We start from the raw sequence: 72,089 nt of genomic DNA, 5'->3' as shown, positions 1-72,089 counted from the left end.
TTACCCCCTCAGGCTATAATTTTAGAATGCGTTTTTTAGGGAATAGAAAGGTTGCTTTACACACAGAAAATGGTTATTATAATATTACATATAGATGTACCACGAAATTCCATCCACTTTTATGCAATCTGTGTATAGGTGTTCCAGAGGCAGAGAATTAGGGTTGTGTATGCACGGCCACAGGCCACTTCCTCTAGTTTAGTTCTCTGGTTCAGGAAATCAGCAATATCTTCCCTATCCCACAGATGAGGCAAAACACTGGTATACTATTCGCATGTTTATTTACAATTCAAGTGGATGCTTCACCATCCAGTGGTTCCCAGATCTGGTCCTGGAGGCTCCTGTCAGGTTTTCAGGATACCCACAATATTCATTAGAGAGATTTCTAGGCACTGCCTCCACTGCAAACAAATCAATCTCAAGCATATTCATTGTGGAAATCCTGAAAACCTGAATGGATGGGGTGCCTCCAGGACCAGGTTTGGGGACCACTACCATCGACTCTAATTAACAGCTTTCACAACCAGCATACAGTCCCCTTACATAACTTAATCCAAAGTATAATTCCAAAACAGGAAAACAAATCCCCTAATCAGAGCTATTCTTACTTTCCATGTTATAGACTATACAACCTATGGGTTTTATTGTGCCATCTAAGTTATTCCTTTATTGCTAACCGCAGCTTTTTAATTGTCTGCCTCTGTATATCACAGATCTTAGCTTCTCAACCATGGACATAGTTTGACTGCTTCATTTGGGGGGGGGGGGGGGGGGGGGGGGGGGGGAGGGGCACATTAGCATATTTATTTGCAAACATACATCTCATTCATATTCATTGTGGTTATTCTAAAAACAAACAAAAAGGACTAAAACAGTTTGAAGATGATATATATATATAACATTTTCAAACTGAAATTAGTTAACAATGGGAGATTTCTCTCATTATGCCCCTTCTCACATTCATAAATTGGGAAGGGAAAGGCATGGTTTCCCTGTCCCCCTTCCCTAGGCCTCACAGCAGCACCTTCCTCTTTTCTCCTATACCAAGGCCCAGATCTTTCTCCCTTCCTCCCAACTTCCCCCAGTGCAGACCTTAGCAACACACAGACTCTAGATGTAGAAATGTAGTATTGGGGCGGCAAAATGGCTGACAGTGATAGTGTAAACCCTCTAGTGATGGAATGGGTAATTACAACAAATAAATAAATAGATAAATGAAAATAGATAGAAATGTCACGGTTTCAAATAGGGTTCCCAAATAAACTCCACACAACCAACAGATTTGACAAGAAAAATATTAAATATTTTATTAAATAGTAAAATAAATGGAAACACTTGGATATGGTTCTTTAAGTTGGTATCAATTGTTAAAGTTTGATGGTATTAAATATAGTACAAGGTGTTAAATACTTTCCAATAAATTGCAAAGGCAATAAGGTGTTCAAATTTACAATAAAAATTACCAAGACCCCAATCCAACACCTGCGATAACACAAGACATCCCAAACACTAACACAAACTTGATTGCCACTTTGCGCCTCCTCCACTACCTCTGCTATTAAAACTCAGTCACTCTACAATAAATACTTCAAGGATAAATATTCACAGTTACTCTGAAATAAGCATCAGACACATACACCCCACTACTCCTTTCCCCTTAATGTAACTTCAACTCTGTTCCCTAGGAACCAGACCCTTTTTTCCCTAAATTTAAATTTTCTCTTACAAGTTTCAATAGATTCACATACACCCAGGCTTCCCTCAGATAAGTGTGTTGCAGTGAGTGAGTAATGACAGTTAAAGGGGAATTTTCGATATGATGTCTAAGTCCAACTTTGTACATTTTGCAAAAAACGTCCAAAATCTGAATAGGAAAGAAGTTCATTTTCAAAAATGAAAAACATCTATCTTTTTTTTTTTTTTAATACTGTTTTGAACAAGGTTTTGTAATTTCGACGTTTTGTTTTTTGGTCCATTTAAAAAAAACAACCCAAAAAACGTCCAAGTACAAAACGCACAAAATCAAGCCATTGGGATGCAGGAGGAACCAGCATTTTTAGTACACTTGTCCACCAGATATCCCAGGACAGCAACAGGGCACCCTAGGGGGCACTACAGTTGACTGCTCCCAGGTAAACATCTCACCATTGCGCCCTTACTTTGTCTGCTGAGCCCCCCAAAACCCAACCAAAACCCACTACCCCCAACTGTATATCACTACCATAGACCTTACGGGTGAAGGTGGCACCTGTATGTGGATACAATGGGTTTCTGGTGAGTTTTCGAGGGCTCACAGTTTCCTCCACATTTGTAGAAGGTAGGAGCCTGGGTCCACCTATCTGCAGTGCGCTGCAACCACCACTAGACTACTCCAGGGACCTGCATGCTGTTCTAATGGACATGAGTATAACATCTGAGGCTGGCAAGCAATGTTTTTCATCAAATTTTTGGGGGGTGGGAGGGAGTTAGTGACCACTGGGGGAATAAGGGGAGGTCATCCCTGATTCCTTCCAGTGGTCTGGTTATTTAAGGCACCTTTTTGTAGCCTATTTGTTATAAAAACAGGTCTAGCTCAAAACGTCTTAGTTTTAGTCCTGGACGGTTTTGATTTGTTCCATTATGGCTGAAAAACATCTAAGTCTTAAGAACGCCCAAGTCCCAGTCTGAACACACCTCTGACACACCCCCTTGAGATTTGGATGCACTTCTGATGGACTTCATAGAAAAACATCTAAAATTGGATTTTGAAAATACCGATTTGGACGTTTTTTGTGAGAAAAACATCCAAACGCCACTTTTTAGATGTTTTTCTGTTTTGAAAATGAGCCCATTAGTGTACTCAGATCTGAGGTTTTTTTGGGGGGTGGGGGATCAATTTATGTGCACACAATGATGTTACCGGTATATCAAATCTTTGTTAGCATCGCCGCTGTCTTGCATTGGGTACGTTAGTCGTCTCCTCATCCATGTCTCCTCAGCTGGCGGAGTCAGCTTACCGGCTCAGGAACTCCAAGGCGCCTACTATCCTGACTCAAAAGAACTCAGAACTAGGAAAACTCTGACTCTCTATACTCGGTGTGTGTGTCCCCTAGACTCAGTCACTATTTTCTTTGGCAAAGAGCCTTGTGGACTAACTAAATAAAAAGATAAGCAAGGGGAATTCCTATCTAACCCTCCCAAAATACACCCCTTTTTCTTTTATTGTTTCCCTTTTCACCCAATCTACACCCACTACTCAAACTGCCAGACAATTAAACTAAGCCCCTAAAGGCAGGTCCCTAACTGCAGGAGGTCACAGGGCTCGAGACTTAGGATGGGCAGCTCCTTCCCCAGGGCAGGCTCTCTTAGGTGCAGACATTTGAACTGGCAAGCTCTTACACTGGATCCTCCTGCAACCAGGCAGCCTCTCCAAAACAGTTCCTTTGGAGCCTGGGCACTCTGTTTGAGGGGGGGGGGGGGGTCTATCTGTCTGTCTGTCTCTTCTTTATGGGGCTTCTTCCCTTTCCAGATAGGCCTGGATAGGGGTCTGGACAGATTCCTGAAGGAAAAGTCCATTGATCATTATTACATTTTGGGTTTTTGCCAGGTTCTTGGGGCCTGGATTGGCCGCTGTCAGAGACAGAGTGCTGGGCTTGATGGACCTTTGGTCTTTTCCCAGCGTGGCAGTGCTTATGTGCCTCTTCTTCACAGAACAAGCAGTCACATGGCCGGCCCTCCCCTCTCTAGACAGGGCCGGGTTACCATATGGCTCCAGAAAATGGAGGACAAAGTGAGCCAGTCCGGGTTTTACTTCCATTGCGTTCAATGGAATCAAAACCCGGACTGGATCAATGTGTCCTCCTTTTTCTGGAGCCATATGGTAACCCTAAGACAGGCAAACACACACACATGGAGAGATGCTCAGGGTGGACTTCTCGGGGACTCAGGGCCCTCGCCACACTGCTCCCTGTTCAACTCTGCACTGCTCCCAGTGCATCCCAGCTCCTTAGTGTGGTCCCTCTTTCTGCTCCGCTTCACTTACTGTCTAGGTCTGGCCTCTGTTCCTACTGCTACAGCTCCTCTTCTTGGCTCCGGCTCGCCTGTTTCCCTGCAGCTCGGCTCCTCTTCTCCCCCAGGCTCGCTCTAGACCCCCTTCTCTTCCTTCTCTTTCCTGTCTGCTTTGGTGCCCGGCCCCTTACAGGACTCACCAACTCTATCTCTTCTTTCTGGGCTCGTCAGTGAGTCCTTGGCTTCCAGTCTGCAGCACACTCCTGCTCGGGCCTGATCCTCTTCTCCTCCAGCCTGCAGATGCTTCTTCTAGCCTGGACTGGTCCTTCTCTGCCCCTGCTTGGAGCATGCTTCTGCCCGGTCTTGATCTTCTTTCTTCTTGGAGCGTGCCTGTAGCTGCTTCTCTGTGCCCGGGCTTGCCCTCTTCTTCCCAGCTTGCCTCTGGACTCCCAGTTCTTCCTGTGCTGCTCTACCCCTCCCGTCCCCTGGACTGGCTTGAAATTCATGCCAATCCATGGGTCAGGTTGCCTCCTCCCTCCCTATGGGCTGCCTGCGTCCAACTCCCCCATTTTGATTGCCCTGGGTTCCTCAGCACCCAATTGATGCTGTGGCTGACTCTTGGGCCAGCCCTCTTGCCTGCCTTTTCCCTGCTCTCTCTCTCTCTCTCTGTCTCCCCTGCAGCCCAGAGTGCAGCTGCAGCACTCTCGAGCTAGCAGGGAGGGGGTTGCTGTCCCACCTTCCTCTCCACCTAGGCCCAAGGCTTAAACTCTGCCCCACCTTGCAAGCCCCAGGGGCCCTTCTTCAGCTCCCCGATGCTGCAGCACACCTCTCTTTCACTCCTCCTCCCCCCACACCCTGGAATGCCTCCACGAATCATGGTTTACGGCACTTCCAGGTTTGTGGGTAGTCCCTGTTCCACCTGCCTCTATCTCTTCTCTCCCTCCCTGTGACCTGGAGTGCCACCACAAATTGTGGCACTTCTATGTTCGCTGAGGTTTGCTGGTCGGTGCCTCTACTCTTCACCAAGGCATTGGAGGGTACCGCAGCTCCCCCCGCCCCCCACCAGGGAACAAGGGGGAATGAGGTAGAGGGTTTTTTCCCCCTATTTACAATAGCAAGTAGTTTCACACCTTCCAGAGTAATGTAGTAGATGGGTAGTTCTGGGTTTTCAAACCCTCACCTCAAACAAAATAGGGGACCACAAAAAAAAACAAAAAACAAGCAGACAAAAACTGAAATGGAAATAACCTTCCCCTCCACCAAAGAAAGCCAGACTCTTTAAGCAGAGCAATTCTTGTGACCAAAACAGAAATACATTTTCTCCTGTACTCTACTAAGGTAAAAAATTAAATAAGACGTACGATTCTGAAAATTCACACATTCCAATCTTAAAAAGAATTACATAAATATAATAATTTCTACCTTTGTTGTCTTGGCACTTTCTTAATTGGGTTGGTCCCAATCTATTCCACTTTTCGTGTCAGTCTTCTCCTAAATTCTTTCACAGGCCTGCCTCCTCTTTTCTCTATATCTGTCTGGCACTGATTTTTCTTTTTTATATTTCTTTTCTCAAATGTCTCTTCTCTGCCTCTTTATCCACCTATATATGATTTTCACCACTCATTCTCCTACCCTCTGGTCTAGTTTCCACTTCACGTTTCATCTACCTACCAGCTTTTCCCATCTCCTTCTCATCCCCTCTCCTGCAATCCCATTACCACCTCTGTCTTTCTTTTTCTCAAGTTTTCTATTCCCTCCTCAGTCTCCCATTTCCATCTTTTGTACTCATCTAATCTCCATAGCCTCTCATCTCCCCACCAACCTCAGCTCCATCCCTGTCTCTCCTTGCTTCCCTTATATCCAGCCCATTCTTTCTTCTACCCTCTGTCCCATCTCCTATTGCCTTTCCTTCACCATCTTTTAAAACCCATTTCACCCTAGTTCTTCCCCTTTAGAAACCCATCTCATTCCACTCTCATATCACCCTTCCACAGCACCCCCATCCTTTTCCCAACACATCTCAACTGCTCTCCAGAACTTCAGGTTATTCAGATCCATGCTTCAACCTTTCACACTTTATCCTTTCTCTTACCCTTATTTCACACCCTTGCCCATGCTTGCAGCCCATCTAACCACCCCTATTCTCCCATTCATACCCCATATCTCCTCCAAATTTCCATCAGTCTCACTATTCCCTAACACCTACCCCTCCAAATTTCCATTTAGTCTCTCCCATATATAATTCCCTGTTCTGCCCAGCAACCCTCTCCCACATCACCAAGTCCCAGTTTCTCTAAGTCCCATCTAACTTCTGCTGCCCCCCCAAATCCCATTCAGCTTCTGCTCCCCTTCCCCATCCAGCTGTTGTGAAATAGCAACATAGATATTCATAATGGTACAAGCTGTCATCCAATGCCTCCCCCCCAACCAAGTGTACAAGATTCACCTCTCAACCTCCTCCCCAATCAACAGTTCTGATCCCCTATTAACCCCTCCCTGGAGTCTAATCCCCCTGACCTGTTTTTGAGTTTCAACCTTCCTCCAGACCCAACCCCCCACCCCCAGTTCTGATCTCTCCTCTTACATCCCCCTCCCCCATTGAACCTGATACTCTACACAAAATCTCACCCTGGACCAAATAGGAGCAGCACTGCTGAGTCCTACCCTCACCCACCTAACCCCCTCGCCAAACACCCAGGACCTACCCAGGAAGGAAACTGCAGATGCAAGTGGTCCTGGGATGCAATGGTCCCCCCTCCACTGCTGCCCAGGATGACACCATGATCAAAGATGGTGCCTCTGCCTTCCAACACTGCTAGAAGGCAGAGGCACCAAGATCCAAGATGGCTTTCAGAACCTTGCTTCTGTTACTTGGACCAGCTGAAGCTGGAGATGATGTGGAGTGTCAGTAATAGTCTCAGGTGAGTAGGGAGAATCAGGATGCATATGTAATGGGTTACTCAGGGAGTCATAATCTGTGGCCTCTGGCCAAAGAATTGCCATTGTAATAACTGGACTAGATAGAAGGTTGTAAAATCAGGAGGAATTTCTTGCACAAAATGAAGAAGAATCATGGTGATGGTGATGGTTTGTTACAATTGAATGTGAATCCAAAGAAACAGTAGGAAACCTCTGGGCCAGCCTTCTCTACAACCCTCAAAATGAAAACTTCAAGAACAACATTTTTTGTCTAATTCTTATGTTGGTCCTGCTAAAAGGTATCCAACATCTTGCAGGACAAACACAACTATTAGATCTCAAGGTCATTTGCAGAATCCGAATGTAACTTCTACTGCAGGGTTCTTTAACCTTTGCTTGGTTTCTGCACCCCTTTAACTGATCAATGAAACCCTCACACCCTCTTTCTAGGCCATGTGTCCACTAGTGACTACTGACAGCTACATATGTCGCTGTTAGCCACTAATAGTGCTAACTACTAACATATCACTAAAATTACAGTGGTGCACAGTTACACTACCAGTAACTGTCAGAATAACTGCCTTCACTCTGTCTGTTGTAGAATGTTTCAATGAATTGCCTCAGATTTCAGGACCTTTCTCCGCACTCTGTTTGACCTCTCCCCTCACACTACTGGTTAAGAACCCTTGCCCTAATCAATGCTGATTTACAATGACACATAGGACAGGGCCTATATTCTGAAATACAACTTCTTGGGCAGTGGTTCCAAACCTGGTTCTGGATGCACCTCAGCCAGTCGGGTTTTCAGGATACCCACAATGAATATTCATGAGAGAGATCTGCATGCACTGCCTCCACTGCATGCAAATCTCTTTCATGAATATTCATTGTGGATATCCTGAAAACCTGACTGGCCAGGGTGCCTCCAGGACCAAGTTTGGGAGCCACTGTTCTTGGGAATTCCAGGTTCCACAGGCATGTGACTAATGGTTATTGCAGTCAGTTTTGATCCTGGGAAACTGGGGTTGATTGCCACTGCTGCTCATTGTGACCTTGGGAAGTCACTTAACCCTCCATTTTCCCAAGTACAAAAATGTAGATTCTGAGCCCAATAGGGACAGAGAAAGTAATGTGTACAGAACTGCATATGTCTAGTAGCAGTATAGAAATGATTAGTAGTACTGTCTGCTACAGCTGGTTATTTACTAATGTGGATTAGCTGTTAGTAAATGACCCCTTTAATGATGTCTCCATTTGCATTATTCATTAAGGAAGTCATTATAGAAGCATCTACATGTGTATATAATGGAATTTACACATGTAGTTTGGCTCAGGTGCATAGCCAGACCACAAATTTTGGGGGTGCCAGAGCACAAGGTGGAGGAGGCACAAACTTTTGTTCTTCTGTAACCCCCACATACCTGAGCTAGTGAGGGTCCCCAACCCTGACAGCAGAAGTATTCCTCCCAGCTGTGACCATTCCCACCTCCATGCCAGGCCTTTCCCCCAGTGCATGCTTGGTTTGCTTGAAATCAAGTATAAGTGGGAGAGCCCCACCCCCTGTGCATGCTCAGTTTTGTGAAAACTGAGCATATGTGATGGGGGAGGCCCAGTGCAGCAGCAGTGGTAGTCACGAGTGGAGGAGAACTTCTACTGGCAAAGCATGGGGCCCCCTGCTAGCCAGGGGCCCCAAACACAAATTGGGGTATTCAGGGCCCCAAGGGCTCCACCCCCCATGACTACACCACTGGTTTGGCTACATGTATAAATGGCAATTTCAGAAAACCGCTATTTAAATATGTAGATGGCTAGGATGCAGATAAAACCCAGTGGGGCTACTCTGATGGCACCTACTGTGATTGCAGTGAAGTGTAGATAATGAAGGGGTCCTTTTTCTAAGCTGCAGGAAAAGAGGGCCTGTTTTTATGACACATGCTGAGGCCCCCTTTTAGCGCAGCAGGTAAAAGGCTATCTTTTTTTCTCGGGAAAAAATGACCGTGCGGTAAGTGAACCACTTACCGCATGGCCATTTCGGGGAGGGAGACCACTTACCAATCCCCCATTGAGGTGGCAGTAAGGGTTCCTGCGCTAGCCTGGTGGTAACCAGGCAGCGCATGGCGCTGCCCGATTACTGCTGGGTCAGCATCAGCGCTACAAAAATAGAAAATATTTGTGTAATGCCAGAAATGGCGCACGCTGGAGTGGGAACTACCGCAAGGTTCCCTAGTTCCAGTGCCAACCCTTTAGTAAAAGATCCCTTGATTACTTCTTGCAGAAAACATTTCTGCAGCAATGGAAAGAGTTATCACCCATACATTGTTCTGAAAAAATATCTAGTTTGTAACAGTCAACATTTTATTTAAGTGAGGTATGAAAGTCTACACTAGGTTCACCGCTGAATTCAGCGGTATGACCAGAAGAAGATTCTTCATGTTCAGCTTTGTATGAGAATTGCACTTGTTGAGCCAAGACCAGTCTGCCTAAACCCTCCACCTCACCTTCAGATACAGTAGTTAAAAGTTATAAAACACCACTCAGTGCCTCAAATTAAAGCTGGAATTATTATTATTATTATTATTTTGGCTGTTTGGTGCAGTATCAAGAAAGTGAGATCCGAGTTGCTGTAGCAGAATAAGGAGTGAAGAAAACTGAAATTTAATGGCCTAACCTGCGGAGCTGCTTATTAATCTACTTAAATAATTGCACTTGTTGGCAAATGAGTACCGAGATCATGTGTTTGACATGCCTGATGGCAACATGTAATTGAGTCTGTTAAACACTAATTTGTCCAAAAGACAGATGTGATGATGTGTTGAGTTATATAGGTTACAGACTTCAACAGTATAAACTGTTGCATAATCTTAGATTTTTTTTGGCAGACATAAAGCAAGTCTAAAGAGGTGAAAAAGTGAGTTTCAAATTTCTAGGTCAGCGCAACTACAATCCTGCTTTACCTGCAGTATTAAAGAGCAGAGCAATCTTAAGGCTTGGATCAGCCAAAATGTGGACCCCCTACTTTTCTTCTCTCTGCTTTTCCCTACCTATAGTCAGCAGAAGGAGAGGTACTTAACATAGCATCAGCTGCTTGTGTCATAGAGAATCAGTGGTGTGACATCTATGGAAATCTGCATGCTTACACCACAAGATGGACAACAAACCATAGTAAACTGACATGTATGAAATGCCAGTTCTTCTGTCAGCCACAGAGGAAGAGAATAAGTCAGGGTGGCTGAACTGGTATCTGGTAGATCACTGCAATATCAGGAGAGGTTTCTGTGAGCAAAGGAGGGAATGTGGGGAAAGACTTTCAAGTGTAGATATTGGAAAATATTGGAAGGACTTTCTGGGGATCAGTGGGAGGGGATGTAGGGAGATATTTCTAGGGATCATGGTGAGGGATGGGAGAAGAAAGTGAAAGAACAGGGATGAAAGAGAGTGAACAAAAGAAATGACCCAGGATGGGAGAGGAGGAGTGTGGAGAAGGAGAGAACAAGGGAATGAAGAATAGAGGATTAGGAATGGTGGTGTAGGATAGGGAAAAGATGAGAAAGGGAGAACTGGGGACTGAGAGAGAGAATAGCCTGCATGGGGTAAGGTGAGAGAGAAAGGACCGAGGATAGAAAGAATGGCAAAAAGGGTTGGGATGGAGGGATATGGAGAGGTACAGGGAGAAAGGACTCATGGTGAGGTACAAAAGGAAGGTAAGAGGATCAGGAATGGTAGGAGAGGATTGGGGACTGGGCAAGAGAGAAGGAGAGAACCCTGAGTTTAGGGGGGGGGGATCCAAGATGAAAATGTAGAAGGTAGAGGAAGAGGAATTGAAGCGCTTGTGTAGGAGAAAGAATGAATAGGAAAAGAAAAGCATGTCAGAAAAGGAAACAAGAAGGAAGAAAAGACATGAAAGGAATAGAAACAGAAAGGGAAAGAAAATATTAAAATATTCAGAGAAGGGAGATGTAGAAGTGAAACAGTTAAAAGAAAAAAGGACAGCAGAGAGAGAGAGAGAGAGAGAGAGAGAGAAAACATAAAATAGAACAGTGACAAAACTAGAGAATGAGAAAAAAAAAGAGAAATGCTAAGCCAAAAAGTCAAGCCATAGATACAACAGGTGTCAACTCTTTTACTGTCTGATAGAAAATATGCCTGATTTTCAGTAGATGTGGCTGCAGGATAAAGTAAGATGCAAGTAGGGGGTGATTTACTTTATATATTCAATGGTGTCGGCCATTTTGCTGACTATACACATACTGCCGGATTCTATATATGGCACTTTAATTTCCGTGTGGAAATCAAAGAGTATTCTATCACAATGCACGTAAGTTAAATTTTTTTTTTTTTGTTACATTTGTACCCACGCTTTCCCACTCATGGCAGGCTCAATGCAGCAGGCAATGGAGGGTTAAGTGACTTGCCCAGAGTCACAAGGAGCTGCCTGTGCCAGGAATTGAACTCAGTTCCTCAGGACCAAAGTCCACCACCCTAACCACTAGGCCACTCCTCCACTCCAAGCTCATTAGTGTTGTCAATTGGATGTTAACAAGCAATTATCAGCACTAATTGGCATTAAGATTTACTTGCACAACTCGCTGAGCGTATTCTATAATGTGGTTTGTGTAAATTCTAAGTCACATAGTTGAAAAGGGGGCGTGGCCATGGGCAGGATGTGGGCATTTGTAAAATCTATGTGCTTAACCGGCAATGTACATAGTGGCCAAAAATAAAAAATGGAAATTCAATGCCGGTCACTGGTTACAGCCCAGCATTGAATTTCTGGGTTCGCTGCCGACAACGGGAGTTAGCCAGGCTGCCTCCCATGGTCTCCATATCAGCCCCCTTGTCTCCACCACCTCTGTCGGGAGGCTATTCCATGTGTCTATCACCCTTTCCGTGAAAAAGTATTTCCTTAGATTACTCCTGAGCCTATAACCTCTTAACTTCATCCTATGCCCTCTCATTCCAGAGTTTTCCATCATTTGAAAAAGACTCACCTCCTGTATTTAAACATCTCTATCATATCCCCTCTCTCTCTCGCCTTTCTTCCAGAGTATACATATTGAGGTCTATAAGTCTGTCCCATATTCGCTTTGTGACAGAGACCGCTGACCACTTTTGTAGCCGCCCTCTGGACCAACTCCATCCTGTTTATATCTTTTGAAGGTGTAGTCTCCAGAATTGTACACAGTACTCTAAATGAGTCCTCACTAGAGACTTATACAAGGGCACTACCACCTCTTTTTTTCCTGCTGGCAGTTCCTCTCCCTATGCACCTGAGCATCCTTCTGGCTCTGACCATCGCCTTTTCTACCTATTTGGCTACCTTAATGTAACCCGAGGGGCTAATAAAATAAATAAAATTACTCAAGTTGTCCCTGAGTTCCACTGTGGCCAGCAGCACAGGTCTTTAGAATTAGCTGAGAGCTGAGCTTCTGTTGGCTTAGCAACAGCTTTGCTGACTGTTGCAGAGAGGCTCTCTGGCTGGCAGTTGGAAGAGTGAAGCTGGCATCCGAAGAGAGAGGATGTGCTGTGCTATATGAGAGTGACAGTGATGAGATTTGAAAGTTAAGGAAGGGAATTTAGAGGGATTTTAGGTCTAGTTAGTGTATGGGGGTAAATGTGAGTAAGGAGGTGTAACTGGGAAAGGAGTTTCCTGAATTTTATATGGAGGTTGTGAGTTTGGGCTATTGGCTGAGTGGTTTTTAGGGAAAGCGGGTTTAAATGATTGGAAGCAGATAGATGGGAGGATTGTGAATGTGTTAGGGGGATAATTTAGGAAATAAAATACCAGAAAGGGAAAAAAATCCTAGTTAGCTATGTGAGTAAGGAGGGGGTGTTGGATAGAATGTTGCTGATTGAGTGTGCTGATGGAATGTTGAATGCTGTGCTGTGAATGAGAGGTGGTCAGACACTCTGAACAGCTAGGGACAGTGAAAATAAGCTTGGGCCTGGAAGTAAAAGGGAAATTATATTAATTTATTTTGCTATAGCTATTGGGCCACAGTTTTTGATAACATTTCCCACTAGAACCTGCGGTGAAAATAGGGAGGCAGGGCTTTTCCTCCATTTACTTTATTAAGTGGAAGGTGTAGGGGGAAGCGAGACGCCGGAACGTGAGAACGAATTGCAGAAGTCAGCATGGGCCCCAACGTAAGAAAGGCTACCCGACACATCAGAGAAAAGGAAATCTACTGAAGCTAAGTGACTTTGTGGGACACAGGGACAGTCCTGAGGGTTTAATTGAACAGGGAAACCTGAAAAAGAAAAAGATACTTACCTGATTCCTCCTGGAAAGTGGGTAAAAGAGACAATATCTGCAAAAGACAATATTATCATTATTATCTGTTGTGGTACCTAAGTCTTAATTCTATTATTAAAATTTTATAGTTTAGAAATAAAATTTTGTGTGACTCCATTTGATGTCCTCAAAGAGGGGAAAAATCCTGAACTTAGTTTTAAATTCCTCTCTGGCTTTTAGAAAGTCAGAGACGTGGTTAGTTTGATGTTGCCCTTTCCCCACACCGGAGAGCTGAGTTTCTGGGAGCACTGCCACGACTATTGAGATCCGGTGAACCAGAGCTTAGCAAGAATTATCCATCCTGCTCCAGTGCGAAGGGGAGGTATTGCTACATTAAGATCATCAGATATGATCACCCCCCCCCCAAGTCCCATTCTTCTTTCATACACAGAAGTACTTCATCTCTTATACTATACCGTTCCCTTGGAGTTTTGCAACCCAAGTGCATGCCCTTGCATATTTTAGCATTAAATCTTAGTTGCCAAGCTCTGGATCATTCTTCCAGCTTCACTATATCCTTCCTTATGCTGTCCATACCCTCCGGGGTGTCTATTGTATTATAGAGTTTGGTATCATCCGCAAAGAGACAAACCTTACCAGATAGTCCTTCCGCAAAAACACTCATAAATATATTAAAAGGAGCCGACCCAAGGACCGATCCCTCCCTGCAGTACACCACTGATAACATCCTTTTCTTGGGGCAAACTCCAGTTATCACTACCCTCTGTCTCCTTCCATTTAACCAGTTCTTAACCCAATCAATCACTTTAGGGCCATACTGAGGGCACTCTCAGTTGCCTATGTGGAATCATGTCAAAGGCTGAGTAAAACGTTAATATGGAGGGTGCAGGGAGACATGAGATGATGTGTCTGGAACAGGAAGAGGACTTGGGGTAAATCTGGGACTGGTAGAGGATTTGGGGCTGGGACTAGAAAGGGGCTGATATTGGGGAGGGACTGGGCCCAGACGAGGGATGGGGTTGATGCTGGAAAGGGACTGATGTTCGTGGGCATTGGGACTGAAAGGGGGGGGGGGGTCACACAGTTTCATTTCCCTGCAATCATGGGAAGCACTGGTTTATTCAGTGGAAAAATATGTGCATAAGTTTCAGAGCACATGTACTGTAGGTACAGGGAAAAGTGATATGGCAGAGGGAAGTGAAATACACAGGAAGGTGTGCTCAGATTTTTTCTTACTGTTTTGGATCACCTGGTTTTTCTTCTTGTAGGATTGCCTCTCATGAAAGCAGTGATCAGGATCAGTGTACTGGCAGTAAGGCTGGAATAAATCCAATCCAATCCATGGTTTATGTACCGCACACATCCCAGCAGGAGGTTTGAGGTAGTTTACATCATAAGAACCTGCAAGGAGGCAGGTTAGAAGCGGAATACCTCAGGCTGTACAGAGGGAGGGAGAGAACAAGGTAGCTAAAGGAGCCAGGAGAATGCAAGTACAAGTTGCATGACTGCGTGAAGGTAGTCTCCTGGGGGGGGGGGGGGGGGGGGGGGGGGGGGGGAGGAGAGAACAGATTAGAGTTTATCAAAAAGCAGAGTCTTCAGTTTCCTTCGGAAACTCATATAATTTGATTCTGTTTGGATTGTAGTTGGTAGGAAGTTCCATTCAGTAATGGCACTATAGGAGAACACGGTGTTGATTCTGCGTTTGAGTATTGCATTGCTTAGTGTAGGGTATTTCTGAAGCAGATTATCTCGCAGTCTGGTCAAATTGTAGAAGCATTGTGAGAAAAGTTGTGTAAGTAAATCTGAGGAATTCCCATGAAGAACTTGGAAAACTAGGCAAATGGATTTGAAGGTGATGTGCACTCGGACTCCTAACCAGTGCAGATTTCTCAAATGGCCAGAAACACTTTCAAATTTCCGTAGTCGGAAGAGGCTTAAAGAATGTGGGAGAGTCTTCACTGAGTGTGACATACTTCTACTGACTGAGATTTGTCTCCTCTGAGGTGGAGGAGATGTTGTGAGGAAGGGCAGCCTCTGATAGTTTTGTTCCTCCCCTCGTCCACCCTCTACTGAAGAAATCTCACCTTGATCCCTCTTTTCCTGTGAGCTTTCATCCAATTTCTAACCTTCCTTTTTTCTTCAAGATTCTTTAGAACATTTGTAATGGAAGATTTAAAGGATTGCTTTTCAATCCTGCTTTGATCGATAATGAACTCTGAAATCTTCTGTCTTTGACCGAAAGTAACTTTTCTTGTAAATACAAAAACAAGTTGCAGAAGATAAGAAGACACAGCTCTAATTAATTTGGTATGCAAAGGGGAGGATGGTGCTTGTTTTCGGAAGTTCAGCCTGGCCACCTGGACTTGGAAAGCATGTGGTCATGTTCCCACAGTATGGCTTGTTTACCTATTCTCAAGCATTCTGTAATTTTCCTTAGCTCTGAACATGAATTCTGAGCTTAATAAAAAGGGGACCTTGTTGCAGCAGAGCTTTGGGGACTCATCTTTGAGTGGACGCACTGTGCAGAGGTTTTGTTCCTGGTCCAAGAAGCTCCTGGCTCTCGCTGTGAACCACCCCCCCCCCCCCAGCTGATGCTAAGAGCCTGGATGATGCAAGGACCAGTGATGTTGTATGTATATAATGTATTATTGCTTCCTTTCCTGGTCTAAGAACTCTTAGCATTGCTTAGATGTAGAGACCAGTGATGTAATGATTGTTTATATAGCTAATCATTGTATATACCTTAATCATTTTAGAATTTAGCACCTCTAATAAAGGTTTCATTTATCTAATATGAATCCAAAAAAATCCACGGTAATTATTGAGTAGTCTGTGTCAGTGAGACAGGCTGTAAATCCATAGCGGTACAATGGTGCACTGAAGGCATGCATCCATCAAATTCCTAATAACATCTACAAACTGGCAACACATTGTCTGAACCCCCAAAGAACAAACACGACTCAACTTGGCCACCATTGATTGAGAGTGCAAATTTTGACACAGAATTCAAACTTCATCAGAATGCAGGGTGGTTCCCATTTCCATGCAGATGACTAACACACTTGGTTTCTTTTGTAATTTGAACTCACCACCCCTGAGCAACAGGTCACAATTATGCCACCACAGTTGCTCTGGAGCTGTAGCTCATGGGCATCTCTGAGTGAAGAAGTGCAAATATCTCTGGGGGACAGGTGATTACAGTCTGCAGACCCCCAACAATGATGTTCCCAGGAGGAGTAAGAGAGCCAACCTGTTCTACACAAGACTATAAGATGTCCTTCGATGTGGCAAAGGAGAGGTTCCATGAGGTTACTTTGGCAAAAAACCTAAGGCACTCTTCTGAAGACCAAACAGCCATGTAGCCCATTCCCAATATTCAACCTAAAACAACTCTTTCCCGAGCACATCTGTTCGCAAGGTCCGCTTGTCAGTCCCAAAACAGTAGCATAGGGGTGGGAGGAGTACGGCAGCTGTAGCTCAGGTGGGAGTCAGACCCTGATCACCCAACACTCAAGTCTAAGCTGTTACCACTAGGCCAATGGTCTACAAACATTCATTAGTGTGTTCCAATGAGGGACTCCTATCACTGCATAGGGTAGACATCCCCTAACACAAAGCTCCCTAGTAAAGGAAATGGTTGTATCAGTTGTTTATATTATGGCCCAGTCACCAAAATTCAGCACAGGTGTTAGGTTGAGGGTCCTGCTTGGAATTTTGGTGATTGAGCCATGATATAAAGCGTGGAGGAGTAGCCTAGTGCTTAACACAGCTGACTTTGATCTTGGGAATGGAGTTCAATTCCCACTGCAACTCCTTGTGACTGGGCAAGTCACTTAACTCTCCATTGCCCCAGGTACAAAATAAGTACCTGTATATAACATATAAACTACTTTGATTGTAACCACAGAAAGGCAGTATATCAAGTCCCCATCCCCTATCAACACTGATCAGCTTGTTAACTACTTGTGCACACAAATTTTGGCACGCATCTTTGGATGCCATTTATAGAATTTGGGTGTAAGCAAGCTTTCACAAACTTTCAAAGTGAAAGTACATGCATACTTCTACTTTGAAAATTATCACAGGCATACTGTGTATTTACACCTGCTGTCGCATAGATTTTCAAGGTTAATTTACAAGAATATGGTCAAATCTTCCAAAGTGTGTGGGTAAATGCAAAGCCCTCCACAGTCCCATTCCAGCTGAGCACAGTCCATGCAAATGTACATGTACACGCTTACCCACATATCAGACAGATTTATAGAATACCATTTCCAAGGGTAAAACTGTTCTATTTTGGAAATACTTTCAAAAATTATTCCCCACACATCTCTGAGATAAATTACCATACAGCAGTTTAAAGTTTATCAGAAATTTATTAGATATTCACCACAAAGCCAAAAGTTTTATTTTCTGCTGTGACCCCAAAAAGGAGACACTGGTGAAGAAATTATATACATCAGTCAGTATGCAGGTGTAAATGAATATTAGACTCATGGCATACACACTAACTCGTGCACTGTTTGCTCTAAATATGTTTTTGGTAAGTTTACTTGTGGCTTTGATTTCTTTTGGTATGCTCAGAATAGTGATTTTTCTCACTGTGAGGGAGATGGACATTTCTAAACTGTCTATGACTGAAACCAAATACAACAACCCATTCTAGAAACTGAAATTCATTTTTATTTTTCAAATGGTGTTTAGCTCCATTAATGTATCTTTTTAGTTTCTATTGCCAGTTTACCTAATTCAGTCTGACACAGCCTGCCCATTGGTTAAAACATGACAACCCATTTTGCTGGAAAAGCACAGAACCCAGAGCAGAAGGGACATTAGATGCAAAGCATTATTAGAACAGCAAGGAGCATGACTTTCTATCATCTGCACAAAAAGCGGAGTGGTAATCTAATGGTTACAGCAGCAGGTTATGAACCAGGAAAGTCAGGGTTCAAATCCTACTTTTCCCTCTGATGCTCCCTGTGACCTTCGAAAAGTTACCCTCTGTTGCCTCTGGTACAAGATTAGACTGTAAGCCCGCTGGAGCATGGAAATACCTACTCTATGTAACTCACTTTAAGCTTGAATTTGGGAAGGTGAATAATGAAATCAAATTCAGAAAGGGGTTTTACAAAGAACAGAAAGAGAGAGATTCTTGTGCATAAGAAAGATTGCAGAATAAACTAACTTGTAGAAGGCAGATCTTACTGACTAGCAAAACAGTTCATAAAGCTTAGTGTATAAGAAAATTCAGATGAAATTTGAATGTTTTTACAAATCTGAAGTGGATGTGAGGTCATACATATCCAAGGTGGCTTTTGGACACTAATGCTTCTGTCAGCTAGCACTGAAACATTTCATTTAGTGAGGAAGTGATGGCATATTGGCTTTAGATTTTAGTGGAGCCTCTGGCTGTAGGAACTTGAAGAAGTTGTTGATATAATTTTTACGCCGCTGTTGCCGCTTCCACCTCTGGAACCAAATCCAATGGAAGAGCTCCCGCTACCTCCTCCAAATCCAAAGCCAATGCCACCGCCGCTGCCCATTCCACCAACGCCGAATCCTCCACCGTATCCCCCTCCTGAGATAGCCCCACCGCCAGTGGTGGTGTTACTGCTGACAACAGCTGTAATAAAAGAAAGGAAAAAACATGGCCACATGAATTTTCTGAGCAGCCTTCAGGCATAGCTTCGATTACAATGCATATAAAAACAGACATGCATATGAATAAGGACAAGCAAGTCAAGCACAGCGAGGGTGACAAATGATTGAACAGTAGACTATGTTCAATATATTGTAGCTTTATTGTAACATCCAAGACTCGACACGAGTTGTGTTTCGGCCAAAAATGGCCTTCCTCGGGAGTCCTTCTATTGGATGTATGGAAATCCTAATTAACTTCTCTTAAATATGTATGTTGTCTTATGCCTTGTTGCTCACACCTCATAAAACAATAGCAGACGCTGAAACTCTCCAGAGTTTCCAGGCATAAGACAACATACATATTTAACAGAAGTTAGGATTTTCATACATTGAATCTTGGACATTACAATAAAGCTACAATATATTGAACATCATCTGCTGTTCAATTATTTGTCACCCTCACTGTTCTTAACTTGTTTGTGTGACTGCAAGGGTTGCTGTTCTTCTGTTTCTTTGCTATGAATAAGGGCAGCCAATTAAGAAAGGAAGCCCTGAAATGTAAATGTATGTGTGTGTGTAAGTCCTCAAGTTTTATATATGTCTTCTGGGGCAGAACCCACTCCATTTTGAGGGGTAGAGAGAAGGCCCAGAAATGGGAAGGACCTTACCTAGAATACAGTACAGTAAGGAATGTTTGGTTTGCAGAGTGGAACAAGCAGAGAGGCGTAGCTTGAAAGGAGGGGCGATGCAATAAATAAGGAGTTGCACAGCCATAAATAGAACTAGAAATAAACAAAATAATTTTATACTGGCAGTAGTGTTTGACAGGGAGCCTATATAGTACTTGAAGTAAAGCAGTGGAATAAGAGAAGCTGAGAGAATGACAAAGAAGAAAACTAGCAGAATCTTGTAATTTATTTATTTATTTATTGCATTTGTATCTCACATTTTCCCATCTATGGGTAGGTTCAATGTGGCTTCAATGTAAGACCAAAGAAGGGTATTGAGAGGTTTTTGAAGCGTCCAGCCAGCAGTGCATTACATTTATACAGTTAGTCCAGAAAAAGCGTAACAACAAGGTGTAATAAAAGTGAATTTTAAAGATTGTTTTTCAACTCTGTCTTGACCGACCAGTGTACTCGGGGTCTGTATTGTTGAATAGAAGTAATTCTGTTTTAAAAATGATTGTTTAACTTTGATTGTGTGAAAATAAGTTGGAATGCAGAAGATAAGACACAGCTCTAATTAATTTGGTATGTGAAGAGGAGGATGGTGCTTGTTTTCGGAGTTCAGCCTGGCCACCTTCCCACAGTATGGCTTGTTTACCTAGACAGAGAAGCATTCTGTAATTTTCCTTCGCTCTGAATATGAGTTCTAAGTCTTATAAAAAGGGGGACTTGTTGCAGCAGAGTTTTGAGGCTCATCTGTGGGTAGACATATCGCGCAGAGGACTTGTTCCTGGTCATAAGGAGACTTCGGGCTTTCGCTGCAATGGGCCTCCCAGCTGATGAGATAAGGGCCTGAAATTCCTTGCCAGTGATGCTGTATGTATATTGTATTATTGCTTCTTTTCCTGGTCTAAGAACTCTTAGCATTGCTTAGATGTAGAGACCAGTGATGTAATGATTGTTTATATAGCTAATCATTGTGTGTGTATAGCTAATCATTGTATATACCTTAATCATTGTAGATTTTAGCACCTCTAATAAAGGTCTCATTTACCTAATACGAATCCAAATGAATCCACAGTAATTATTGAGTAGTCCACGTTAGTGAGACAGGTTGTAAATCCATAGCAGTACACAAGGAGATGATAGGAATCAAAGGAGATTTTAGAACAGCATTTTCTGATATTAGATAGAAGTTGAGAGATGAACAGAGAACAAATATAAATGAAAATAGAGCAAGAGTGTAGATGAGAACACCAAGATTTAAAACTTTTCTTTGAAAGGAAATGTATATCTTGGGCGAGTCACTGCTCTCCTTCATTACAGCACCTGTTTCCTTTATAAATATTTTTGTAATGCATTAAATACTTGAGATACTTACAAACACTAACAGGGTTGGCAATCTCTCCCGACATCCTAGAAAAAAAAGAAAAGCAATACAGGTAAATCATCACACAATTAGAAAGCCGCACGAAAGACTCCTGAAGAAATTGCAGAGTCATGGAATCGGAGGTAGGGTATTATTATGGATTAAGAACTGGTTGAAAGATAGGAAGCAGAGAGTAGGATTGCGTGGCCAGTATTCTCAGTGGAGGAGGGTAGTTAGTGGGGTCCCGCAGGGGTCTGTGCTGGGTCCGTTGCTTTTTAATGTATTTATAAATGACCTAGAGATGGGAATAACTAGTGAGGTAATTAAATTCGCCGATGACACAAAATTATTCAGGGTCGTCAAGTCGCAGGAGGAATGTGAACGATTACAGGAGGACCTTGCGAGACTGGGAGAATGGGCGTGCAAGTGGCAGATGAAGTTCAATGTTGACAAGTGCAAAGTGATGCATGTGGGTAAGAGGAACCCGAATTATAGCTACGTCTTGCAAGGTTCCGCGTTAGGAGTTACGGATCAAGAAAGGGATCTGGGTGTTGTCGTCGATGATACGCTGAAACCTTCTGCTCAGTGTGCTGCTGCGGCTAGGAAAGCGAATAGAATGTTGGGTGTTATTAAGAAGGGTATGGAGTCCAGGTGTGCGGATGTTATAATGCCGTTGTATCGCTCCATGGTGCGACCGCACCTGGAGTATTGTGTTCAGTACTGGTCTCCGTATCTCAAAAAAGATATAGTAGAATTGGAAAAGGTACAGCGAAGGGCGACGAAAATGATAGTGGGGATGGGACGACTTTCCTATGAAGAGAGGCTGAGAAGGCTAGGGCTTTTCAGCTTGGAGAAGAGACGGCTGAGGGGAGATATGATAGAAGTGTATAAAATAATGAGTGGAATGGATCGGGTGGATGTGAAGCGACTGTTCACGCTATCCAAAAATACTAGGACTAGAGGGCATGAGTTGAAGCTACAGTGTGGTAAATTTAAAACGAATCGGAGAAAATTTTTCTTCACCCAACGTGTAATTAGACTCTGGAATTCATTGCCGGAGAACGTGGTACGGGCGGTTAGCTTGACGGAGTTTAAAAAGGGGTTAGATAGATTCCTAAAGGACAAGTCCATAGACCGCTATTAAATGGACTGGAAAAATTCCTCATTTTTAGGTATAACTTGTCTGGAATGTTTTTACGTTTGGGGAGCGTGCCAGGTGCCCTTGACCTGGATTGGCCACTGTCGGTGACAGGATGCTGGGCTAGATGGACCTTTGGTCTTTCCCAGTATGGCACTACTTATGTACTTATGTACTTATGTACCACATATGAATCCATAGCACATGCAGTTTTCAAGTGAGTGTGCTGTGGACAAGCCAGAAAATTATTGATGCATTTCTGCATATGCAATATAAGAACACTAGTAAAAAAAAAGGCCCGTTTCGTAAACAAATGAAACGGGCGCTAGCAAGGCTATAGAGTGAGTGAGAGTGTGTATATGTATGTGTGTCTGTGTGTGTGTGACACAGAGAAAGTGTGTGTGTGTGTCTCTGTGTGAAAGAGAGTGTGCACAGGTAGGGTGAAAATGAAGAGACAGCAGTGAAATTTTACATAGGACAGCTGAACCATTTGAGGCGTGTTTGTGTGTCTGTGTGAGAGAGTGTTTATATGTGTGTGGGTGCGTGTGTGTGTGAGAGATAGAGACAGTGTAAGTGGGTGTTTGTGTGTGCGTCTGTGTGAAAGAGAGTGTGAAAGGGTAGGGTCAAAATGAAGAGACAGCATAATAATTGTACATAGCACAGCACAAACATTTGAGGCAGTTCTTGCCTTATCTCCCCTGCTGCTCCCTCCATACCCAACGATTCGTTCCTTGTCTTCCATCCCCTCTGTGTCCCGTATTTGTGTGTGAGAGAGAGAGAGAGGTGCTAGCAGGCCCTGTGATAGTGGCAGGTCAGTTGCTCATTATAGCCAGTTAAGAGTGAGAGTGTGTGTGTATGTGCTGTTTTTTTTCCTTCCCTCCTATGCCCTCCGTGTCAGTTGTTTGTGTGGAGAGCAGAGATCTATATGGTCCTTTTAGTGTTGCTGTTGACGTCGCGTAGCAACTGTGTGCTGCTGGTTTTCATTGTTCTGCGATATGTCTTATGTCACGTTCAGTCGCTTAGTAACGGGTTCGCGATGCGATTGGTTGAGTGTCATTGCTCCGCCCTCGACGTCATGACGTTTGGTGCGGGGGCGGGGCCAGCACTCATGGGCGAATTCCGGGTTTCACCACCATGCATTTAGAACGTTGGGACTTGTGGAGGCTTCAGAACGTTGGAGGTGTGTTTTATATAGAGAGATAAGAGTAGCCATACTATGTCAGACCAATGGTCCATTTAGCCCAGTATCCTCCTGTTTTCCAAACAGTGGCCAAGCCAGGTCACATGTACCTTGCAGAAACCCAAATCGTGGCAACACTGCATACTACAAATCCCAGGGCAAGCAGTTGCTTCCCATGTCTGTCTCAATAGCAGACTATGGACTTTTCCTCCAGGAATTTGTCGAAACCTTTTTTAAACCCAGATACACCAAACGCTGTTACCACCTTCTCCGGCAAAGAGTTCCAGTGCTTAACTATTCATTGAGTGAAAAAAATATTTCCTCCTATTTGTTTTAAAAGTATTTCCATGTAACTTCCTCGAGTGCCCTCCAGTCTTTGTACTTTTGAAACGAGTAAAAAATCGATTTACTTCTACTCGTTCTACACCACTCAGGGTCTTGAAATTAGCATTTACACCTGCTCAGAAACAGGCAGAATTGCCAGCTAACTGCTCCTTTATATTTATTTTTGTATATTAGGATATATTAACTGCCTTTATGAAGATATTCACAGAGGGTGGTGTAAAAGTATAGCTTGAAATAAAAAAAGCCACTGACCCGCTGCAGGCTGAATCTAACCTAGGGGCCATGTCCCTCATCAGCATTGAATATCTGAGTCATCTGCCAACCCAGAAGGTACGTGGCTGCAGGCTGATAACTGGTGCTGCCACCTGCACAGATAAGGCTGCCTTTGGTGTGATACTATCTGCGTATTTAGCTATGTGGGCACCTGCTCTGAATGTGGCCAGTGCCTGCATGACTGCTGGCTTCTCTCTGATTCTACCCCGGCACTAACTGCACAGTGCCGCAGCGGTTGGAGGGGATATTCAGCGGGACCAGCAGCAAAAACAGAGAGGTTCTTCAGATCCACCCCGAGCAGATGCAACAAAAAGCAGGTCCAGAAATGGTCATAATACAAATCTCTGAAAAAATCACCCAAATCTTTGTTCAGACCAAAAGGTTCAACTGTCTGAAATTCAAAGATCATCTTCTGTTCCAGTCTAATTAATGAATCATCAACACTACCTCCTCTCCATTGACCAGTCAATTTCCACAGTACAAGGAACCTGAAATGCATGATTCATTTGCAATGAATGTTCCACCAACGGTTTTTCCATAACTTTCCTACTGATTGCACTAACTCTTTTATTAAGAGCATACTTCGTCTTCCTTATATAAAACTTCATACAAGGACAGTAACAAGCCTACAAAACTTTTTCAGTTGTACAGTTGGAAAACTGTTGTAAAACAACCCTTTTGCCTGTAACAAGATGTACAATGAATCTAGTAACAGGATTTACAGGCCATGCTGAACATTTGCCACATGGAAAGTGTCCATGTGGTAAATCTTTCTCACGTGCAGTATTCCTTTGGAACAATGAAGGCACTAATATACCAATGTTTGCTCAATATTTTCATAATATCATTAGAAAAAGTGATTAAATTCCAAAATACAGACTATCTGATCTGTATCATGTTCTTCATAACATTAAGTAAGTCTTTTCTCTCCTTCACTTTGGAATTTAATCAATTGTCTAATGATATTATAAAAATATTGTGCAAACACTGGCATCTCATTCAAACTGTTGATGTATTCTCTAATAAAGAACTGTTGATAGCTTATAAAAAATATGAACTTAAAGGCCATGAGAGAGAACTGAAGGAGGAATTACCCTCCCCCCCCCCCCGTTTACTAAGAGGCACTAGTGGCTGTTGTGTGCTAATGCCGACACAGCCCATTCATTTTGAATGGGCTGTGTCGGCATTGCCATGCGGCAGCCACTAGCACAGCTCTCTTCCTGTTAGCTTTCCTCAAATGTAATTAATCTTTTCCTACTAGATGTGACTCATCACCATTATGCCTCTTTTTATTTTCACTATGAGCTTTCCCCCTGCCTCCATCCTGTTTTGAGATTGACCTACACAGCCTCAAAGCTGTATGCAGATAAATGCTTTTTTAAAATACCTGTGAGTCTGTCACTTGTTCTAGAACTTCCACCAGATTGTTCTAGAAAGAGTGATTTCTCATTTGGTGCTTATTGCATCACACACAGTATATTGCACTAACCTGCATTCTTCTCCCTCTAGCAGCTTCCTGTAGGTGGCGATCTCAACGTCCAGAGCCAGTTTGACATTCATCAACTCCTGGTACTCCCTCAGCTGTCGTGCCATGTCCTCTTTAGCCTTCTTCAAGGCAGCCTCTAGTTCAGCCAGTTTGTCTCTTGCGTCTTTCAGTGCACGCTCCCCACGCTCTTCGGCTTCAGCGATGGAATTCTGCAGATTGGCACACTGGAAGTAGGAAGAAAAATGGTCTTAATTGCAGTCATTTGAATGAACTTCATTTATGCTGTTAACTGTGTAGTTTTTCCCTACTATTAACATTTGGTAAACATAAACGCAACATCCTTAACAACAACTTAGGAATCTTGGCATGATTTATTGGTTTGCAAATATGTTGAAGTCCTATTCAGTCTAGAGTGGAGAAGTAGCAGGCTGAAAATTAGGAAGGCCAGGGTTCATATTGTGCTTCTCCTCCCACTGATGCTCCTTTTGACCTTAGACCAGCCACTTCTTCCATGGCGCAGGAGCAAACTTAGGGGTCCTTTTACTAAGGTGCGGGAAAAATGCTCTGTGGTAGCGGCGGGGGCTGTTTTTACAGCAGCTGGTAAAATGCACAAAAAAATAGTCATGTGGTAAGATAACTCTTACCGCATAGCCGTGTGGCAAAAAGCACTTACCGCCACCCACTGAGGTGGCAGTAAGGGCTTCCACGGTAACCCTGTGGTAACTGATGCCCGGTTACCGCTAGGTTAGCGCTGGAGTACAGAAAAAATTTTACGGAGCGCTGAAAATGGTTCGTGCTCCAGCCAGAAATACCACCGGTGGATGCATTGGGCCGGTGGCAATTCCAGATTAGCGAGCGGTAAACCCTTGTTGGTCTTACTGCCACTTTGTAAAAGACCCCCTTAGGCCTTCATTTACTAATGTGAGTTAACAAGTTAATGCACATTTACGTGCACTAATGTGATCTAATTGCATAATTAGTAAGAACTCCAAGTGGAGTATAATGGGTCTTGCATTATTTCATGTTGGTGAGATTGTATTAAAATGCATTAGTGAATGACCGGCCGATATTTTAAAAATACATAAGTGGGAAGGAGCCTCTCCTGCCTGCTTAAATTGGTTACCGCCGCCTAAGCGATAATATTCAGAGGTACTTAACTGGACAGTGCTTCTGAATATCACCACAAACCACCCAACAAAAAAGTGAGCAGGTTAGGGGTGGGACTGGGGGCAGTGTTAGGGAGGAGCTGGGGGTTATGTGGGTGCCAGAAGCAATCTTAAAGTAACTCGATTAGCTATGCAGGCCCTGGCACTGAATATCGGCCAGGGCACCGCATAGGTTCCAGTAGCCATCCCCACCAAATTTAGCTCCCAGTATTCAGTGCTGGTGGCTGGACATGGCCTAGCACTGAATACTGGGGGCTAATCTAGCCAGTGATGGTAAGTATTTAACAATATACTGACCGCCGCCGGCTGAATATCGAGGGTGAGTTTATGAGATTTTAAGCTCACTTGGGAGGGTAACAACCACAGTATCTGAGTTATAACTTGCCTTGAGTTTGGATTTGGTTTTTGAGTAGTTAAATCTAAAGTTTAAAACCTGTCTCCAAAACTATGGGTCATTACATTACTTTGTAGACGAATGGTCTTTGATAGGGCGGTGCGGGTAGCTTTACTTCAAAAGCATATATAGCTTTTGGGAGAAATTCTATAAAGAATTGCCTAGAGGTAGGCACCATCTACATCCATCAAAGGTGCCATTAAATTGATGGCACTATTCTATAAGGTAGTGTCTGAGCGTTATAGCTCCTAAATACAAGGGGGCACATTCATGTGGGCGGAGCATGAGCAGGCCATGGGTATATCTCCCAATTACATGCTGAGTTTATAGAATACACATCCAGGCACGCCAACTTACACCTGCTATTGACAAGGCGTAAGAGGGCGCACCTACAGATGGGCACCAATGCCAAACTTACGCCAGTATTCTATAATAGAATCTTGGCACCAAGCTGCCATTATAGAATTGGCGCAAAGTGCCAGTTTAACGATTTGCCCTTTTTATGCTCAAACCAGACCTTGGACTCCGTTCAAGAGTCAGGTTCAAACTTTATCTCTAATGAATATGCACCAAATATATTAAGCAACTATACAAATTATTATAAATTAAAAAAAACTTTCATTAATGAATTTCCAAAAAAAATCTTAAAATCACTAGACATGCATTTTGCTCAAATCAACTTGATATGCATTAGTATAAACCTATGATCATTATAAATGATTTTAGACTATAAATGATTATAGGTTTATAGTAACGCATATCATGTTGATTTCAGCATAATGCACGTCTAGTGATTTTAAGACTTTTTTTGCGGAAATTTATTAACAAAAGTTTTTTTGATTTATAATAAATTGTATAGTTGCTTAATATATTTGATGTATGTACTACCTCTAACTTATGCAAACATAGATAAATAGGTAAACAATACACATTCCTTAGGGATAGCCTGACAAGCTAAGGGGAGGAGAGGGGCAGAAGTACTGGTCTGTGAAAAATCTTGGCTAAACATCACCATTATCCGAATCAGTATCTGGACATTCAGGGGTCTTTTTCCCGTAGTGGGTAAAAAGCCTGAAAAAAACACATGGCCATGCGGTAAGCTTGCGCTTACTACGTGGTTATGCGGGGGGGGGGGGGGGGAGCAATTACCACCACCCATTGAGGTGGTGAGAAGGGCTCCCACGCTACCCTGGTGGTAACCCCCTTTGGTATATATTTTTTTAAATCCAGCAGCACCAGAAATGGTACTGTGGTAGTTCCGGGTTGCCGCACAGCAACCCTTTAGTAAAAAGGCCCCTTAGTGCCACTCAATCCAGACACCAACACTGAACATATGGATTTTTTTTACCCGCTGAAGCTGGTGTTTAAAAAAAACCCTGACCTCAGCTATTGAATATTGATCTGTATATTTTCAGGGTAATTCAGATTCAGATAAGAGCTTTCCCTTATTTCAAAGTTCAAGGTTACATTTATTTGATATACCGCCTATAAGTCAAGCCATCCAGATGGTTTACAGCAGTGTTTCCCAAGTCCAGTTCTAGTGTACCCCTTGCCAGTTAGATTTTCAGGATATCCACAATGAATATGCATGAACTTGATTTGCATATACTGCCTCCATTATATGCAAATCTCTTTCATGCATATTGATTGTGGATATCCTGAAAACCTGACTGGCAAGGGGTACACTAGGACTGGACTTGGGAAACACTGGCTTACAATAAAACTATCAGGCTTATTTTCGAAACAGATGGACGCCCATCTTTCGACACAAATCAGAAGATGGCCGTCCTTCTCACAGGGTCTCCCAAATCGGCATAATCGAAAGCCGATTTTGGGCGTCCCCAACTGCTTTCTGTAGCGGGGATGACCAAAGTTCACGGGGGCGTGTCAGAGGTGTAGCGAAGGCGGGATTTGAGGGTGCCTAACACGTGGGCGTCCTCGACCCATAATGGGAAAAAAAAAGGACGTCCCTGGCGAGCACTTGGACGACTTTACCTGGTCCTCTTTTTCTTACAACCAAGGCACAAAAAGGTGGCCGAACTGACCAGATGACCACCGGAGAGAATCGGGGAGGACCTCCCCTTACTCCCCAAGTGGTCACTAACCCCCTCCCACCCTCAAAAAACATCTTTAAAAGTCTTTTGTGCCAGCCTCTATGCCAGCCTCAAATGTCATACTCAGGTCCATCACAGCAGTATGCAGGTCCCTGGAGCAGTTTTAGTGGGTGCAGTACACATCAGGCATGCGGACCCAGGCCCCCCCTACCTGTTACACTTGTGGTGGTAAATGTGAGCCCTCCAAAACTCACCAGAAACCCACTGTACCCACATGTAGGTGACCCCCTTCACCCCTAAGTGCTATGGTAGTGGTGTACAGTGGTGGGTAGTGGGTTTTGGGGGGCTCAGCACAGAAGGTAAGGGAACTACGTTCCTGGAATCAATTTGTGAAGTCCACTGCAGTGCCCCCTAGGGTGCCCAGTTGGTGTCCTAGCATGTCAGGGGGACCAGTGCACTACGAATGCTGGCTCCTCCCACAACCAAAGGGCTTGCATTTGGTCGTTTCTGAGATGGGCGCCCTTAGTTTCCATTATCGCCGAAAATCAGAAACGACCAAGTCTAGGGACGACCATCTCTCGACCTAAATGTCAAGATTTGGGTGTACCCGACCGTATTATCAAAACGAAAGATGGACATCCATCTTGTATCGATAATACGGGTTTCCTCGCCCCTCCACCGGGACATTTTGCGAGGACGTCCTCAGCAAAACTTGGGCGCCCCCTTCAATTATGCCCCTCCACGTAAACAAAAAGGAAAAAAAGCATTTCATTAAAAATAGGAAAGGAAAGAAAATAACACTTTACCAGAGGTCACACAGGCCATGGACCCCACTGTCCCACGACCCTCAACACAAGCCGAGAGGGACAAAGGGAAGAGTTCATACTGTAAAAGCTTTTCTGAATAAGTATGTTTTTAACCTTAATTTAAAATTTGAAACTGTAACCCATTTAAATGGTACCTAAAGAGAATAGTAGCATTTGCACTCTTGTGGATGATTCGCAAATAGCCCTATTTTTTGCAACACATCAAAGTTTTGATCTAGAAAAAAAAAAATGACAGTAATTTTACCCCCAGCACTTTTCGCTTTCAAAATTCTAGAATTTTTATCATGGGTAAAACAAGAGAAAATGCTCTGCTGCTAAAGTTTAATAAATTTCCCCATCTGTCTTAGGGCTCGTTTTACAAAGCCGCGCTAGCGATTCCGGCACTGCAAATGCAATGAAGCCCATTCAATTCCTATGGGCTTTGTTGCATTTACCACACCAGAATCACTAGCAGAGCTTTGTAAAAGGAGTCCTTAGCCTTTTTTAAGCCTGGGGAAAGAACAGATTATGTCAATGACTCACTGGTTTCACACTGTATTTTTGATAAATTGAGGTACAATTTGCCATTAGGGGGGAGATTCTATATATGGCGCCTAAAAATTGGTACCATGTTCTATAATCGCAATCTAGATTTAGGCACTGATTATAGAATAAGCTTAGTTGATATTTCAGCGCCTAAAACTATGCACTTCCATTTACACCAATGAAAATGTGGCGTAAATCCCAGAAGGTAAATTTATGCAGACTGGGCCATATTCTACAATTACGCAAGTAAATTTCAGAATGCCCAAGAAATGTCCATTTCCCAGCCCATAATCACACCCTTTTTTGCCTGCGTGCCTTAGAAGTTTGGCACACTTCGTTACAGAAAACGCTTAGCGAGTTGTGAGCATAAATTCAAATCAGTGCCTATTATAGCTCATTATTGCTTGTTATCAGCACTCATTAGCTTGTTAAGCTTGTTACATGCATTGTTATAGAATCTGTGCCGATTTCAGCGTGGATCTCTAGGCGCGCTATATAGAATCTGGGGGTAAGTGCATTATATTTTCTTCCAAAAATTCACCGTGGTTCATGAAAACTTTCAGTGGATTTAGTCTATTCATACCAAAGAATTAGCAAACTGTATAGGAAGAGTTTGTACAGAAAGGGAAAGAGCATCACAAAGTGAAAAATTGACTTTTCATGCCTTACATGTTTTTTCACATTTTCGATCTCGGCCCGCAGCCTCTGGATCATGCGATTGAGCTCTGAAATCTCACTCTTGGTGTTCTTCAGACTGTCTCCATGGTGCCCAACTTGTACTTGCAATTCCTGGAACTGATGGTTGCAAACAAGACAGAAAGAACCGTCAAGAATGTGCTTCCATCCTACTTGTCAGCTTTGTAGCCACGCCTCTTCCTCTGTCTTACAGGACACAATTTCTTATTGGCTAAAGACTGAGGAAAGAGGCTTAGGGCAGTGCTGCTCAAAAATATATCCAACACAGCCCTATGTTAACATCTTAAAATGTGCATGACCCTGATGATGAGAACAAAATAGCAGACTCCCTGTCCCCCCATCATGGGCATTCCGCCTAGCAATGTGCGCACCTTATCGTATAGTATCAGATGCACATATTGCAAGGGGCACTTAGGCATGCCAGAGAGAAGGGCAATGAAAATGATAAAGGAGATGGGACAACCTCCCTATGAGGCTAAAGTGGCTAGGGAACTTCAGCTTGGAGAAAAGACGGCTAAGGGGAGATATGATAGAGGTCTATAAAATACTGAGTGGAGTGGAACGAGTAGGCATGAATTGCTTGTTTACTCTTTCCAAAAATGCTAGGACTAGGAGGCATGCAATGTAGCTACAATTTGGAGAAAATATTTCTTCACTCAACGTGTAATTAAACTCTGGAATTTGTTGCCAGAGAATGTGGTAAAAGCAGTTAGCTTAGCGGGGGTTTAAAAAAGGTTTGGCTATCTTCCTAAAAGAAAAGTCTATAAGACATTATTAAGATGGACTTGGGAAAATCCACTGCTTATTTCTAGGATAAGCAGTATAAAATGTATTGTACTGTTTTGGGATCTTACCAGGTACTTGTGACCTGGATTGGCCACTGTTGGTAACAGTATACTGGGCTTGATGGACCTGTCCCAGTATGGCAACGCTTATGTTCTTATGTTCTTCTTACTAAGAACATAGTAAGTGCCATGAAAGGTGAGACGGTTTCCTTTGCACCCAGCATCCTATCTGATAGTGACCTGTCTAGGTCATTTGGAAATATCTAGCAGATCCCAAGGAGGAAATTTTTCACTGTTGTTAATGCCTAGGGATCACCCTTTAATCATTTAGAAATCTGGATTCTTGGTTAATTCGCTATATTACTCTGTTAAGTTATTATATGTACTGTACTGAAATAGATGTTATTCATAATTATTCTAGAAATAAAGTTGAACAAATTTAGTGGTCATTTCCATGGGTGTCTAATTATTTAGCGTGTGCTAATTGTTAGCGCACGCTAAATCCGATAGCGCCTTAGTAAAAAGATCGCTTAAATAATAAGTTGATACATTTTATTGGATTTACTTAATACATCATTTAGGCAATGTTATAAATAAACTGGAAGATAAAAGTTCTGGTAACTTACAATAACTATCAAACTATTTTCAGTGGGTTAATAAAATCGCAGTGTGCATTTGCTGTGGCAGAGTACTGTGTGTGAGCTTCTCTACTTGCCCTCTTAGTTACCTTGTTTTTGTACAGAGCTTCGGCCTCAGCCCTACTTCTGTTGGCGATATCCTCATACTGAACCCTGACCTCATCAATGATACTGTTCAGATCCAGGGCGCGGTTGTTGTCCATTGAAAGAACGACAGATGTATCTGCAATTTGGGTCTGCATGTTTCCAATTTCCTGCAAATCAAACACAAATGCACCAGTTACTGATATGCGTTTGCTAGTATCCCTTCTTGTTGCAGATATATATTTGGTGAAAAATCCCAGTTGTACATATTCTAATGTTCTAGAGCATGGCAACTTTTATGAAGGAGCAGTAACAAGGATTGTGCTGTTTTAGTCTAGTGAGAGCAATTTTGCCTTCTAAAGAAGTACAACTTCTAGATGAGGAAGGGAGAACGTGTTTCCATAAATTCAGTGTCCAATAGAACATTCCAGGTTCAAGTTCTGACAAAACAAGATCCATTAAGATCAAGAAGATGTGAACCAAAACATGGAAAAATTCAACTAATATGAGAAATTTCCCACCTAACAGTATATCAAATATAAGCCAACGCTTTGGGAGACATCTTTTACTGTGACTTCTCATCCTCCTTCCGACCCCCCCCCCCTCCCCTACCCCCCAGGCCAGCATCAGAAGCATTTATTTGCAGGTCCTCTCCTACTGTTATGGGATTAATCTTGCATATCATACCATGATACTGGCCGTGTAGCAGGAGATGGTGTGCAATTAACATTACTCATGCTTCTGGCCTGTATGGGAGTGCACTGTCAGAAGGAGGATCAGGTGGGTAGGTAACAGCGGAACCACACTAAGCTCATGTCAGGTGGAATGAGCCCAGGGAAAGAGGAAGTATGAAGGAGTAACAGACAGGAAGGATTGCCTAGGGAGGGAGGGAGAAGAAAAATGGAGGGAAGAACTTCCCAAAGGGGGAAACATCCTCTGGAGGAAAAAGTTAAAAAGGAGCAGGGCCGTTGCAATGGTATTGGGCGCCCTAGGTGAATCTTCAACGGCCTGCCCCCTCCCCTTGGATTTTGATAATCTCAACAATCATGATAATCTGAACACTACCCCCTCCCACAGCTGCATAACTGGACATCATAGCTTATTTTTACATTTTGCTTTGTATGTATGTGTATGCCTGCTTTCCCTGCATGAGAAAAAAATATGCTCTTAGGTCTTTAAGAGGCATATTTTCAAAGCACTTTGGGAGGCTAAGTTCCATAGGTTTCTATGGAACTTTGGGAGGCTAAGTGCTTTGAAAATGAGCCTCTATGTTTGTTTGGCTGTCAGAAACTATTGTTTTGCTTTGACTGAAGTTACTCTTTGCTGCTCCTCAGAAGTAGGTGCCCTAGGTGACCACCTAGTCTTCCCTAATGGTTCAGCCAGCTTTGAAAATGGGGGAAAAGTGGAGGGAGGGAGAGAGTGAGACTTTTTTTTTTAGTTAATCAGTGTTACAAATCCATGAATCCAGAGTTGCATGATAAGAACAGGATCAGCTTGGTTGGTCAACCAGGGGTGAGTTGACAACCCTCCAATGGAAAAGTTGCTTTGGAGGGTGTACACACTACATAGTGTGTATATTTTAGGAAATGCTGCATTTGGGGGACCATATGTATGGAGGGGATCTGGGAGGTGAATCATGAGAATGAATCATAAGTATGGGGAGCTCTGGACCATGTGTTAAATTGAAGAGGAGGTATGGAATGATTGATCGGAATAATTTCATATGTAGGTTAATGGGTACAATGTGGAGGGGCATTTTTGATATGATGTCTAAATCCAACTTTGGACTTTTTGCTGAAAACATCCAAAAAATCCAAAAAAGTAGTGAAAATGATCATTTTCATACCAGAAAAATATTTATCTTTTTTCTTTGAAAATGACCATTTCCTAGATGTTGTTGGGCTTAGTACATCTATCGTTTTGGACTAATTTCCAAAAAAAAAAGGTCCAAGCGAAAAACACACAAAATCAAGCTTTTGGGACATGGAAGGAGCTAGCTTTCCACAGAGGCATTCCAACAGAGCAGTGGGGCACCCTAGGGGGCACTGCAGTGGACTTCACATAAAAGGTCCTAGGTACACATCTCACCATTACCCCCTTACATTGTACAGTGAGCCCTTCAAAACCCACAAAAACCCCACTGTACCCAACTATACACCACTTCAATAGTTCTTATGGCTGCAGGTGTCACCTATATGGGTACAGTAGATTTTGGGGGCTTTGGGGAGCTGACACTTTCCACCACGAGTGTAACAGATAGAGTGGATTATGGGCCTGGGTCACCTTTTCTACAGTGCACTGTGCTAACCACTAGGCCATTCCAGGAACCTAATTGCTGCTCTAATAGGGCTGGCCCAGGGGCGGACTGACCATTCAGGCACCCGGGCAGTGCCCAAAGGCCCAGAGGCCTGATTGCCTGCCACTGCCACAGCACATTGCAGCCCTCCCTGGACCTACCTTAAAGGGCCTGGTGGTCTTGTGGCCTCTGTGGGGCAGGAAAGAATTTCACTCTTTCCTGCCCGCTGTTGCTACTCTGCATGGTGGCGCTGGCGCCACCGCTACTGTGTTTTAAAAATGGCTGTCAAGATTTCCTGCTCAGACCCGCGAGACTACCGTGGTAAGTCTCTGCAGCCATTCTGAAAAACACGGCGGCGCTGCCGCCACCGCTGGTCACAGTAGCAATAGTGGGCAGGAAGGAGATGGGTTCTTTCCTGCTCTCAAAGAAGCCACTAAACCACCAGGCCCTTCAAGGTAGTTCTGGGGAGGGCGGTGGTGATGGTGTGGGAGGGGGCACAGATTGTAGAAGTCTTCCCTGCCCCGGTGCTACTTCCCAACTACTGAAGTTGTCATCGAAGCCCACTCCAACCTTGATCCTGATCTGTTTTATGCTGTTTACGGGACCCAGACCATAGAAGTCTGCCTGGCATTGGCCTAACTTCTGAAGATGCCGTCAAACCTTACTCCAGCTATGAGATCATTTAAGTTTTGCTTTAACTATGACAATAATCAAAGTTCATAGTTTCCAGTAAAATAACACTTTAACAGAGGAAATTAAGAATGTATTGCCTATCCTGTCCCAGTGGCATAGCCAGACAGCCAATTTTGGGTGGGCACATTTTTTTCTGCCCCTGTCTTACTTCCAATCTTCAACCCTCCCCCAGCACCTCATAACTCAAAATATAAATACTTTAGCTCTTTCAGTGGAAGACTTCCTCTGAAAGCGGCCAGAACTCTATTTTACCAAGTTTGGCTACAGCAGCAGCAACATCCCTGAGCCATCGATGTCAACACCCTACGCATGCATAGTTATCGGTGACTCAAGGATGGTGCTGCACACTGCAGAGCTTGGTAGAATGGAGGAGGTCCTCAGTTGGCCATATTTGGAGATCCCCACCAGTTACAGCAAGGGTCAGAGCTGCTGTTAGACATGTTGGGGCCCACGTCAGAAAATAAAGGAGGAGGGGAACCTTCCAATCCCTGCCTTCCCTCCAATCTCTCCACTTGCCATTACTATCATACCAATAGACCCTCACCAAATTCAGAACAAAGGATCACAAAAATTGAACTGAGAACCTTAAGAAGTTAAACTTGGCATATACTGCAACACTAGAGAAATAAAAATATTAATTTCCTTTACTACTGAACATAATATTAAGTCTTGTGCTATGCACATTTCCCAATGCTAACATATTCCATTTAATACATTCAAAATAAAATGTTCTTTTTCTATCTTTGTTGTCTGGCATAGGCGGTCGGTGGCCCAACTGTTTGGGAAGGCTAAAGGGGGCGGGGTTAGGGGTGGGGCCAGGGGTGGAGCTTAAATCCATAATTGTCTGATAACACACAGAAAAAATAAATAAATAAAAATAAAAGTCACAATTAATACATTTTATTAAATTTAGATATTAGCTATGTATCATATGTCAAAGAATAAAGTGGTTGCTCAAAGCATATACTAACCACGATCGCTCAACTGCAAAACACTATGCACAACTTTGTGCAAAAACACACTCAGAACCTTACTGTACCATAAATATTACACTGGGCAGAACCTAATACACCAATATACCACCCATACGGAAATTCAGACCGTCAACAATATGAAACAAGGGATCATAATATCACAGTTCTCATGTAGACCCACAAAACACCCTAATTCATGTTTAATGTGGGATAAAATGCCATAAATAAGTAAATAAATATAAACTTTTAATGTTGAGCACCTGATTCTCAAAGCGGACATATTCCAAACACTATAATGAAAATAAAATAATCTTTTCTACCTTTGTTGTCTGGTGACTTTGTTTTTCTGATCATGCTGGCCAAGTATCCGATTCTGCTGCTATCTGTCCTCTTAACTCCAGTTCCAGGGCTTCCTTTCCATTTATTTCTTTACTTTCTGCCTTTCTTCTTCATTTCTTGCCTTACATCCGTAAGTAAAAGCTGGGTCCTCTGCAGACTTGACTGTCCAGTGGATCCAGCTTCTGCCTATTTTCTTCATCGATGTGCAGGTTTTCCCCCTTTTCCCTCATCTCATCTCCTTCCTTTGTCTTCCCTCCCCTCCATGCATGACCAGAATTTCTCCCCTTCATTCATGTGCATCTCCTTCCTGTCTTCCCGTCTTGCCATCCATGTCCAGCAACTCTCTTCTCCCCTCTAGCCACCCATGTCCAGTAACCCTCCTCTCTCTTCCCTGCCCTCCCCTCCATCCACCCATGTCCAGCAACCCTCCTCTCCCCTCTAGCCACCCACCCATGTCCAGCAAATCTCCTCTCCCCTGACCTCCCCTCCACCCATGTCCAGCAACCCTCCTCTCTCCCCTGCCATCCCCTCTATCCACCCATGTCCAGCAACCCTCCTCTCCCCTCTAGCCACCCACCCATGTCCAGCAAATCTCCTCTCCCCTGACCTCCCCTCCACCCATGTCCAGCAACCCTCCTCTCTCCCCTGCCATCCCCTCTATCCACCCATTCCAGCAACCCTCCTCTTTCCCCTGCCATTCCCTCTATCCACCCATTCCAGCAACCCTCCTCTCTCCCCTGCCATCCCCTCTATCCACCCATTCCAGCAACCCTCCTCTTTCCTCTGCCATCCCCTCTATCCACCCATTCCAGCAACCCTCCTCTCCCCTGATCTCCATGCATACCCAGCGCCAGCGCGATTCTCCTCTCCCCTTCCCCTCCCCTCGTTTACTATCTGCCCTGCACCATCTTTAATTTACCTGCGTCCCAGCGTCGGCCCGCTGTGTCATTTCAAAGCCTGTCCTGCTGCCTGTCTCTATTCTTCCCTCCGTTCGCGATGTGATTCGTTCGGCAGAGTCCCGCCTTCTGACATCATTTCCTCGAGGGCGGGACTCTGCCGAACGAAGACATCGCGAACGGAAGAATAGAGACAGGAGCAGGGCAGGCTTTGAAATGAGGCGGCGGGCCGACGCTGGGACGCAGGTAAATTAAAGATGGCGCGGGGCAGTTAGTAAACAAGGGGAGGGAACAGGGAGACTTACGGTGCCGCCTAACTCTTTCCTGCTGTGGCTGGGGAGGCTTAGCCTCCCCAAGCCTCTTATACCGGGCGCCTATGTTGTCTGGACATTTTACTTTTCCATCATGTTGGTTCCAGTTTCTCTTTTCTGCTTTCCTGTCTTGTGCTAATTCTCCTTCAAGTGGTTGATGTCCATTTGTCTTTTCTCTTCTCTCCTGTCTTGTGCCATTCCCTCACTACACCTACCTTTGACATACAGATATTTCCTTTTTAGCTCTTCCTCTTTTGTTTTTCTTTACTGCCTCTCTGCTCAAATTTCACCCTCATCCTTCTCCTTTTAACTTTTCAGCTACCTATCAAATTCCATCTCCTTCTTTCACCCACTAGCTGTCCCATTCATTCCCCCAGCCTTCCATTCCCTTTCATCTTTAATCAACTCCTCATTACCATATTTTTCTCCCTCCCCCGTAATCACTATCGTCCTCTCATTTGTTTCCTTCCCACACACCCCCATTTGGTCTCTCCCAAATAATTCTACCATTTGCAGCATCTTCCTCCCTCCAACCTTCTAGCCAAGCATCTGCTCTATCTTTTTCCCCTCCCCACCCTTATAGCCTATCTCCCTGTCCCTTCCATTCTCCCCCCCCCCCCAGCATCTTCCTGCCCCTTCCCCTGTAGTCCAGCATTTCTTCCTCTCTCTTCCCTTCACTTGTCCAGCATTTCTCCCTCACTTCCTTCTATCCCTGGATCCAACATCTCCATCTTTTTCCCTTTCTCCTCTTATGCATATCTCTTCCTCTTTCTCCTCCTCCTCCATGCCCAGTCTCTCTTCCCTCCTCCTTCTTTCCCATTGCCCACAGTGCTCTCTCTCTCTCTCCTTTCCTTATGCCTTGAGTCCAAGATCTCTCTCTTTTTATCTCCTCCTTCCCCATTCAGAATCTCTTCTTCCCTCCCCCCTCCCGCTTCCATGTCCAGCATTTCTCCATCTCTCTCCCTGTGCATCTCTCCCTTCCTCCTCCCACATGTCCAGCATTTCTTCCTCTCCCCCCATGCATCTATCCCTCCCCTCCACATCCAACATTTTCCCTCTCTACCTGTGCACCAATCCCTCCACCTCCATCCCCATGTCCAACATTTCTCCCTCTCTCGCTCCTATCCCCCCCTGTGCAGCAGTTCTCTCCTCCACCCCACCTCCACCAATTATACGTCTTCCCCAACCCATGTAGCATCTCTCCCTCTCACTCAACCTCCAATAATTCTCTCTCTCTCTCTCAACCCATGCAGCAGCTCTTCCTCCCACCCAACTTCCAATAATTCTCTGACTTCCCCCAACCCATGTAGCATCTCTCCCTCCCATCTCATGTCCAGCAATTCTTCTCTCTCCTCCTATACCTCATACAGCAGCTCTCCTTCCCTCCTCGCCAAAAATTAATCCTCCCCCATGTGCAGCACCTCTTTCCTTTCCTCCCCTCCATTCGACCCCCATGCATTTCTTTGTCCATGTGATCCTCAGTCTGAATCTTCCCTCTCCCCCTTCTCCCTTCACAAATGTTTCTCACATTAAAGGGTTGCCAGCAGCGGCAGCGATCCCCATACGCTGCCCATGACTAATCCAGAAGCCTCCCCTCGGCCATGTACCACCCAGTCAAAAAGAGGAAGTTGCATTGAGTGGGGGGTGGAGCGCAGCAGAGGGGAGGCTTCTGGGTTAGCTGTGGACAGCATATGAGAATCTCTGTTTCTGCCGATAACCCTGTGATGTGAGAAACATTTGTGAAGGGAGGGAGATGCAGGACTGCAGAAGCCTCCGGAGCCCAGCTTGTTCCCTCACATTCCGGCACCGTCAAAGCTTCAGAGCTTCTGGGTGGGCCTGAGCTCAAATTCAGTGGAACCAGGCCCACCTATGGCTATCCCCCTGTCCTATCTGGTGTTTGCAGTGTTCTTTTTTTTTTTTTTGTCCACCTAATGAAAAGGCCATCCAGGGGAAGGTCTAGTAAGGGCAGGGGAAGGGTAAAAGAGAGATAAGGGGAAGACCAGGTAGGACTTTCTTTTTCAAAAATTGTTAACCCTAGTTATGGTGGTGGTGTAGGGGAGTTGGCATCACTTGTACATTCCTGGAGCACAAGTTTTAATAATGTTTTATTAACATGGACAAGGTACTTACAAGTTCATAGAGTGATCTTAGGAAATTAATTTCATCTGTCAGGGCATCCAGCTTTCCCTCCAGTTCCACCTTGTTCATGTAGGCCGCATCCACATCCTGAAACATAAACATTAACACAGAACTGTGTAAGTTCTCTGTTCTCTTTATGGGAAAAAAAGAAGTATAGCTATTCAGTAAGCTTTAATAATCCAAGCATTCTTCTGTTCTTTATGTTGTGACAGGGAAGGTGACAACCACACAGAGAAACCCTTAGATTCCCTTACAGACACCTTACTTGTAGCAGGAAGCTGCCTTCCAAAGCACTATTCCTTTGATTCACTCAGCACAGGGTGAACTTTGGTTACCATGGTGAGGAGGAGGTAAGAAGCCCATTCCCTGAGCCAGGGTCGGTGCAAGGGTTTCTGCTGCCCTCCCCCCCCCCCCCCCCCTGCAAACCTATAAATTGGTTTCCCTCAGAGAAGATAGAGAATAACACCTCAGGGACAAAGTTTGTCCCTGTCCCCACCCCATCCCTGTGAGCTCTGTCCCCATCAGCTTTGACTCCGTCTATACAAACATCAAATAGTTATGTAGTAGAACACCAGAAATATAGAAAGAGATGCATTCATTCCTGTATTATGAAAAATATAAAGAGGGATGGTGTTAGGGGAGTGCAACTGCTCTTGGCCCCTGACCAGGGAGAGCCCCAAGCCTGCTGGGTCCCAGGACTCCCAGCCATGGCTAACACTAATTCTGGCAAGATGTACATTTGAAATCTGATACACTCTAATCACAAAATAGAAAAAAAATATATATTTTTTCTACCTTTTGTTGTCTAGTCACTTTATTTTTTAAATCATGTTGATCTCAGTCTCTTTTTTCTGCTTCTGTCTTCTCTTAACTCACTCACCAGGTTCTCCTGTCCATTTGACATCTCTTTTCTCTCCATGTCCACCATCCATCTTCCATTTCTGTGTCCCTATCATCCCCCATGGTCAGCATCTCCTTTCTGTGTCCCTATACTTTCCTGTCCAGTATCACTCCTGTGTCCATATCCCCACATCCATCATCACCTCTCTATTTCCTTTTTCTCTCCCTCTGTGTCGAATAACATCTCCCTTCTGTGTCTGCATTGCCACTCTGTGTCCATATATCATCCCCATGCAGCATCTCCCCTTTGTGTCCTTGTCCCTGTTGCTCCCCCCCCCCCCCCCCATGCACATAATTTCGCCTATGTTTCGGTTACCTCTCTGTGTCCAGCTTCTCTCCCTCTCTTTCCCTACCCCTTCCAGCATCTGACTTACCAACCTGCCCTTTCTCCTTCCCACTTTCTCCTTCCTTCATCCCCTTGGTCCGGCATTACTTTCCCTTCCCTCTAGGACCTCCTTCGTCCCATGGGTTCAGCCAGCACTTCTCTCCTTTCCCTCCAGCAGCCACCCTCCTCCTCCTCCCCCCTATGGGTCCAGACAGCATCTATCTCCTTTCCCTCTCTCTCTCCAATGGGTCCAGCCAGCACCTCACTCCTTTCCCTCCAGCCCCCCTCCTCCGCCTCTTCTTCCCCTGGATCCAGCCAACATCTCCCTCCAGCCACCCCTCCTCCTTCTCTCATGGGTCCAGATTGCATCTCTCCCCTTTTCCTCTCCCTCTCCCTCCCATGGGTCCAGCCGGTACCTCTCTTCTTTCCCTCCAGCCCCTCCTCCTCCTCCCCCCCATGGGTCCAGACAGCACCTCTCTCCTTTCCCTCCAGCCACCCCTCCTCCTCCTTCCATGGGTCCAGCCAGCACCTTTCTTCTTTCCTTTCAGCCCCAGCCCTAACACTACCCTCTTCTCCCATGGGTCCAGTCCAGTCCAGCCCCCTCTACCTCTCCTTTCCCTCCCATGTCCAGTCAGCACTTTTCTCCCCACCTTTCCTCCTCCATGTGGGTCTCACATAGAGGTTCCTGCAGCCGGCAGTGATTCACAGTGAGAGTCCATCTCTGTGGCCTTCCTTCTGTTGCATCCCACCCTCTCTATTGCAACTTCCTGTTTTTACACTAAACAGGAAGTTACAGTAGAGAGGACCGGACTTGGCAAGAGGAAGGCCACAGAGACAGCCTCTTACTATGAATCTCTGCCGGCTACAGGATCCTGTATGTGAGACCTGCAGGGAGGAAGACAGGAAGGAAGGAAAAAATTTTATAGTGATTCTATTTGGTTTTATTATGCTTGATTAACAATTGTATTTATCATTTATACCAATAGCACTCACCTTTTTGAGCACCACAAAGTCGTTCTCTGCAGCTGTTCTCTTATTGATCTCATCTTCATATCTTTTGAGAAATAGGAGATAGTGTTTGGTTACTGCTTGAATTTTCAAGGGAAGGATTTGCTAAACAGCCACTAATGAGAAGTAATCACAGTCTGGTCTGTTTTGTAATACTCTGTTTAAATGTTAGTCTAGTGTTGTGTACAGTACTATCTTTCCTTTTTCAATGTGGACTTAAGATGTTCCAATCTGGAAAATATTCTTTCTTGTGTGTTGAGCTTCAGGCATATTTTCCTGCCTGATTTTTCTTGTGACATGATCTATTCAGGGCTTGTAAAACATTAGTCCTAAGTCGACACAATGGCAAGGTTTGTACTGATACTGAATTTCTAGGGAGCGGTGTCTCCACTGGCGTAGCTACGGGGGGCACGTGGGGGGCTGAGCCCCCTCAAACTGACATCGGGGCCCCCAGCTTGGCTGGTGGGGGTCCCCAACGGCCACTAGCTAAGGCGTCTGTCCCGCGCTGGTCTTACATTGCTGGCGCCCTGTCCTGTTTTTCAGCACCGTAAACGCTCGTTTTAATGAAACTAAACATGCTCGCGCATGCTCAGTTTCATTAAAATGAGCATGGCACTGAAAGCAGGACAGGGTGCCAGCAATGTAAGACCAGCGCGGGACAGATGCCTTAACTAGTGGCCGTTGGGGACCCCCGCCAGCCAAGGTACCTTCCAGCGGCATTGGGGGGGAAGCAGAAGTGGGGAGGCAAAGGTTGTACCTTCCAGCGGCAGTGGTGGGGAGGCAGAAGCGTTGGGGGGGGGGGCAGAGGTGGCGGTGGGAGGGCGGCAGCAGGGAGGCGGGTCAAAATGTGCCCCCCTACCTTGGACTCTGGCCCTCCCTCCCATGGAGGTCTGGCTACGCCCCTGGGCGTCTCAAATCTGAATGTGGGCTGGCAGCACTGCACATATGCTTTTGACTTTTCTGAAATGTGATGAATTGCACTGTATCATACCCTTTATACCTGTAGCTTACATCTTGTTACTTTTACAGGTGTTTTAGTTTTATTAATCTGATAAACCGCCTTTCATTTCCATAACAAAGGGGCCCTTCTACAGATCAGGTATGCCCAATGCAAGTTTACAGCTCACTCTTTCGGGACTGCCACCAGCTCAATTTGGCTGCCGGCAGTAATCCCACCCTGAGCGTGCGCCATTTTCAGAGGAAAAAGAAAATCCCCAGAAATGGCTTGCGCAGCGGTAACCCGGCAGTAATCCGGCATCGCCACATGCTGCCCAGTTACCACTGGGTTAGCGCGGAAGCCCTTATCGCCACCTCAGTGGGTGGCGGTAAGGGCTCCTCATCGCATGGCCACGCGATTAGAGTTCTCTTACCTCATGGCCATGTGTGCCGGGGGCTTTTTTACCTGCTGCAGTAAAAAGGGCCCTGGCGTGTGGGAAAAACAGCCCCTGCTGCCAGCACAGGGCCCTTTTTCCGGCAGCTTGGTATAAGGGCCACAAAGTGACTTAAAATATCAAAATATAATAAACAATAAATTTAAAAAACATGCAAGAGTAACAGATAGACACCAGAAACAAGATATGGAATCCCTTTACCCTTTAGCAAACATGTTAAACAGCAATCCTTTCTGTTTGCCTCTAATGACATCTACTGTTATTCACTGCAAACCCCACCCACCACAAGGGTAATTAATGAAACCAACTGGAACAGTAGAAGAACCAAAATAGAGCATAGTATGCTTTTCTCACAGCTCATTGACAAGTCATTTTTGTAAACATTCCTTTATTCTTCCTGTAGTCATCTGGTCATTTAGAGGACTTTTTTGTGACTTAGTTGTTATTAAAACAGGTCTAGCTCAAAGTGTCATAGTTTTAGTCCTGGACGTTTTTGTTTTGTTCCATTATGGCAGAAAAACATCCAAGTTTTTTTTAGGATTGCCCTAATCCCACCCCCAACACATCCCTGCCATGCCCCCTTGTGATTTGGATACACTGCAGATAAAATGTGTAGATAAATGTCTGCACAACAGATTTAGAAAATAGTGATTTGAACGTTTTTGGCAAGCAAAACGTCAAATGCTGCTTTATGCTACTTTTTAGAAGTTTTTCTCTTACAAAAATGAGCCCCTTAGCGTACGCTAACAATTAACATGCACTGAATGATAAGACGCCCATAGGAATATAGTGAGCTTCTTATCATTTAGGACACGCTAAATCCATTAGTGCAGCATAGTAAAAGGATCCCTACATGAGGTGTTTGCTACATTAACAGTGATAAATCAACTGTGCTTCCCTAAAGTATCACGGGGTGAAATTAATTGCAAAACGTTTTGAGAATCACTATTTTCACTTTTCAGATTCTGAACGTTTTGAGCAAAACATCCAAAGTCGTACTTAGACATCATATCGAAAAGGCCCCTCTAAATCTGTTAGTGCACCTTAGTAAAAGGATTCCATAGTTTCTTTAGGAATCTGAATTGTTTGGATTTCATGGGGCACAGTGTTATTTCTGCACACTTTGGTTTTTCACATACCTGTTCTTAAAATCGTCTACGGAATCCTGCATGTTCCTCAGTTCTCCATCCAAGCGATTTTTGTCATTCTGTAGACCGTCTAGTTGCTTTCGCAAGTTAGCTATGTAACTCTCAAAGTAGGGCTCAAGCCTGTTCCTACGGGTGGTAGTTGTCTGACCCCCCTGCTCTTGCAACAAGTTCCATTTGGTCTCAAGTACTTTGTTCTGTTGCTCAAGGAATCGAACCTGAAAGAAAAAGCAATTAATAGGCAAAATAATGCATTAGCGACTTGAAGGGCTTGTGCACTAACATACATTAAGCACTTAACACACAGTTAATGCACAGAAGCAGGCCAGCGTGCGACTGCATTAAGACATTTTGTGGTAGTTTGCATGTGTTATGCTCGTTAAACCATATGTTGGTAAATTTTTCTGAGATTTTCACTCAGGTGGCATAGCATGGGCGGAGAGAGGGCATGGAAGTATAAGCCAGCCAACGAACGGTACTTGCTGTGTGCTAACCCCGAGATTCTACAAACGGCGACCAAAGTTCTGTGCACAAATCAGCATGCATAGTCAATTTGCATGCAGAATTTAATTGGTTAGCAAGTCAATCAACACCGATAATTGGATGTTAACAAGCAATTATCAATACTAATTGGCACTAATTAGGATTTGCATGCCTAGCTAACTATGCGAATTCTATAAAGTGATGCACATAAATTGGACCATGTGGATCTCAAAAGGGGGTGTGGCCATGGGAAGGGCATGGGCAGGTCATGGGTGTTCTGAAAATTTACACTCCCTGTTGCAGAATATGCCCGATGTACACCTAAATAAGACTTGGGCATTTACACCAGCCTTAATTGGTGTAAATGCCTGTGCCTAAATTTTGGTCACTGGAATGGCCACTACGTGTATTCTATAAACCACGCCTAACGTTAGGCGAGGTTTATAGAATAGTGCTAAGCGCGGTTTTTTTGGCGCTGATTTTTTAGGCACCATATATAGAATCTAGCCCTGACTTGTTAACACACTGTTAATATGGGAGCACTTAGGGACCCTTTTACTAAAGGGTGACGTAGGAGACTGGCGGTAGTTTCCACCCCCAGTGTATGCCATTTCCGCTGCTACAAAAAATGTTCTATTTTTGTAGCACCGGTGCTTACCTGGTGGTAATCGGGCAGCGGTTACCGGCGGGTTAGAGTGGGAGCCCTTACTGCCACCTCAATAGGTGGTGGTAAATGCTCTTCCCCAAAATGGCCATATGGTAAGTGGTTCACTTACCGCATGGCCATTCCTTTAAAAAAATAAAAGAGACAGGCTTTTATCCACTATAGTAAAAGGGACCTCAGCGCGCGTCAAAAACATGCGCCGATGCTAGAACATGACCCCTGAGTTTGTCCTAAATAGCAGGTATAACTTTTCCCTCATTAACTGTGAGCAGGTACCAACCTGTTAATGGGGACAGTAATACATGAACTGCACAAAAAAATACTCTAAATAGCCTCCACTAACTGCTGCATCAGATTTGCAGCTAATGCCTGGTAAAATCCCACCTTAAGCCATGTTAACTACGAATCTTAATACACTTTAGTTTTAAGGGGTCTCTAAATTATTTGCAGGAGTCACTAAGGCTTCTGATCTCCTGATTATATGGGTTGTCACTCTTTAGAAAGAAAACTATCTTAGTTTTCAAACCCAAGGGAACGTGGAAAGACAGATATGGAGATGTTTCTTCATGAATACCTTCAGAGTTAAAAAAAAGTTTTGCTATTCTTTCTTACTACATGTTCTAATCACCAGCTGGTATTAAAAGTAACAGAAACGGAACATAGTTTTTGCATAAAACTACAATATCACAATTCATTTTCCTGTCCTAAAGCACCCGTTTAGGTTGTAAGATGAGTGACACACCCATTTCTCCATCATTCCATTCACAGAACGACCTTGGTGAGAGGACTTGTTTAGGCTAAACCCTACATGCAGATCTCATAATTTAAAAAGGACAGAATGCCACTAATCATGCTACTCTTGGGGAAAACTGGAATTTGTTTAAATTTGCAGGCTATGATATTTTGTAAATTTGACTATTAGAAAACTTGTCAAAATCTGTTATATTTAAGTTTCTGAGACATTAGGGTCTCTAGTTCATGCGATTCAAAGAAGGGACCTACCAAGCTCAAACAGACAACTTTGGATAATTTCTACTAGTGCAATGTTAGATATCAGAAACTACAAAGAAGCTATATTTTTAAAATAATGCTTTCAAAATAATACTGAGGTAACATTTTATGTTATCGATAAATTAGCACTTACAAAAGAGGGACATTTGCATGGCATAAAAGATGTCATGTTAGTTAGCAAATGCAAAATCAGTCTGAGTTTTCTTGCACATTTATTCCAAGGTGCAATATCTTATACCATAAGATATATCATTACATAACCCTTCTAGGTCTGAAAGAGCATATTTATGTTCAGAAACTTACCTTATCAATGAAAGAGGCAAACTTATTGTTGAGAGTCTTGATCTGTTCTCTCTCTTCAGTTCGCACCCTCTGGATTGTGGGATCAATCTCCAAGTTGAGAGGTGCCAGTAGACTCTGGTTGATGGTAACTTCTTGGATACCACCAGGTGGACAAACTGGAAACCCAGGGCCACCTCCAAATCCAAGTCCTCCACCAAACCCAAATCCACCTGCTCCACCAAATCCACCTGCTCCACCAAATCCACCAGCTCCAAACCCACTAGCTACACCATAACTGGACCCCCTACTAGCAAATACACTTGGAGCATTCCCAGCCACAGAACAAGAAATTTTTTTTGTTCCTCCTAGCTCATGGAGACTCCGAGAGCTAACATTACCCTGACTAAATCTGGGTCCACCCTGAGATATTGAAGCACCTGAACCAAAGCCAGAGCGGCCCCCAACCGCTACACTGGACCTAGAACTAAAGACCTTGGATCTATTCATTGTACTGTTGGGTGTTTTCTCTAGGAAATTGAGAAACTACAAAAGCAAAATAGCAAAGCTGTGAAATGCAGAAGCAGAGCAAAGAGTGAAGGAGACTAAACCCCTCTGATAGTGCCTGAGCTTCTCCTTTTATCTGCTTGATGAACTGGGCTTGGTCTCAATGCAGATCAACTTACACTTACAGGCTTGGCATGCCTTGCAGCAATCTGTGTGACCTGCTAAACACACCTCTAGAAAGTATGAAATCAAAAATGTGTTGGCTTATGGGATTAATTGTAAAGAAAGAGAATGGTGTTATCAATCATACCTTTGTGTGGTTCAGGCTATTAAATATGCCATTGAAATCTTTGTGGATTTGCCCTAATCTTTATGTCATCATTACTTTGCTTCTCATCGGATGCAAGAGTATGACACATTTCACCATAAATATCTGTGCATAACTCTTTTCCAAATCTTCACCAACTTATATAAATGTGCCTGCTTTACAGTATGCATTGAATTTGACTAGTTTCACTTGAGCATTTTTGAAAAGCAGTGCCAGAGAGATCAAACTGGTATCTGAGGTCAGCAGAATGTCTTCTGATCATGCAGCCAGTACTCTTGTGTCAGCAGTGTTAATTTCCTCCTGTTTGGTATTTCTGCAAAGGATAGAATCAGGCTGGTTAGGAAGAACAGTTAGTGTAAGAAAACGGTCTGAGGCAAATGATTTCGTATTTCTTGACTGGCAACATTTTACTAGAAACGCTGCAGGCACTAAGTATGAGGGATCTTGGAATAAGGCTCTGTGATGGAAAAAAATACAGCAAAGGTACAAAGCAGACATTAGCAAAATAAAAGAAAAATCACTGCTTTTCTTTCTAGAGTGATCTGTTTTTATACACTAAGCTTTATGAGGAATTTAACAATAATAGGGAGAATAAACGTGTATAGAACATCTAGGTAGAAAAACATACATTTAGGTCCATGCATCTGAAAAAGAGACGGCAGCCTGCAAAGCAGGGCTCATGGAATTCTTTCCAGTTACTTCTGCATGTGTACGTGCATTCACACACCTTTATGCGTTTATATCTGCATTGGGCTGTTTCTTACATTTGTATCTGTTTGTGTGTATATCTCTGTATTGTGGGCTAGATTCTATATATGGTGCCAAAAACATCAGCACCGAAAAAAACACTGTTCTATAAACCATGCTTAAAGTTAGTCTCGGTTTATAGAATGGCGCTTACGTCCAGGGGCCTCAAGTAAATTTAGGCACTGCCATTTGCACCACGCCTAAATTTATGTGCAGAGCCCCCCATATTCTATAATTACATGCATAACTCAAAATCACACCCCTGCTCTGCCCTGAAACACCCATGACCCTCCCATTTCCGCACCCCCTTTTATGGGCCTTGTGTAAAATTTAGGTGCGGATCCTGCACCTAAATTTACATGTGTAAGTTCTAATTAAGTCTAATTAGGGCTGATAATTGCTTGTTAAAAAGCCAGTTCTCTGAGGACAAGCAGGCTATAATATCTCACATGTGGGTATCACGATCTGCAGTACCCGATCTGGACATTATAGACAGCTTAAATGTCTTTGAGCACATGCAGTGCTCCTATCATGCAAGTGTGAGTGCCTTCCTGCCTGCCGCGGGAGTGCAAGTCCCGCAGTTACTTTTTTCCGCAGTGAGGAGAGGACACCATTTTCTCCTGCTCCTCACAGCTTTACAGAGGTTTTTTGTGTGTGTGTGTGTGTGTGTGTGATTTTTTGCTTTTCTGATTTTTTTTGCCTTCCCTGTTTTTCTGTTTTGGTACATTCCCTATTTTTCTATTGTTCTTTTTTCACCCGTTTTTAAGTTTTGGGATTTTTTTTTTTTACTGTGCTCAGCAGGCTGTTTTTAGGCCTGAGTTTTCTGGTCAGGCTTGACCCTCTCTTTTTTCCGGTGCTTTGCCCTTTTTTCAGCACCATCGCGCCATTTGATTTGGCCACACCGGTATTCTCTTCCAGGTCCTCAAAGGTGCCCAGTGGCTTCAAGCTTTGTTTCCAGTGCAACTGGACCATCTCTGGCAAAGACACCCATTCTTGGTGTCTTCAGTGTTTGGGGCCTGATCATAGGCGGTCGGTGGCCCAACTGTTTGGGGAGGCTAAAGGGGTGGGGTTAGGGGTGGGGCCAGGGGTGGAGCTTACATCCATAATTGTCTGACAACACACAGAAAAAAATAAGTAAAAATAAAATAGTCACAATTAATACCCTTTATTAAATTTAGATATTAGATTTGTATCATATGTCAAAGAATAAAGTGGTTGCTCAAAGCATATACTAACCACAATCGCTCAACTGCTAAACACTATGCACAAATTTGTGCAAAACCACACTCAGAACCTTAATGTACCATAAATATTACACTGGGCAGACCCTAATACACCAATATACCACCCATACGGAAAATGCAGACCATCAACAATATGAAGCAAGGGATCATAATATCACAATTCTCATGTAGAGTCACAAAACACTCTTTTAGGGTGGATAGTGTTCACAATGAGTTCCTTTTATTAATGACCATTTGTAGATCCTTCAAGAGGTAGTGTGTCAAGATTTAGGCGCTAAAACCTTTTCTGATGTTTTGGTGCCACCTCAGTAAGGCCAACACACAATCTCTCCACTGCAAAACACTATACACAAATTTGTGCAAAAACACACTCATAACCTTACCAAACCATAACAGCACTAATTCCAAGGACAGGACGAGCTACAACCTTATGCGTGGAAAGGCAGCACTATAATTACACAGGGCTCTAAAACACCAGTACACAACCTAGTGAAAAAAAAACCAAACAAAACAAAAAGGGCTGCAAATACTTCATGCTAGCAGAATACTGCACCTTGATCACACATGAAAAACACATGACACAACAGATATGAAGGCAAAATACTGAACTGGAAAGTTACCTCAAGAAGTCAGACTCAGCATGCAGCAATACAATAAAAAATTGAAAATTACATGCAAAATATCACAGATGCACATTTCCAAAAGCTGACATATTCCAATTAATAAATTCTGAATAAAATACTTTTTTCTACCTTTGTTGTCTGATCATTTAGTTTTTCTATTCGCTTTGGTCCCAGTGTCTTCTGTTTTATGCAGTGTCTTCATTCCATTTGATATTTTTTCTCTCACCATGTCCACCATCCTCCTGTGTCCTTATGAGTCCTGTCTACCATCTGTAGCCCTGTCCCTATCCTTTCTCCAGCTTCAGCATCTGCCCTCAAAGTGTTCCGATCCAGCCCTTAAATTCAGCAATTTTCCCTCCATCTATATCTAGCATTTCTCCTCCCTCCCTCCCCTCCATCCATGTGCATCTACTTCCCTCCCCTCCATCCATGTCCAGCATTTCTCCTCTCCCTTCCCCTCCATCCATGTGCATCTCTTTCCTGTCTTTCCTTCCCTCCATTCCTGTCCAACATTTCTCCTCTCTTTCCTGCCCTCCACTCCATCTATGTCCAGATTTCTCCTCTCTTCCCTCCCCTCTATCCATGTGCATCTCCTTCCAGTCTTCCCTCCCCTCCATCCATCCATGTCCAGCAACTCTCCTCTCTCCCCTGCCCTCTCCTCCATCCATATCTAGCAAATCTCCTCTCCCCTGCCCCCTCAAGCCATCCAAATCCAGCAATTCTCCTCTCCCCTGCCCTCCCCTCTATGTCCAGCAATTTCTCTTCTCTCCCCTGCCCTCCCCTCCATGTCCAGTGATTTCTCCTCTGCCCCTGTCCTCCCCTCCATGCCCAGCGATTTCTTCTCTCTTCCCTGCCCTCCACTCCATGATCCACTACTACTACTACTTATCATTTCTATAGCGCTACTAGACGTGCGCAGCGCTGTATACTTGAACATGAAGAGACAGTCCCTGCTCCACAGAGCTTACAATCTAATTAGGACAGACAAACTGGACAAACAAGAGATAAGGACAAAGAATAGCAAGATTCCAGAATCCCAAAGAGTAGCAAGATTCCGGAATCCCAAAGAATAGCAAGATTCCGGAATCCCAAAGAACAGCAAGATTCTGGAATGGGAGATTAAGCACCTTACTCAATTTTACACCAAGAATGGGGCAGAGGGAAAAGGAGAACAATCTCACATTTCTAGCCTGCAGACACATACTCCAAGCACTGGTTTTAAAATGTAAGCATGTAGGAACACGAAAAACTGGGTGCAAAAAAAAAATGCACATAACGGACTGTTCTTCTGTTCCATCCCAGTTCTGCTGTACTTTTTAAGTCCTGGAAGGAAATGGAGAGGGCAGAGAGGAAGGGGAGATGAGGAGAGAAAGTGAGCTAGAAGAGGGGAAGACAGCAAATTAGAGAGGAAGTTGAGAGCAGGGAAAGCTGCGACAGCAGAGGGCGAGAAGGAATGATTTGCAGTTTTCTTATACATGGAAGTTGAACATATAATGAGAAGACAGAGGTTAATGGAACCTGTTCTTGCTGTGAATAGGTTTTGTTTGAGCTGCTGCCCCCCCCCCCCCCAGCACCCCAAGCTCACATCTCCCACTCCCTCCCCCTTCCATTAAGCGTTTCTCTCTCTCTCTCTCTCTCTCTCTCTCTCTCTCTCTCTCTCTCTCTCTGTTTATCCTTCCATCCAGTCTCTCCCCTGTCTCTCTCTGCTTGTATTTCCTCTTCCTCTTCACTCTACCAGAACTTAAGTGGCTGCTGCATTTCGGGACCAGCCGCGGAACAGGCATTCTGCATAGGCACTTCTTCTGACTCTGCTGCTCTCTCAGTCGCCGGGAGAGGAAATGACGTTCGGGAGAGGCTGGCAAAGTAAGCAGATGTGTGATGCGAGTGTGACCCCCGCGGCTCTCTTTTACTGTTACTCATCGACATCATGTCATACTTCTAATCTGGCAGCAGTGGCATGGGAGGAAGGTAGAAGTCGTCATGGTTGGGGCTGGGGAGGCTTAGCCTCCCCAAGCCTCTTATACCGGGCGCCTATGGGCCTGATCATTCCCTTCTGACTGTCTTTTTTTGTCCTCATATGAAGAAAAGAACACAGATTGCCAGAGAAAGAAATTTTTTGGAGCCTGGTCCAAGTCCTCGACATTGGTATTGGCTTTGATGGTAGCTGCATCAATGTCAGGCAATGTATGGGTATTGGGAGAGACAGTCCGCATGGCTGCAAGGCATACCCACACTGGGAGTGATCGTGCACAGAGTGGTTCTCCACCTGGCTTGGTGTCAACCACTTTGCAGGGCCCCTGGGACCGGTCTGCATCAGACTCAACACTGAGGCAACATGGGGATTCAATGTCATCCTCGTCGGTACCGAGGAGCCTCGATGTCGTACCTTGGGTGAAGGCCAAGAAGCATCGGCATCTATCTCCTTTGACAAAAGGTACTGGGAGCTCTGGGGTACCAAGGGAACACCTGGTACCTGAGAAATGTCGGCACCAAGAGGACCACTCCCCCTCTATCCAAGAGGTGCCGATGCCCAGGTCTCCTTGCAGCCGGGACCAGCCTTCCATCTCGACACCGCCAGTTCAGCAGTCTGTCTTTGACCCAATGTCCCATCCTTTCCCGGTATCGGCCCTTGATGAGCGCATCTAGGCCTCACTCCCTGAGCTGTTGTCAGGCTATTTCCAGAGGAGTGCATCAGCATCTGGGGTGCTTGTACCTGCCTTGCTTCTTTCTTCTTCCCTGCATAGCCCTCAGCCTGCGGCGAGGCCTCTGAAACAAGGGCCTACAGTGAGGCCTCTGATGTCAGTACCCCCCCTCGATGATATCGATGGAGGAAGATTTGTCGGAGTCAAGGTTGGAGCTGACTCCTCAATGCCCCTCTCGGGGAAATGGATCCTCTATTTCGAGGCAGGCTTGGTCTTAGCCCTCCCCTGAGTAGTTCTTTGCTGACACCGATGAGGAGTGCTCATGGGCATCACATGAGGACCCACTGTACTTCTCGGAGGAGTAATATGGTGTACCCTCTGATCCCTCACCTCCTGAAGAGAGGTGGAAGTCTCCCCTGGAGAGTATCTCTTTTCCCTCTTTTGTTAGGGAAATGGCAGATGCTATTCCCATTCATTTGGAAGTGGAGGACAAGCCCAGAAATAAGATGTTTGAGGTCCTGGACTACGACTTTCCTTCTAAAGAGGCTGTGACTGTCCTGCTTCATGTGCTCTTACAGGAGCTGGGGTTCTCCTCTGTCTGTCCTGGTACTCCTCAAAAAAAGTGACACCATGTACCAGATTCAGGGTACCCCCCCCCCCCTGGGTTTGATAAGTCCCAGTTGCCTCATCAATCCTTGGTGGTGGAATCTGTGCTCAAGAGGGCCAGGAGTTCTAGGGAGAAGGCAGGGGAGAATGGAGAGTTGCTGGGCATGGATGGATGGATGGAGAGGAGGGTAGGGGAAAGAATAGAAATTGCTGGACATGGAGCGGAGGGCAAGGGAAGGAGGAGAATTGCTGGACATGGATGGATGGAGGTGAAAGGGGAGAGAGGAAATTTGCTGGATATGGATGGATGGAGGAGAGGGCAGGGGAGAATGGAGAGTTGCTGGACATGGATGGATGGAGGGGAGGTCAGGGGAGAGAGGAGAATTGCTGAACATGGATGGATGAATGGAGGGGGCAGGGGACAGAGGGACATTTGCTGATTATGGGTGGATGGAGGAGAGGGCAGGGGAGAATGGAGAGTTTGCTGGACATGGATGGATGGAGGGGAGAGAAGTCAGGAAGGAGATGCACATGGATGGAGGGGAGGGAAGAGAGGAGAAATGCTGGATGGATGGAGTGGAGAGCAGGGAAGAGAGGGGAAATGTTGGACAAGGATGGAGGGAAGGAAAGACAAAGGAAGGAGATCCACATGGATGGAGGGGAAGGGAGAGAGGAGAAATGCTGGACATGGATGGAGGGAAAGGAAGACAGGAAGTAGATGCACATGGATGGAGGGGAGGGAGGAGAAATGCTGGATATGGATGGAGGTGAAACTGCTGAGTTTAAGGGCTGGTTTGGAACACGTTGAGGGCAGATACTGAAACTCGAGGAAGGATAGGGACAGGGCTACAGATGGTAGACAGGACGCATAAGGACACAGGAGGTAGAAAAAAATAGCAAATGGAAAGAAGACACTGCATAAAACAGAAGACACTGGGACCAAAGCGAATAGAAAAACTAATCCACTGCTGAAAACCTACTGTTCACTAACCTAATAAATGCCTCCCTTCTACTCTCTACATTCTTCCCGTAACTAATCTCTGTACAACAATAATTGTACCCGACATTCAAGAATAATTGTGTTAACAAAACTATGTAAGCCACTTTGAGCCTGCAAATAGGTGGGAAAAAGGTGGGATACAAATTCAATAAATAATAATAATAATTATTATTATTATTCAGAATTTATTAATTGAAATATGTCAGCTTTTTGAAATGTGCATCTGTGATATTTTGCATGTAAGTTTCAATTTTTCTGGTATTGCTGCATGCTGAGTCTGCCTTCTTGAGTTAACTTTCCAGTTCAGTATTTTGCCTTCATATTTTTTGATTTCTAGTTCCTTGTGTCATGTCTGTTGTGTCATGTGTTTTTCATGTGTGATCAAGGTGCAGAATTCTGCTAGCGTGTAGTATTTGCAGCCCTTTTTGTTTTGCTTTTTTTCAACGAGCTAGTGTATTGGTGTTTTAGAGCCTGGTGTAATTACAGTTCTGCCTTTTCACGCATAAGGTTGTAGCTCATCCTGTCCTTGGAATTAGTGCTGTTATGGTTTGGTAAGGTTATGAGTGTGGTTTTGCACAAGTTTGTGTATAGCGTTTTGCAGTGGAGAGATTGTGTGTTGGCCTTACTGAGGTGGCACCAAAACATCAGAAAGGGTGTAGAGTCTAAATCATGACATACTACCTCTTGAAGGATCTACATATAGAGCCTATGCATTTCTAAGGTCAACACTGGCATGGTATGGGAAAGGGGGTGGGGAAATACTACTGGAGAGGAAGAGGGAGTGCTGGGTAAGGAGGAAAGAAGGAAGGAAGAGAGAAAGTGCTGGCTTGATATCTCATACATATTCATTATGGTTATTCCCCAAAAAAGCCAGCTCTTTTTCCCTTCCTTCCTTCCTTCCTCCATATTAGCACATTCATTTGCATATATATGCAAATGATATGCTAATATGCTCCACCCCATCCTTTGCCCCCCCTATAAATGAAACAGTCAAACTACGCCCATGGTGGAGGAGGTCGCTGACCTCATCAAAAAACACACTGATATGATCCATACTCTGTCCCACTGGCTGCCTTCTGAGGTATGCTCCTAGCAGGCTCAGGCCCAGCACGCTCGTTCTAGTCAATGGCATGCGCCTACAGCCCAGGCAGCTCCCCAGTCAAATCAGAGGATGGGCTTTTGACTTGCTCCAACAGAGAATAACCACAGTCAAGGAGACCATGATGGACAACTTGCCGATCGGGGGAGAGGCTGAAGTTTTTCCAAGAAAGGTGGCCCCTTGTAACCTCTGACTGGTGGGTTCTTCAAATTGTCTGTCTCGGTTGTGTCCTCACTTGGTGACAGAGACCTCCAAATTGTTCACAGAGAGCTTCAGCTCCCAGCACAAGCAGGTTCTTGAAGAGGAACTCTCCGCTTTTCTAAAAGCCCATGCAGTCGAGTCCATTCCACCAGGGGAAAAAGGACTGGGATTCTATCCAGGTACTTCCTTGTGCCAAAGAAGACAGGAGGGATGCATTCCATCCTAGACCTAAGGGCCATGAACAAATTCCTGGTCAAAGAAAAGTTCAGGATGCTTTTCCTGGACACCCTTCTCCCTGTGATTCAGGAACACGATTAGATATGCTTTCTGAACTTGAAGGATTCTTACACCCACATTCCAACACTTCCAGCACATCACTTTCAGTACTGCATGTTGTTGTTTGGCCTCGCGTCAGCTCCCAGGGTCTTTACCAAGTGTCTAGCGATAGTCGCTACACAGACTGGGAGTCCATGTGTACCCCTATCTGGACAATTGGCTGCTGAAGAGCACATTGGAGGGCAGTGCTCATGAGTTCATGCGGAGAACTATTCATGTGCTGGAGCTACTAGGGTTCGTTTTAAACTACCCCAAGTCCCATCTGACTCTTGTCCAGCAATTGGACCTCATTGGAGCCCTGCTCAATACATAGCAGGTGCAAGCCTTTCTTCCTGTGCCATGAGCAGACACTCTTGTTGCCTTTGCCACTCAGATTTGTGCCTCTCTGCGGGTCACAGTTCAGCAGATGTTGAAATTGCTAGGCCACATGACCTCGACTGTCCATGTGATGCCCAGCCCAGTGGACCCTAGCTTCCCAGTGGCATCAGACCTCAGAGAATCTGGCAGATGACATCTGTGTCATGCCGGAGTTAAATTAATCCCTCCTTTGGTGGATGATTCAGTCCAATTTGACTCTGGGACTACCATTCCAAATTCCGCAGCCTCAAAAAGTTCTGACAATGAATGCCTCACTCCTGGGGTGGGGGGCTCACCTGTATGGGCTTCATACTCAAGGAGCTGGTCTGCCCAGTAGACAAATCTGCAAATCAACTTTTTGGAGCTTTGGGCAATCTGGAACGCTCTATAGGCTTTCAGAGATCGGCTGCTCGACCAAATTGTACTCATTCAAATGGACAATCAGGTTGCAATGTACTACACCAACAAGCAGAGGGCACCATATCTTGCCCTCTGTGTCAGGAGGCCATCCAGATATAGCTTTGGGCATCCCGGCAGGGTATGGTCCTCAAGGTCATCTACTTGGCGGGCAAATCCAATACTCTGGTCAACAGACTGAGCAGGGTTATGCAACTGCACGAGTGGTCTCTTTGCCACTCCTTCTAATCACAAAGTCCGCCAGTTCTCTTCCATGGTTCAGGACCACAGCAGACTGACATTGGATGCCTTCCTCCTTCATTGGGGTCATGGTTTCCTGTATACGTATCCTCCCATTCCTCTCATGGGGAAGACTTTGCTGAAACTCAAGCAAGGCCATGGAACCATGATCCTGATAGCACCTTATTGGCCTTGGCAGGTCTGGTTCCCTCTTCTTCTGGAGTTATCCTCTGAAGAACCTTGGAGATTGGAGTGTTTTCTGACCCTCAGCACACAGAACAAGTGGTCTATTTTACATCCCAACTTCCAGTCTCTGATCCCCATGGCCTGGATGTTGAGAGTTTAGAATTTGCTTCCTTGCATCTTCCTGAGGGTGTCTTCTGGGCCTTGCTGGCTTCCAGGAAAGATTCCATTAAGAGGTATTAATCTTTCATACGGAGGAAATTTGCTGTCTGGTGTGAAGACAAGGCCTTAGATCCTCTTTCTTGTCCTACACAGTTCCTACTTGAGTACCTTTTACACCTCTCCGAGTCTGGTCTCAAGACCAGCTCTGTAAAGATTCACCTTAGTGCAATTAGCGCTTATCATCAACATGTGGAGAGTAAGCCCATCTCTGGACAGCCTTTAGTTGTTCGCTTCATGAGAGGTTTGCTTTTGTCAAAGCCCAAAGTCAAACCTCTGTCTGTGTCATGGGACCTTGGCGTTGTTCTCACCCAACTAATGAAAGCTCCCTTTCAAACACTGAATTACTGCCATCTGAAGTACTTGATCTGGAAGGTCATATTTTTGGTGGCTGTTACTTCAGCTCGTAGGATCAGTTAGCTTCAGACCTTAGTAGTGGATGCACCTTATACTAAGTTTCATCACAACAGAGTAGTTCTCTGCACATACCCTAAGTTTCTGCCTTAGCTGGCGGATTGCATTTCCTTCACTTATGCCCAGGCTAGCCTTACCCTTGAGGGTCATGTCAAGGCTCACAATGTCAGAGTCATGGCTGCGTCAGTAGCCCACTTACGGTCAGCCTCTTGAAAAAATTTGCAAGGCTGTGAGCTTCTGTCCACACATTTACATCTCACTACTGCCTTGAGCAATAGTTGGTTTGGACAAACAGTACTGCAGAATTTATTTGGGGCCTAGAATGCAACTCCACCCTGATTATAGCCTGCTTGTCCTCGGAGAACGCGAAGATACTTACCTATCTGTAGTAGGTATTCTCCAAGGACAGCAGGCTATATATTCTCACATACTCTCCCACCTCCCCTTAGAGTTGTCTCCTATGCTTTTGAAGTATACTGTGGGACCCATGCTCCCGCGACGAGTGGGAAGGCTTTTGCACATGCACAATGGGAGGCTCAAAGACATTTAAGTTGTCTATTATCTCCGGACCAGGTACCACAGATCGCGATACCCACTTGTAAGAATATATAGCCTGCTGTCTTTGGAGAAAAACTGCTACAGGTAAATATTTTCGCTTTATTGAGACTGGCATGCACAAATTCAGCGTGCACTGAAATTTACGCACACAATTTTTATAGAATTCAGGGGTATATGTATGTGTGTTTTGTGTCTGTGTATCTCTATGTTTCTCCAGATAGGTCAGTTAAGAGCATACCAACAGGACAGAGAGGAAAAATGGGATACAGAAGAATATATAAGACAACAAAAAAAGCACCAAGGGCCTCCAGGACTGGGATAGCAAGTAAATCTTTATTATCAGACCTGACAAGGGCTGTGTTTCAACATGTATGCCTGCTTCACGGGTCTGTTAAAAATAATAATACAAATTTGTACAGAGCTATCCAAAATAAGTAACAGCATTATACACTTTCAAATATTTGTACAAACATGCATTTCTAAAATTGTGACAAACGCCATATAAAATGACAATAAACACAGTGCTAAGTGTTCACTTAAACAAAATAAAATATAAATTGTGTAAACAATATTCCATAAATCTAAATGTGTACAATGTGGTATGACAACCTTATTTGTGACCAGCATTTCATAAACATGCATACTTAATAAAATGAACAACTCTGATGGGAGAATGTGTGTGTCACGTTCACAAGGAAGATGAGCCCTTGAGCCACTACCAGAAACTGTCTGCCGACAGGTGAATCACTTGGGCAAGGCACTGGATAAGGCAAAGAGTCAGGCGAGCTAAATACAGTGAAGAGTCAAGGCAGGGCTCAGGCTAAAGACAAGGTAAGCAGGGCTTGGAGTTGGAGGCAAGGTGAGGCAGGAACAGGAAGCGAGGCAACATTCAAGGCAAGGCACAAGTCAAGGGACCTGTTGCGAAGGCAAGGATAGGAAACCGGGGACTTCCTTAAATAACTCCCAGAAGGAAGTGAGGGCATATATAAGTGTGCAGACATTTCCTGCTACTGGCCCTTTAAAACATGGCATGGTGTGCGCGCACATACGCCTATACACACCAGAGGCAGGTGGCCAAGAGATTGACTGGCAGGATTGTTGGGCCCCTGCCACCACCTTAGGAAACCAATTAGAGACCCCGAAGAAGCCCACAGTGCTTGGTCTCGATACTTCCCACCGGCGAAGCGGTAAGTCACAGTGCGGGGAGAGCGCATGCGAATGCGTCTGTGACAGTGTGCAAAAACAATTTTTATCAACCTGTGTGATAATCCAAAATAAAGATCCAAGCATTCTTTAAAAACTAAAAACCAGTAGAAAATCTAATTAGAATAAATAAAAATCTACTGAATTAATCAAGCCTACACATCAAATTAGAGGGGAAAACATATGCTGCTGTAGCAACCAGGCTAGCTAACAAAAAAAAAAGGATAACTTTAGTATCTCATTATTACTCATTGTAGTAGTAGTCCTGGAGGCCCTTGGTGCTTTTTTTGTTGTTTTATATATTCTTCTGTACCTCAGTTTCCCTCTCTTTCCTGTTGGCTTGTAGTATTGAGGGATGGCCTTCAGAAACTGGGATAATGTATTGAGTTACTCAGAGGGCAGACTCCATCATCTTCTCCGGGAACCATCAGTGTCTGAAAACATGTAAGAAGAGAGTTTGACCGAGAGATGGCAAGAGCTCATTGAGCTGAAACAAGACCAGACAAGATCTGAACTTCATTATGCCACCCTGCTTCACTACTGTAGTTCAGCGGACACCAAGAGGACTTAGAATTTCCAAGGAGCCTCAATTATTCAGAGATAATAAGACCTTTTTGGATAAATGATGTGTGATCCTAAATATGTGCTCCTTGGATCTTATGATCCTGTTGATAGAAATCTCAAAAGAAATAAAATTGATATGATAAAGACAGACATAGCTCGCAAAGAAGAGAGTTTAAAGGTAGATGTAAATTTTGAAAATTATATGCGTATAGTCTTAACTCTGACCCCTCTGTTTACAAAGCCACGCTAGTGGCTGATGGTCCAGTAATGCAGAGAACCCATTCACTTTGAAGAATCTCCATCTGTGGGGAAAGGGGGGAGGAATGGGGGTGAGGGATTTACCCCCCCTGTTTACTAAGCTGCACCAGTGGCTGCTATGTGCTAATGCCAATACAGCCCATTCACTTTGAATGGGCTATGTTGGCATCGGCGTGCGGCAGCCGCTAGCGCAGCTTAGTAAACAGGGGGAATAGTTTAAGATGTTATTTTCCCTACCTTGTTTATTGGGCCTGTACAGTACTGTATTGGGGTTTGGCTTCTATACTCATGCTCCCAAACACCTGTTTTTGCTATAGTTTGAATGGGCATCAATAAATAAATAAATAAATAAATTATAGGATTGGGAGTAGGGCTGCATTTCAATTACATAAGTACATAAGAACAGCCATACTAGATCAGACCAGTGGTCCATCTAGCCCAGTATCCTGTTTCCAACAGTGGTCAATCCAGGTACAAGTTCTTGGCAAAAACCCAAATAGCGGCAACAATCCATGTTACCAATCCCAGGGCAAGTATTGATTTTCCTATCCTGCTTATTTTCGAAAGAGAAAAACGCCTATAGTGCGACCTAAATCGGGAGATAGATGTTTATCTCGCAAAGGTGCCCAAATCATGTGGACAATGTGGACAATGGGGAGCCGGTTGATATTGTATATCTGGATTTTCAGAAGGCGTTTGACAAAGTGCCGCACGAAAGACTCCTGAAGAAATTGCAGAGTCATGGAATCGGAGGTAGGGTATTATTATGGATTAAGAACTGGTTGAAAGATAGGAAGCAGAGAGTAGGATTGCGTGGCCAGTATTCTCAGTGGAGGAGGGTAGTTAGTGGGGTCCCGCAGGGGTCTGTGCTGGGTCCGTTGCTTTTTAATGTATTTATAAATGACCTAGAGATGGGAATAACTAGTGAGGTAATTAAATTCGCCGATGACACAAAATTATTCAGGGTCGTCAAGTCGCAGGAGGAATGTGAACGATTACAGGAGGACCTTGCGAGACTGGGAGAATGGGCGTGCAAGTGGCAGATGAAGTTCAATGTTGACAAGTGCAAAGTGATGCATGTGGGTAAGAGGAACCCGAATTATAGCTACGTCTTGCAAGGTTCCGCGTTAGGAGTTACGGATCAAGAAAGGGATCTGGGTGTCGTCGTCGATGATACGCTGAAACCTTCTGCTCAGTGTGCTGCTGCGGCTAGGAAAGCGAATAGAATGTTGGGTGTTATTAAGAAGGGTATGGAGTCCAGGTGTGCGGATGTTATAATGCCGTTGTATCGCTCCATGGTGCGACCGCACCTGGAGTATTGTGTTCAGTACTGGTCTCCGTATCTCAAAAAAGATATAGTAGAATTGGAAAAGGTACAGCGAAGGGCGACGAAAATGATAGTGGGGATGGGACGACTTTCCTATGAAGAGAGGCTGAGAAGGCTAGGGCTTTTCAGCTTGGAGAAGAGACGGCTGAGGGGAGATATGATAGAAGTGTATAAAATAATGAGTGGAATGGATCGGGTGGATGTGAAGCGACTGTTCACGCTATCCAAAAATACTAGGACTAGAGGGCATGAGTTGAAGCTACAGTGTGGTAAATTTAAAACGAATCGGAGAAAATTTTTCTTCACCCAACGTGTAATTAGACTCTGGAATTCATTGCCGGAGAACGTGGTACGGGCGGTTAGCTTGACGGAGTTTAAAAAGGGGTTAGATAGATTCCTAAAGGACAAGTCCATAGACCGCTATTAAATGGACTGGAAAAATTCCTCATTTTTAGGTATAACTTGTCTGGAATGTTTTTACGTTTGGGGAGCGTGCCAGGTGCCCTTGACCTGGATTGGCCACTGTCGGTGACAGGATGCTGGGCTAGATGGACCTTTGGTCTTTCCCAGTATGGCACTACTTATGTACTTATGTACTTATCAGTATAATCGAAAGCCGATTTTGGGCGTTTCCAACTGCACTCCATCGCGGAAACGAATAAAGTTGACGGGGGCGTGTCGGAGGCATGGTGGAGGTGGAACTGGGGCGTGGTTATCAGCCGAGGAGAGATGGGCATCTTTAGCTGATAATCGAAAAAAAAGGCGTTTTTACCGCGATTTTGGGTCACCTTTTTTTACCCTTTTTTTTCACGAACAAGTCCCAAAAAAGTGCTCCAACTGCCCAGATGACCACTGGAGGGAATCGGAGATGACCTCCCCGGACTCCCCCAGTGGTCACTAACCCCCTCCCACCAAAAAAAAACCCACTTTACAAACTTTATTTCCAGCCTCTATGCCAGCCTCAAATGCCGTACCCACCTGCATGACAGCAGAATGTGTTTGATCCTGTCACAGCCTTTCCCTGGGTCAGATGTGGCTCTCAGGTGCAGTACAGGGTCACATCAGCATTGCATTGTGGTGGGTGTAGGGTATTGGGCTCCGTGATTTCATTGTGTTAAAGTCTCACGATGTGTTGAAGTCTCACGATGTTGGTAGTTGGTAGGCTCTTCTCCCATGGTGCTTTTCCCCCTACCAACTGGGTCAGAGTGTGTGCCCTGTTGTGTTTCCTGTTGTAGTCCATGCGGTAGTGGCAATGGCGTTCCTAGGGGGGCTGGCACCTGGGGCGGATCGCCGATGCGCCCCGCCCCCCCGGGTGCAGCGCGGAACCCCCCCCCGGCGAAAGGACACCCCCGCAAAGGACCCCCCCCGCCGCGTGCACGCCGCTGGGGGGGTGCCGCGCGCACCTGTCCTCCGTTGTTCCATGCTTCTTCTCTGCCCCGAAACAGGAAGTAACCTGTTCCGGGGCAGAGAAGAAGCATGGAACAATGGAGGACAAGCGCGCGTGGCACCCCCCCAGCGGCGTGCACCCGGGGCGGACCGCACCCACCGCCCCCCCCTAGGAACGCCACTGGGTAGTGGCCATTTTTGTAAGCCAGTTTTAGTTCCCTTTCCTGTGTTAGCCACGTTACAGAACTTAGTTCTTCCCTTGAATGTGGCTGAAAGAGGGCATTGTACAGCATTCTGCCAGCTCTGACCTACTGCTCATCTCAGTACCAGGGAGACTCGTTGCCAGTGGGGCACAACCTCTGATCTGCAGTTAACTGTGAGTAAACGCGGTTATTCCAATAAAGGACGTTTTCGGAGCGATTAGTCTTCAGATGTCAACTGGTGTGCCAATGTTATACAGCAGCAACCAGTCCTAGAGGCCTGCGTGTATGCAGGTCCCTGGAGCACTTTTAGTGGGTACCGCAGTGCACTTCAGGCAGGCGGACCCAGGCCCATCCCCCCTACCTGTAACACTTGTGCTGGTAAATGGGAGGCCTCTAAAACCCCACTGTACCCACATGTAGGTGCCCCCTTCACCCCTTAGAGCTATGGTAGTGTTGTACATTTGTGGGTAGTGGGGTTTCGGGGAGGGGGGTTGGGGGCTCGGCACCCGTGGTAAGGGAGCTATGCATGTGGGAGCGTTGTCTGAAGTCACAGTTGGTGTCCTGGCATATCAGGGGGGCCAGTGTACTACGAATCCTGGCCCCTCCCACGACCAAATGGCTCGGATTAGGACATTTTTGAGCTGGGCGTTTTTAGTTTCCATTATTGCTAAAAAAAAAAACAAACACCCAGCTCAAAAACGTCCATTTTTTCGAAAATACGGTTCGGCCCGTCCCTTCACGGACCCGTTCTCGGAGATAAACGCCCATGGAGATAGGAGTTTCCGTTCGATTATGCCCCTCCACGTCTGTCTCAATAGCAGACTATGGTCTTTTCCTCTAGGAAATGGTCCAAACCTTTTTTTAAGTTTAATTTCTTTTATTGATTTTTGATACAGATACAATCAAGAGCTCACAACATAACAACAAGTAACATTTTACAAAGTAAGGCAATACCGGAGCTCACATGTAAGAAGTAGCAATCTACATCCAGAACCAAATTAAGTGAAAACAAGAGAGAGGGAGGAAAGAGGAAAAGAAGAGGGAAAGGGGAGGGGGGGCTGGAGGATACAAACCTTTTTTTTTTTAACCCATATATGCTAAACCGCTGTTGCTACATCCTCTGCAAAAGAGTTCCAGAGCTTAACTATTTGTTGAATGAAAATAATATTTCCTCCTATTTTTTTTGAGTATTTCCATGTAACTTCCATGAGTGTCCCCTAGTATTCATACTTTTTGAAAGAGTAAAAAATGGATTCACTTCTACTCATTCTACACCACTCAGGACTTTGTAGACCTCAGTCATATCTCCCCTGTCATCTCTTTTTCAAGATGAAGAGCCCTAACCTCTTTAGCCTTTCCTCATAGGAGTTCCATCCTCTTTATCATTTTGGTCACTTTTCTTTTATCCTTTTCTGCAATATCTTTTTTGAGATACAGGAACCAGAACAATTTTTAACCGTGATTAATTGCAAGCTATTATACAATTATACAATTAATCGCATGATTAAAGGCATGGCATAGCCAGCAGTCTATTGGGGGGGGGGGCACAGGGGTGGACTGGGGGGCCACATATTTCCTCTCCCTCCCCCTCCCCCAATATTAGGTATCATACCTTTGCTAGTGGGGATGCATGAACTTGGGGAGTGCAAGCATCGGTGGCTGGAGGCATGCCACTGACTTCCTCATTTCTGAGGCAGTACAAGGAGTAAGGGAGTGACTCAGGCAATGGATTTCTTCGGCTAGCGGGGCTTCAGCTACCCCACTACCCTTTCCACCCCAGGTCCATTATCTCTCTCTCTCCCCTCCCTTCCTCCCTCCCTTTCTCTGAACCCAACAACTGTCTTTCTTCTCCCTCCACTACCCTCCCTCAGGTCTATTATCTCTTTCTCTCTTCCCTCTCTCCCAATCCCTCCCAGGCCCATTATCTCTATCTCTTCCCTCTTTCCCAATCCTCCCCAGTCTAGCTTCTTTCTCTTTTTCTTCCTTCCCTCCACCTTCTCCACACCATCCATTATCTCTCTCTCTCCTTCCATCCATTCCTCCCTCTCTCTCTCTCCTCCCACCACTGCTGTCCCTCCATTCTTCTCTCCCCAGATCCATTATTTCTCTCTCTTTCTTTTCTCCCAACCCCCCATCTAACACCCCCATCTACCATCTCTCTCTTTTTCTTCCTTCCCTCCACCCTCTCCAACCCAGGTCCATTATCTTAATCTCTCTCCCCTCCCTTCCTCCCTTTCAGCCCAACATCTCTCCCTCTATCTTTCCCTCCATTGCCCTCCCCCCATCCTTCTCTCCCTCAGTTTAACTTCTTTCCCTATTTCTTTCTCCCCCCCCCCCCCCCACCTGCACAGACCACCATCTCTCTTCCCTTTTTGTCCTTCCCACAGTTCTCTCTCAATTTCCCCTTACCACCCCCCCATGGTTTGGTATCTCTCCCTGCCCCTGCTCTTGGCTCTCTCAGGATCATCTGTGGATGATCTGGCATCTCTCCCTCCCCTCCTGTACTGGGTTATTCCCTCTGAATTGTCTCACCCAAAACTGACATATTACAATTAATAAAACCAGAATGTAAATACCTTTATCTGATCATTGCTTGATCCTAGAGTCTCTCTGGGGGGTTGGAAATTGGAACGATACTATTTCGGGTGTGGGGAGGGATGGGGCAAGAGAGAAGGAAGGCGTAACTTCAGGCAGTCCCTACCATTGGGCAGCCCTGGGATTTTTCCGGGCTCAGTGGTAGCTACGCCCTTTCTTTATACTATGTAAAAATAATGTGGAGCAATCAATTAACTACCTTTTTTCTGATGGGATGTCTGTGTGGCCAATCTACTAAAAAATGCTGCCTCTCCTCCCCCCATATGTCCCTATGACTTGTTTTTGTGCGGTTTTCCCTTGGATGTGTTTTTTTTTTCTTCTTCAAAAAATGGTTACAAAAGAAAAACACACTGAGCACAACATGTCTAGGAAATGGTCATTTTTGAAACAAAAAGATAGACATTTTTCTGGTTTGAAAATTGCTATGTTCCCCACTAGATTTTTGGACATTATCAGCAAAATGTCCAAAATCAGATTTAGACATGTAACCTGGGTCTCACTCCCAGCACAGCGTCCTGGGGCACTGACTTACTCTCAGGGTCCGGCACCCCTAACCCAGACCACAAAACAAATTTCAATCACAGTTCAGTCTTCCTTACTCAAGCTTGGGTGCAGGCCAGGGCTGGACTTATTCCAGTAGGCATAGGGTATTAAGCCAGGTTTTACTGGGTACTCTTTGATAATCCGGGAGCAAACACTTCACACACTTCACTCTCACCTCAATGAAATTCTCGTCACTCCAAGGATTGTATTTTATACACCAGCAAACTTCACTAAACTTCTGCAACAGGCAGTTCAATCCTTCAGCTCAAACAGTTACTTTGTAATCCAAACTTGATTTACAGCAGCAATAAATCCAGAGTCAATTTAGGGACATGGTGTATCTTCTCAATTTCAATTTATAATTTCTACAGTAAGTATGTACATGTGTACAGCTCTTCCTGTCCATACCCATCCTTTCTGGGTGAAACAATCAAAGGCTGTGCCTTCAGCATTTGTGCAGCACACAGATCTTCATCTGGATCAGACCTCCCTGTCTGTTCACACTTTTCTTCAATAGAATATCTCTCTGGGTTACTACCTTTGGGTCTGGATAGTTCTTTCCTGTTCCTGCTCCCAGGCTGGGATTCCCTGTTTCCCACCCGGAGTGCTCCTCCACTTCACAGTTAATGCTTTACTGACAGAAACCTTCCTCTTTGGTCAGCCTTAGATTCTTGAACCCATCCAGGACAACCCCTCCCCTCCCCTACCTTCTCAAGGGTCCTGGCAGGGGTAAAGGTAACCAAAGACCTTATGCATTCCCCAACAATATTATTTATTAATTCCTAACTACTCCCCTACTGTTGTTCAACCAGAAACAGTTCCCTCTGCAACTTTTCCAGGAACCCACCCCTTGAGTGAAGGTACACTGTGAAGAGAAAGAGGAAGGTTGTGCCAAATATGAGGGTGAGAGAACAAAATATCACCAAAACTCTACAACTGAACACAAAAGCTACCATTACCTTTTCCACTACAAATCTATCTCTTCAAAAACTCTATGACTAACTACACAAACTAATAGATGCCCTCTCAACATTGCACAACACTATTGTAAATCCACCAAAATGTAAATTGTAAGCCACTTTGAACCAAAACTTGTTTTTGGATAATAGTGGGATACAAGAATGCATAAATAAATAAATAAAAAATCTCTGTGCCTGGTTGACTCATAATGAGCAACCTTAGGGCTAGGAAGGATAAGATGATGATCATTGAGGGAACAAAGGTCTCTGACAGGTGAGTAAGGGACAGTGAGACAGGCAAGGTTGCTTTTAAGGTCTGCACTTTAATTCACAGGATCATCTATGGGGAAGTTCCAGAATACATGCTTGAATTGGTTGACTTACCACCAAGAAATAGATCCAGTCTCTCACGATCCTACTTAAATTTACACTACCCAGATTGTGGTGGCCTTAAGTACAAATCTACCTATGCCTCCAATTTTACATTCATAGGCACACAACTGTGGAATGCTTTACCCAAATCAGTTAAATCTACCCAGAACTACTTAAATTTCAGACAATTATTGAAGTCCGTTCTGTTCAAGAACGCTTCTTCTCCAGGTTCAACATAATTCTGATTAACTCCCAGTTTAACAAGATTCATGGACACTAATTATCTTTATTATCTTCTATACATTGTTGTTTAAATGATGTTTACTATCTTACTTTATACTGTTTAATTGTACTTTTCTGTACTGTAGCCTTCCTACAGATTTGTGTAAGCCACATTGAGCCTGCATCTAGCGGGATAATGTGGGGTATAAATGTATTAAATAAATAAAATAAATAAATAAGGTAGTCCGGGAGGCCCTCTCTGAGGGCCTTGAAGGTTAATAACACTACTGTGTAGGTTAATCAATTTTCGACAGGTAACCAACAGTGATGTTTCAATAGTGGGGTTGTTTGGGCTCTATGATGAGCATGACAAAGCAATCTTATGGCTGTATTTCGAAGAGTACAATTTTTTAATGCTGAATGGGGCAGATCTGTGTAGACAATGTTACAATAATTGAGACGGGGGGTGAAAAACAAAAGGATAAGTGCATGGATGTTATCAGTATGTGTTTACGCATTCATATTTTTAAATGGCTGTGCACTAATGGCAATATTAGCGTATGGCCATTAATACAAAAAATGGAAAATCAGCCATTTTACAGTTCTGGTAAAAATGGCCTTAGCAAGGGTGCACTAAGGCCACTTTTTCCCACAGCTTAGAAAAATGAGTTTGTAGAACTCTAAATGTGGGAACACAGCAGGGGATGATTATTTCTTTGTCAGGTCTAGGCACCTAACTCTTAAAGCTAAGCACTTTTGAATATAAACATTATTGTCTATATTTTAAAATTTACAAAGAAGGGAGAGTAGTCAGTTCCAAATTTCCTTTTCGAATAAGTTACTACAGGAAGGTGTGTCAGTCCCTGTCTAGAATCAGATAGCTTTCTCTGTCATGTATCTCAACTCAAGAGGGCCCGTCCAGAGATCTACAGATAAAGGAAGAAGTGCTGAACCACAGCATTCTTCCTTGGTTACGTCCTGCATCTGAAGAGATTCTGCTTTGATTTCAAGGTAATGGAAATCTCTCTTCTACAGCACTTTCCAATGCCATAGGCAAATGTTTACAGCCTAAGAATTCTGAGGAACAAGAAGAAGGGCGTACAGACCCTACTAACACATTTCATTCACACAACTCCTCCCACACCCCAAAGTGCATTCAAAGCACTTTCAAAGTACTAGAAATGTATGCAGGTACATTCTTTTTTTATATCAGTACACTTTACAACGTTGTGGGGACAGGAAGAAAAAGTGAAATTTAACAGCCTTAATGTTGAACGCAGTGCCTTGGAATCCTGACTTTTCACAGAATACACAGCACATATAATTATGGCAACATCTGTCCTGAACCTGTATTTTTGCAAAGGTACTCTGTAATTAGCAATACAGGAGAGAAGAAAAATGTTGTTAACGGTGGGGGGTGGGGGGTTGGGGGAGGGGGTAAGACAGATGCAGTGTGACCTGGGCTGTTAATAATAGGTTGTTCAAACCTGTTTCTTAAATCTCATTGTCTGGTAAAGTCAGAACACATCCAAACAAGTAAAACCACATAAGTCGACGACTGCATACTGAACTATACAGGGGCAAAGGGTGTGCCATAAAAGCATTTTCTGTGTTTATAATGTGAGTAACATAGTAAGTGACAGGAGATAAAAACCTGAATGGTCCATCCAGTCTGCTCAACAGTCACATTCATTATCAATATTAAATAAACATTGATTGTGATATTATATACTTGATCATGGTCTTTCTTTGGTGTTTCTGGGACATGCACTGTAGAAGTCCATCTGGCTCTGTCCTTATGTCTACTGGAGGTGCCGTTAAAGCCCACTCCAGCCTAACCAAATCTGTTTTGACATTTGCGGGACACAAACCACGTTCCAAATTACAGGAGTTTCTGTCGAAGCCCTCTCCAACCCACTCTAAACCGGATTGCTATATGCGGAACTCGGACTGTACAACATCATGACTCAGTCTGTAGAGTAAACCAGAGATCTGTTTTTATTTAATTTAATGGTCTTGATGGTAGATTTTTTTTAACGCTTTTAAATTTGTTTTTCTTATTTTCTTATGATTATTGATCACCTCAAAAGTTTCACTAAGGTGTGTTATCAAATCCAGAAAGCAAAAGAAATATTTAGCCAAAATTTGCTTCTTGGGCATCGGTAAGAGGTAGATTAAAGGAACAATAAATCATACAGAGGGCAGTTCCATTACTGAGCACCTCCATTTAGGTGCATCGAGGCTACAGTAGGAGCCTATTCTACACAGTGTCTGGAAAAAATGGGACAAATTATATACTTACTTTGCAATTATTTTAAAATTAAGCCCCCTGATTACTAAGCCGCATTAGCGGCTGCCGTGCACTAATGAATGGGCTGAGTTGGCATCGCCGCATTGCATCTGCTAGTGTGGCTTAGTAAACAGGGGTGGGGTTAGTATGACCTTTCCCCTTGATATTTGAAACCATTTAACTGACCAAGAATGGCTCCTGGCCAGCAGTGGCGTTCCTAGGGTGGGCTGACACCCGGACAGATCGCCGATGCGCTCCAATGCCCGGGTGCAGCGCGCCCCCCCCCCCCCCCCCCGGCAAAAGGACAAAAGGACACCCCCCCATGCTCCCTCTGCCCTGGAACAGTAAGTAACCTGTTCCGGGGCAGAGGGAGCACAGAATGAACGTAGCGGACAGGCACGCAGCACCTCCCCCAGCGGCGTGCACCCGGGGCGGACCGCACCCACGGCCCCCCTCCTTGGTACGCCACTGCTGGCCAGTTAAATGGCACTTAATGGGCTATCCAGCAATATTCAACGGGAGATAGTCGCTTATCTCCCACTGAATATTGCTGGATAGCGCTTAGCGGATAGGAAATTATATCATGCAATATAACCAGCTATCTGCTGATATTCAGTGCATCGCTGGCTAGGTTTGGTGGCCAAATTAGGCTGCCAAAATATCAGGCCATCGACTTGGCCAGTTAAATTTAAACTGGCCAAAATACATCCGGATATTCAATGTCAGTCATCGAAAATGACCTGGCATTGAATATCTATGGGCTGACTGCCAACTGCTGGAGTTACTCAGGCTCCTTCTTGCAGTCTGAATATTGGGCCCTTTGAAAGTACATTAGTCCAATCTTGCTTAGGAAACTCCTTTAGCAAACACTTTGTGCCGTATGCCTTATTTTGTTGCAAAAATGTAATTGTAACTTTATCATTTTCACTAAATGCCATTTTGCTAAAATAGATCTTAATGGTCATGTCCTGAATGATGTCATTTTGATAACAGGGATCTTCCAGTTTTTACAGCATCTTGCAGTAACATCTGCCAATAATAGTAATAATTTTTAAATAATAGTACATTTGTTTTTGGGTTATTTGGAAAAACAGACACCATATATAATGGAACCACGGCACCTCAGTTCCATTACAGAATATTAGCATAACCTGATATCAGTGCACATAATATTCGTCTGCCCGCA

The 72,089-nt window shown here is 44.4% G+C and overlaps 1 protein-coding gene across 1 annotated transcript; it reads right to left on the bottom strand.

Moving 5' to 3' along the window:
• Positions 1–17,515: 17,515 nt before the first annotated feature.
• LOC115466746 (keratin, type II cytoskeletal 4-like) lies at positions 17,516–47,911 on the bottom strand. The gene is made up of 9 exons (XM_030198214.1): positions 47,306–47,911; positions 44,839–45,062; positions 42,294–42,354; positions 40,067–40,162; positions 32,433–32,597; positions 30,894–31,019; positions 25,262–25,482; positions 20,849–20,883; positions 17,516–18,782 (listed from the first exon to the last, which is right to left on the bottom strand). Exons 1-9 carry the CDS (start codon positions 47,789–47,791, stop codon positions 18,553–18,555), a joined length of 1,644 nt encoding a protein of 547 aa, XP_030054074.1. The 5' UTR covers positions 47,792–47,911; the 3' UTR covers positions 17,516–18,552.
• Between the last annotated feature and the right edge of the window lie 24,178 nt (positions 47,912–72,089).

Source organism: Microcaecilia unicolor, chromosome 3 (genome assembly GCF_901765095.1).
Source record: "Microcaecilia unicolor chromosome 3, aMicUni1.1, whole genome shotgun sequence".
NCBI classification, from domain to species: Eukaryota; Metazoa; Chordata; class Amphibia; order Gymnophiona; family Siphonopidae; genus Microcaecilia; species Microcaecilia unicolor.
Note: the sequence above shows the minus strand (reverse complement) of the source record. Positions and strands in the feature narration are given on the sequence as shown.

What these genes read in the sequence shown, in the direction of transcription:
- LOC115466746 (XM_030198214.1), bottom strand. Translation starts at nt 47,791, where the DNA reads ATGAATAGATCCAAGGTCTTTAGTTCTAGGTCCAGTGTAGCGGTTGGG. An exon ending in TTGCCTCTTTCATTGATAAG is followed by an intron (nt 45,063 to 47,305) that starts GTAAGTTTCTGA and finishes TTTTTCTTTCAG; the next exon opens with GTTCGATTCCTTGAGCAACA. An exon ending in AAGCTCTGTACAAAAACAAG is followed by an intron (nt 31,020 to 32,432) that starts GTAACTAAGAGG and finishes TGCAACCATCAG; the next exon opens with TTCCAGGAATTGCAAGTACA.